Below are 72,089 nucleotides of genomic sequence, written 5' to 3'. Positions count from 1 at the left end.
AATGCTGTGTTTGTGTGTCTGAGGCATGTACGTATGGGTGTGTTCTGTGCCCACCTAATGCTGGATGCTTTTCGGCGAGTGCTGCTTTCAGTTGGTCTAATTGGGAGCAGTACTTGCTGGAATTAATCATTTGGTTTTCTGGAAGGAGCTCATAATAGAGGACTCCCTTCCAATCCCACCATCTATACAACATCACCTTCTTTGGATGAAGACCAGCCTTTGGTGTGGTTGGTGGTGGTTCATTTCGCTTGCCCCATGATCTCTTCCATTCCACACTGTTGTACAGTATCCACTTTTCATCGCCCATCACAATTTGTTTTAAAAATGGAACCCTGGGGCTTCCCTGGTGGCGCAGTGGTTGAGAGTCCGCCTGCCGATGCAGGGGACGCGGATTTGTGCCCTGGTCTGGGAGGATCCCACATGCCGCGGAGTGGCGGGGCCCATGAGCCATGGCCATGACTGGGCCTGCGCGTCCGAAGCCTGTGCTCCGCAACGGGAGGGGTCGCAGCAAGAAAATGGAACCCTTTCATTACGTTTCAGTAGAGAATCGCATGCGGAAGTATGGTCAGGAAGGTTTTTTTCGCTTAACTTACATGGAATCCAAACATCAAAGTGATGAATACAACCAAGATGGTGCAAATGATTTTCAGCACTTGATCTGGATATTTTGAGTATGTCAGCTATCTCCCGCGTGGTATAACGTTGATTGTTCTCAATTATTGTTTCAATTTGATCACTATCAACTTCACTGGTCTACCCAACCATGGAGCATCGTCCAGTGAGAAATCTCCAGGAGGAAACTTCGCAAACCACTTTTGACACGTTCAATCAGTCACAGCACCTTCTCCACACATTGCACAAATCTTTTTTTGCATTTTGGTTGCATTTTTACCTTTCTTGAAATAATAAAACATAATACACCGAAAATGTTCCTTTTTTTCTTCCATCTTCAATAATAAAATGGCTACCCCAAAATTCACCAATTTTGATGTCTTTTTTTTAATAGATGCTGATATAACAGTTGTCATATACAATCTAACAAAATTGTTTCAAATGAAGTTAAAGACAACTAAGTGCTACTAGAGCCATCTTACAGAAAAAACAATGAACATTTTAGCCCACCCAATACATTTTAGATTCATACACTGTGTATCACTCAGAAGTTTTTTCCTTTCTACTGCTGAGTAGTATTCCATTAGATGGATGTATCCCAGCATGTTTACACAATTGAAGGACATTTGAGTTATTTCCAGTTTTTTGGCAGTTGTGAATAAACCTTCTATATACATTCACATACAGGTTTTTGTGTGAACATCAGTTTTCATTTCTCTTGGGTGGTGATCATGCTGGGTAATATGATAAGTCTATTTTAACATTATAAAAAATTTCCAAACTGTTTTTCACAGTGTCTTCACCATTTTTGCATACTCCATCAGCAATGTATGAAAGTTTCAGTTGCTCCACATTCTTCTTAGTACTTGGTACTGTCAGGGTTTTTTTTTTTTAGGCATTCTAATAGATGTATATTATTATCTCATTATAATTTTAACTTTCATTTCCTAATGTCTGAAGATGTTGAGCATCTTTTTATATGTTCATTTGTCATCTGTATATCTTCTTTGGTGAAATGTTTAACATTTGCCCATTTTTAATTGGGTTGTTTATTATCTTATTATTGTGTTTTGGGAGACATATATACGTAAGTCCTGGTCCAAGTCCAAAGGCCAGGGAACCAGAAGCACTGATATCTAGGGGTAGGAAAATATAGGTGTCCTGGCTTAAGCAGAGACCAAATTCACTCTCCCTCCATTTTCTTGTTCCCTTCCAATTGTCATTGAATTAGATGATGCCCACTCACATTGGTTAGGGATGGGGGCAATCTTCTTCACTCTATCTACCTTGAGTCAGTATTCTCTTCTGGAAAGACCCTCACTGATACACCCAGAAATAATGTTCTACCAGCTATCTGGACATCCTTTAGCCCAGTTAAATTAACACATAAAATTAACCATTATAGCCATCAAAGACATACTTCATCTCTGTAACTTCCCCTGTCTGAATTCCAGTATCTGGGTTATATTATTGTATATTAGTCTGATACTATTGATTGCTTTCCTCTTTACCATGGATTATTTTTCCTCGCTCTTCCTGTGTTCATCTCATATTTTATTCATTGTCATAAACAAAGTTTAGAAGAGTATAGACTGAAACAAACAGTATTTGTGCATAGAAATGATACACCTCTTCTAGGCCATCAGAATGTGTTGGAGGCCAGGGTTGGGGATAGGGGTGGTTCACTCAATCTAGTCAGTAGCTGAGCTGGGTTTGGGCTTTTTGTCGCTATGTTGACCTTGGTTCAACATGAGCTTCAAATTTCTCTGGAGTTACTTTGTGCTTAGGGTGGGTATTGTTTCTATCGTGTTCCTATTTCACCCTTAGCTTCACCCTTCCCTGTCTATGTCTCCGAGTCTCTCTCCACGCCTTGCCCCTTCTCCTGTGGTCGACTGCAGTTGTCTCTCACTTGGCACTGCCCAGCCTGGTGGGGAGAAGAAATGGCACTCTCTGTTGCTCTGGCTCAGCCTCCATCTTAGGCAAGCCTTATGCCCCTGGATTGGGCAGGAGTTGGGGGGTGGCTTTCTCAGTGGTCCTGTCCCCCTCCCCACAGCATTAGGAAATCTCTAATGGCCTGAGTCCAGGAGTTCCCCCCCGCTCCCCCAGGAGTCTACAGTTTTCTTTCTTCTCCACTTCCCCAGCCAGAGTCAGTCTTCACGTGTGCTCTGGGAAGTGTTCACTGTTCCTCCCGCAGTGGCACAAGCTTTTGCTCTTAGGGAAGAAAGATGCAGGGGAGACTTGGTGCCTTTCCCATCAAGCAGTTACCTTTTCTTCCAGGCCTGTGCTACTGAGGGAGACTTCATCCAGCCTCCTGCCCTGATCCAAGTCTTCCTTGTGAGTGCTTGGTGGAGGCCCAAGGAGACGAGGTGGCAGGTAGGTGCAAAGTCTCTTCATGTCTTCACTCCTAGAAGCTCTCTATCCTTACACTAACCCATACTCAGCTTTTAGAAATTATTTTTTTTTAAATAAACTAAATTCTTCTTACCCATCTTCCCCTGCAGAAGTGAGTCAGTATTTGTGTCCCTTCTCTTCTTGGAAGTACTTTGCTTTTGTCAGATTTTTAAGTTAGATGGTTGGCCTGTGACCCCAGTTTCTGGTAGTTAAACAAAAGTTATCTTTTTGTAGATTGTCTGGATTTTTCCTGTGACTGTGGGAGTGATGATATTCCTGATGGCCAACTCCATCCTAGGCTGAAGTTGGAAGTCCTCCAGCATTTATTTCAAAGGGATAAAAAAAAAACAGTTTAGGGAGACAAAGATCCTCGGACAAAAGAAGAAAACTTTTTTTTTTAATTTTTATTTATTTCTGGCTGCGTTGGGTCTTCGTTGCTGCGCTCGGGCTTTCTCTAGTTGCACCGAGTGGGGGCTACTCTTTGTTGCGGTGTGAGGGCTTCTCATTGTAGTGGCTTCTCTTGTTGTGGAGCACAGGCTCTAGGGCACACGGGCTTCAGTAGTTGTGGCGCACAAGCTTAGTTGCTCCGCAGCATGTGGTATCTTGCTGGACAAGGGCTCAAGCCCATGTCCCCTGCATTGGCAGGCGGATTCTTAACCACTGCACCACCAGGGAAGTCCTGAAGAGAAAAACCTTAATTTAAAGAAAGCACATGTTCAATGAGCTGATTGGACATTGTCTACAACTAAAAGTAAGTAATTGTCTGTTATATTCCCTTTTGATTGAGGAAGATTATGGCATTAAATGAGACGAAGAAGTTTTGCTCAGAATGCAAATTTGCAACTGTAGGCTAATTTTTAACTGAAAATATCATATTTACCTAAATTAGTGGAAAATACACTAGAGTAAGTATAAGGACAGGGGTTCTTAATTTTTTGGGAGGGGGCATAGAACCCTTTCACAATCTATGAAACTTTTCTCAAAACAATATTAAGTGCATGAATTAAAATATGTAGGATTTAAAAGGAAATTAATTATACTGAATTATAGTTTTCAAAGTATTTTAAAATATGATATAGAAATATATGCCCTTCCAATTTACCACATTAAATAACAACGGTTTACAACAATTTCAAAGTAGTGGTGAGAGTAAATGCGATTTTGCGAAATCTGCAACAACTGTGACATGATATGAAATATTTGTGATTTTTAATGGCTTAAATATTAGATATTACTAATACTATTGAACTTTATTATCTACATACAAAAATTTTAAAATGGGGACTCTCAGTGAGATGTTAGTGAAAATAAAGATGCAACCTTTTTCCCATCTAAATTCACAGACTCCTCTGATTTCCATCTACGGATCTCCCATGGGGACCATTGGATTAAGAAACCTCTGTGCTAGAAACAGAGAGCTCTCAAAAGCAATCAGAGGTAGAGAGAGGAAAGTCAGAGAAGGCTTTAGGAAAACTCCAGGTGGAGATCACAGCATCTGCAAAAATATACACATGAGGATGAGTGCAGTACATTCAGAGAACTGAAAGTAATCCAGCATTTTAGGACACAACCCTATCACTACTACTAGTTACCATTTACTGAGGACTTTTTAGACGCCAAGTGCTGTATTAAGTATGTTATAAATTCTTTTCATGTAATTAAGTCCTCACAATATCTCTTTGAGGTAAACATATTTAATTCCCCTTTTAGAGATGAGGAAATTGGGATCCAGAGATTTTAAAAAACTTTCCGAAGATCAAGCAGCTTGTATATTGCAAAGCATGTATACAAACCTAGATCTATTTCATTCAAAGCTCATGAGGGGCTTTGGGTGTGTCTTCATCTGTGTAGGAGGGAAGCATTTCAGTCTGGAAATTCTCAGGCATGAAGAATCTTGAATGCCATACTAAGGAGAGTGATTGTACCCTGAAAGCCAGTGGGGTGTGGTCCCTTCTTTCCAGCTTCATCTCCTGCCTCTTCACATACACCTCAGCCACCTTGTACCACCACCATTACCAAACATAACTTGATTTTCCCATTTTATGCTTTGCCCATGATTTCCCCTCTGCCTGGAATGCCCTCCTTCCAGGTATGCCTTTGTCTCCTGGCTAACTAGGACTCACCTTTCAAGACTTCATGGGGAGTCTCACTCTAGTTCACAAATGTAGATACCATCCTTGTTTAGGAAAGCAGAATCCTAAGCTTTCTAGAGGCAGGTGAAAAAGAAACCAGGATAGGGGCCATTCTAAGCAGGAAAAGAGAATGCAATATTGAATAAGAGCAGCAAAGGGTAAAATATGTTTAAAGCTACTTTCTTGGTGAGGAAAAAAATGTGACAGCAAAAGAGGAATCAAGAGGAAAATTAGATGGTTTATTGTCTGCATAATAAGATTGCTGAGTTTACAGAGAAAATAAAAGTAACATATGCTGACCAAGAAGGCTACCCTTTCCTTGAACAAACCTGGAGTCAGCCCTACATAGTAAGTTTATATTCTTTGCTTAAGATTACTTTTGCATCTCTAATTTCCAACTGTTAAATCTTTTTTTTAAACATCTTTACTGGAGTATAATTGCTTTACAATGGTGTGTTAGTTTCTACTTTATAAAAAAGTGAATCAGTTATACATATATATATGTTCCCATACCTCTTCCCTCTTGTGTCTCCTTCCCTCCCACCCTCCCTATCCCACCCCTCCAGGCGATCACAAAGTACCGAGCTGATCTCCCTGAGCTATGCAGCTGCTTCCCACTAACTATCTACCTTACATTTTGTAGTGTATATATGTCCATGCCTCTCTCTCGCTTTGTCACAGCTTACCCTTCCCCCTCCCCATATCCTCAAGTCCATTCTCTAGTAGGTCTGTGTCTTTTTTTCTGTCTTACCCCAAGGTTCTTCATGACAGTTTTTTTTTCTTAAATTCAATATATATGTGTTAGCATACAGTATTTGTCTCTTTCTTTCTGACTTACTTCACTCTGTATGACAGACTCTAGGTCTATCCACCTCATTACAAATAGCTCAATTTCGTTTCTTTTTATGGCTGAGTAATATTCCATTGTATATATGTGCCACATCTTCTTATCCATTCATCCGATGACGGACACTTAGGTTGTTACCATCTCCGGGCTATTGTTAAGTAGAGCTGCAATGAATATTTTGGTACATGACATTTTTGTTCTTCTTTCTCTAATTGCTTTAGGTGCAAGGTTAGGTTGTTTATTCAAGATATTTCCTGTTTCTTAAGGTAGGATTGTATTGCTATAATCTTCCCTCTTAGAACTACTTTGCTGCATCCCATAGATTTTGGGCTGTCGTGTCTCCATTGTCATTTGTTTCTAGGTATTTTTTGATTTCCTCTTTGATTTCTTCAGTGATCACTTCGTTATTAAGTAGTGTATTATTTAGGCTCCGTGTGTTTGTATTTTTTACAGCTCTTTTCCTGTAATTGATATCTAGTCTCATAGCGTTGTGATTGGAAATGCCTATTTCCTCTTCATTTGTTAGGTCTGGTGGGTTTTTATCTTGCTCCTTCATCTGCTGTGTGTTTTTCTGTCTTCTCATTTTGCTTATCTTACTGTGTTTGAGGTCTCCTTTTTGCAGGCTGCAGGTTCATAGTTCCTGTTGTTTTTGATGTCTGTCCCCAGTGGCTAAGGTTGGTTCAGTGGGTTGTGTAGGCTTCCTGGTGGAGGCTACTAGTGCCTGTGTTCTGGTGGATGAGGCTGGATCTTGTCTTTCTGGTGGGCAGGTCCATGTCTGGTGGTGTGTTTGGGGGTGTCTGTGGACTTATTATGATTTTAGGCAGCCTTTCTAATAATGGGTGCGTTTGTGTTCCTGTCTTGCTAGTTGTTTGGCATAGGATGTCCAGCACTGTAGCTTGCTGGTCGTTGAGTGAAGGTGGGTGCTGGTGTTGAGGTGGAGATCTCTGGGAGATTTTCACCATTTAACATTATGAGGAGCTGGGAGGTCTCTTGTGGACCAGTGTCCTGAAGTTGGCTCTCCTCCCTCAGAGGCACAGCACTGACTCCTGGCTACAGCACCAAGAGCCTTTCATCCACACAGCTCAGAATAGAAGGGAGAAAAAGTAGAAAGAAAGAATTAGTAGAAGTAGAAAGAAAGAAAGAAGGAAAGAAAGAAGTGAGGGAGGGAGAGCCTAAGGAAGGAAGGAAGGAGGGCAAGAAGGAAAAAAAGAAAGAAGGAAAGAAAGAAGATCAAGTAAAATAAAATGAAGTAAGAAAATATTGTAAAGTTATTAAAATAAAAAATTATTATTAAGAAAAAATTAAAAAAAAAAAACAACGGACGGATAGAACCCTAGGACAAATGGTTGAAGCAAAGCTATACAGACAACATCTCACACAGAAGCATACACTCACAAAAAGAGGAAAAGTGGAAAAAATCATAAATCTTGCTCTCAAAGTCCACCTCCTCAATTTGGGATGATTCATTGTCTATTCAGGTATTCCACAGTTGCAGGGTACATCAAGTTGATTGTGGAGCTTTAATCTGCTGCTTCTGAGGCTGCTGGGAGAGATTTCCCTTTCTCTACTTTGTTCTCACAGCTCCCAGGGGCTCAGCTTTGGATTTGGCCCCGCCTCTGTGTGTAGGTCGCTGGAGGGCGTCTGTTCTTGGCTCAGACAGGACGGGGTTAAAGGAGCCGCTGATTCGGGGGCTCCGGCTCGCTCAGGCCGGCGGGAGGGAGGGGCATGGAGTGTGGGGCGAGCCTGCGGCGGCAGAGGCTGGCATTACATTGCACCAGCCTGAGGCACGCCGTGCATTCTCCCGGGGAAGTTGTCCCGGGATCCTGGGACCCTGGCAGTGGTGGGCTGGACAGGCTCCCCGGAAGTGGGGTGTGGATAGTAACCTGTGGTCGCACACAGGCTTCTTGGTGGTGGCAGCAGCAGCCTTAGTGTCTCATGCCTGTCTCTGGGGTCCGCACTTTTAGCCACAGCTCACGCCCGTCTCTGGAGCTCCTTTAAGCAGCGCTCTTAATCCCCTCTCCTCGCGCACCAGGAAACAAAGAGGGAAGAAAAAGTCTCTTGCCTCTTCAGCAGGTGCAGACTTTTCCCCGGACTCCCTCCCGGCCAGCAGTGGTGCATTAACCCCGCAGGCTGTGTTCACGCCCCCATACCCAGTCCTCTCCCTGCGCTCCAACGGAAGCCCGAGCCTCAGCTCCCAGCCCTGCCAGCCCCAGCGGGTGAGCAGACAAGCCTATCGGTCTGGTGAGTGCCCGTCGGCCCTGATCCTCTGTGCGGGAATCTCTCCGCTTTGCCCTCCGCACCCCTGTTGCTGTGCTCTCCTCCGCGGCTCCAAAGCTTTCCCCCTCCGCCACCCCCGAAGCTTTCCCCCTCCACCACCCGCAGTCTCTGCCCACGAAGGGGCTTCCTAGTGTGTGGAAACCTTTCCTCCCTTCACAGCTCCCTCCCACTGGTGCAGGTCCTGTCCCTATTCTTTTGTCTCTGTTTTTTTCTTTTTTCTTTTGCCCTACCCAGCTACATGGTGGGTTTCTTGCCTTTTGGGAGGTCTGAGGTCTTCCGCCAGCGTTCAGTAGGTCTTGCATAGGAGTTGTTCTACATGTAGATGTATTTCTGGTGTATCAAATTGCCATGGGAAGGAGTGTAAGTTCCTGGCTCCAGAGTCCATCAGTATTGGCAGTGGTCAGAATACAAGTGGATAACAAACCTTCTGAGGTCCAGCCCAGTTCCAGTTCCATTCCAACCTACAGAAAGATGGAGGTTGTTGCTGTCCTAACAACACCCTAATAACTTTTCCTTACTGTTGTTGTAATTAACCTTCAGTGTACCACAGGCTTCAAATTGTTGGTTGCCCTGTGCTTCCGCTGGGGGTTGAGATGCAGGAGGGTCTTTCCTCAGTGTTTCTGCTTCCCCCTCCACTCTCAGCCAGCTCTGAGGCCAATGTCAGGGTGCTTTCCCTCCACAGATTGCAGACTGCTGCTGTGCCATTGTTCCTGGGTACTAGGCCTGGGGTGGGGGCAGGAGAGAGTGTTTTCCTGGTCCAGCCTGTCTTAGGCAGGTCCTCTGTGCCTGGATCTTTGAGAAAGCTTTTTTCAGAGTTCCCGCTCCTCCTTCCCATAGCAACCACAGTCTGCCTTGTATCCAAAGCTGGTCTCGGTGGGAGTTTCCTGCCCTATTCATGGTGGTAGCAGACCTCTACCTACTGTCAGTATAAATCCTGGGTCCATGATGGCTTCCTGTCCCTTTCCTAGAAGTAGGGGTCTTATTCTCCTACCTCCTGTCTTTGCAGGATTGGATCTTTGCTTGTGTCCTGGGAATGAGAAAGTTACCTGTCCTACTCTCAAGGCAGGACATGTTGAATTTCTAATCTTCCTTCCTTAGCAACGGAGTTTTGCCTGGGCCCTGAGACCAGTTTGCAGCTTCTCCTCAAGTGATTGAAGGCTTTTGCTGAAGAGCCTTGGAAAGTCTGCAGGGCTTTATGCTTATCCTTTAGCAGCTGCCAATCCCTTCCTTCATGCCTGCACCAAGTAGGGGTACTTTCTCAAACTCCTGCCCTGCCCCCAGTCTTCCTCCTGAGCACCAGTGAAGAGCCATGCGGAAGAGCTTACGGGTGACTCTTCCTACTCTTTTCTGGAATGTCCCACCAGCACATAAACCCACACTTGGCCTTTAACAATTCATTTACATTTTTGCTGGTTTCTTCTTTTCTTTTTCTGTTGCTCTCTTTTTCCCATGCTCTGCCAAAGATGAAAGGGATTGTGTATCTCATCTCGTCTTGAAGGAGATTGTCCCTCCTTGGAATTTGGGTCATGTGGTTTCTTGCTACTTGAGTTCTCTGAGGTACTCAAGAAAGTTACACTTTTGTAGAGTATCTGGCTTTTTCCCATTGTGAGGGTAAGAGTGTATTTTTTGCAGCTTATTACATTTTCTGTAGTCACAGAAGTCTTAGTTGACTTTTATAAATATTACTTTATTGAGGCGTAAAAATATTACATATCATATAATTCACTCATTTCAAGTGTACAGTTGAACCTTCTTTCCAAATGCACACACACACCCACCACCACGCCTCAACTGCTGTAACTGAGAGGAGTGTCGTAACCCTCAGGAGTGTGTTAGAACAGGGACAGTGGTTGGTAAACATTAGCCCAGAGGCAAAAGAACATTCCAGGTGTTTTGTGCACCTGGATTTGTCCCTCCCTTGGGATCCTATAATTGTTTCCTCCTAGCTGCTTCCCTGCCTCCAGACCTCCTCCATTTCATCCTATTTTGTGTTTCATGACTGTGTGCAACCATCACCATAAATCAGTTTTGGAACATGTTCATCACCCCAAGATGATACTTCATGCCGATTTACTCTTAATCCCAATTCTTGTCTCATCTTCATCACAACCCCAAGCAACCACGGATCTAGTTTCTGTCTCTACAACCTTCTCTTTTCTGGACATTTCAAATTTCGTATTGCAACTGGAATCATGAAATATGTGGTCTCTTGTATCCAAGTCTTTCATTGAGCATAATAGTTTTGAGGTTCATCCAAATCCTGGCATGTATTAGCAGTTCATTCCTTTTTATTGCTGAATTCTATTTCAGTGTATACTTATACCTAATTTTGTCTGTACCATATTCACCAGTTAAAAGACATGTAGGCTGTCTCCAATTTGGAAGCCATTATGAATAATGCTGCTATGAATATTTATGTGCAAATCTCTGTGTAGTTCATTGAATTTTTAGCTATACCTCTGTTTTATCATTAGTGGTGCTCAACTCTAGCAAGCTATGGTCTACAGTCCCAAAATGGTCCACAGCTTGTTTTCCTAAATAAAATTTTATTGGAGAACAGCCCTTCATAGGCTTACATGTGGTCTGTGGTCGTTTTCACATTGCACTACAACAGCAGAGTTAAGTACTTGTGACAGAGACACTCTGGCCTACAAAGCCTTAAATATTTACCACCTGGTCCTCTGTAGAAAAAAATCACTCCCCCTGCTCTAGAGTTTATAATGTGCATCTTTAACTTATGATAGTCTATTTTAAAATAATATACTATTCTGCAATTAATGTAGCAACCATACAACAGTATAATTCTACTTACCTCCTGCTACCCTTTGTACTCTTGTTATCATACAGTTTTATTTCTATTTCTGCTACAAACTCAGCAGTGTATAATAGATATACATCCTACAGGTTATGTTTCTCTGGAGAATCCTGACTAATACATCTTGTATGTCATGTGTCTTTTTTCTTGGGCTCCTTATAAGATTTCTCATCTTTGATTCTCAACAGTTTGACTAAGATATGCGTAGTTGAGGAAGTCTGTTGCTCTAGGGATCCATTGAGCTTTTTATATCTGATATCTTTCCTCAGTTTGGGAAAATGCTAAGCCATTATCTCTTCAGATATATCTACTGCTCCATTATCTCTCCCTTCTCCTTTTAGGTCTCTAATTACTTACATATTGGGCCAGATGATATTGCCCCACATATTGCAGATACTCTGCTGGGTTTTTGCCTTTTTTCTTTTGGTTCTTCATTTTGTATAATTGCTATTGGCCTGTCTCCAAGTTTATTGTTGCTTTCTTCTTTTGAGTCCAGCATGTCATAATTCGAATGAATTTTTCAGTTCTGCATTTTTTTTTTCATTTTTAACATTTTCATCTATAAGTTCCATCAAAATAACTGTTTGGGTCTTTTTTTATAATTTTGACCTCTCTGCTGAAATTACCCCATCTATTTACATTGACCAATGTTTCTACTAGAGCCTTTAATATGTTTGCCACAGTTACATTAAAGTCTCTGTCTAATAATTCCAACAACAGGACTATCTTTGAGTCTTCCATATGTGACTTGTAATTTTTTGACTCTGTGTCAAGACATTCTGTATAAACAAATAGTAGATATTGAAGGAAATAATACCCCCCCACCAAAGGGTGTGCTACTTCTTTCAAGGTACTGGAATGCAGGATTGAGTCAATTTAATCTCTCATTGAGCTGTGTCTGGGCTTTGTTACAGTTTTAGCTTGATTCAGTTCATCAATGGCTTTAAAAGTTTTGAAGGCAGATTTGCAGCAACATGGATAGACCTGGAGATTATCATACTAAGTGAAGTAAGTCAGACAGAGAAAGACAAATATCATATGATATCGCTTATATGTGGACTCTAAAAAAAACAAAAAAAAACAAATGAACTTATTTACAAAACAGAAACAGACTCACAGATTTAGAGAACGAACTTATGGTTACCGGGAGGAAGGGTAGGGGGAAGGGATAGATTGGGAGTTTGGGATTGACATGTACACACAGCTATATTTAAAATAGATAACCAACAAGGATCTACTGTATAGCACAGGGAACGCTACTGATATATCTACTGTATAGCACAGGGAACGCTACTGATAACCTAAATGGGAAAAGAATTTGAAAAAGAATAGATACATGTATCAATATATGTATAACTGAATCACTTTGCTTACACCTGAAACAACACAACATTGTTAATCAACTATGCTCCAATATATAATAAAAACTTAAAAAATATTTTGAAGGCAGAATCAGAGTACAGCTTGAGTCTGATCATACCCAAGACTCCACAGATCCTTTTAGGCTTAAGAGGCTAACCATCAGCTTTCCAATTCATAACGGTAGCTTCTTTGGGTCTCTGGGGATTCTTATTTGTTCTCCAGTCTCACTTCTAAATTATTGCACCTCAGTAGATTCCTTTACGTCCAGCTTCCTTGTCTCTAACCTTTGGAGAATGCTGCAGTACATTAGCTGAATGCAGCCCAAAGTGCTTTGGAGAGATTTCTCTTAGTTCTCCCCTGTTTTCTCACCTTTAGCAGGCCACTGCAATAAGCTTGGTGAAAGCTTGGATTGCTTCAGAGTCATGGGACAGCTCTCTTACCCTGTCCCCAGCATCAGCAGGCCACTGCCTTTCACTTGTGAAAGAACTGCTTGTTTCAAGAGGATTCTCTTAGCCTTGCTCTCAAACCTCAAGTGTAATGTAAGTAAGTGTGGTAAGAGCAGATATCCTTGCCTTGCTCCTGACCTTAGAGAGAATGCATTCTGTCTTGCTCCATTAAGTGTGATGTTAATATTGCTTAGTATAGATGACAACAAACCTTCTACATGTCCAAATTTGTAACATACATCTAAACAGAACTGAGGAGGAAATTTACTTAGGATACATTTAGTAAAACAAGAAAGTTTTTTTTTAACATCTTTATTGGAGTATAATTGCTTTACAATGGTGTGCTAGTTTCTGCTTTATAACAAAGTGAATCAGTTATACGTATACACATGTTCCCATATCTCTTCCCTCTTGCGCCTTCCTCCCACCCTCCCTACTTTTATTTTTGTTTTTATTTCCATTTCTCTAGGAGGTGGGTCAAAAAGGATCTTGCTGTGATTTATGTCATAGAGTGTTCTGCCTATGTTTTCCTCTAAGAGTTTTATAGTTTCTGGCCTTACAGTTAGGTATTTAATCCACTTTGAGTCTTCCAATCCAAGAACATGGTATATTTCTCCATCTGTTTGTGTCATTTTTTATTTCTTTCATCAGAGTTTTATAGTTTTCTGAGTACAAGTCTTTTGCCTCCTTAGGTAGGTTTATTCTTAGGTATTTTACCCCTTTTGTTGTGATGCTAAATGAGATTATTTCCTTAATTTCTCTTTCTGATTTTTCATTGTTAGTGTATAGGAATGCCAGAGATTTCTGTGCATTACTTTTATATTCTGCAACTTTACCAAATTCACTGCTTAGTTCTAGTAGTTGTTTATTGGCACCTTTAGGATTTTCTATGTATAGTATTATGTCATCTGCAAACAGTGACAGTTTTACTTCTTCTTTTCCAATTTGTTTTATTTCTTTTTCTTCTCTGATTACAGTGGCTAAGACTTCCAAAACTATGTTGAATAATAGTGGTGAGCGTGGACATCCTTGTCTTGTTCCTGATCTTAGAGGAAATGCTTTCAGTTTTTCCCCATTGAGTATGATGCTTGCTGAGGGTTTGTCATATATGGCCTTTATTATGTTGAGGTAGGTTCCCTCTATGCCCATATTCTGGAAAGTTTTCATCATAAATGGGTGTTGAATTTTGTCAGAACCTTTTTCTGCATCTATTAAATGATCATACAGTTTTTACTCCTTAATTTGTTAACATGGTGTATTACATTGATTGAACTGCGCACATTGAAGAATCCTTGCATTCCTGGGTTAAATCCCACTTGATCATGGTGTATGATCCTTTTAATGTGTTGTTGGATTCTGTTTGCTAGTTTTGTATTCAGGATTGTTTCATCTATGTTCATCAGTGATATTGGTCTGTAATTTTCTTTTTTGTGGGATATCTTTGTCTGGTTTTGGTGTCAGGGTGATGGTGGCTTCATAGAACAAATTTGGGAGTGTTCCTCCCTCTGCAGTTTTTTGGAAGAGTTTGAGAAGGATGGGTATTAGCTCTTCTCCAAATGTTTGATAGAATTCACCTGTGAAGCTATCTGGTCCTGGACTTTTGTTTGTTGGAAGATTTTTAATTACTGTTTCAAATTCATTACTTGTGATAGGTCTGTTTATATTTTCTAATTCTTCCTGGTTCAGTCTTGGAAAATTGTACCTTTCCAAGAATTTGCCCATTTCTTCATGGTTGTCCATTTTATTGGCATATATTTGTTTGTAGTAGTCTCATAATCCTTTGTGTTTCTGCAGTGTGAGCTGTGATTTCTCCTTTTTCATTTCTAATTTTATTGATTTGCATCCTCTCCCTTTTTTTCTTGATTAGTCTGGCTAAAGGTTTATCAATTTTGTTTATCTTCTCAAAGAACCAACTTTTTGTTTTATTGATCTTTGCTATTGTTTTCTTTTTTCTATTTCATTTATTTCTACTCTGATCTTTATGATTTCTTTCCTTCTACTGACTTTGGCTTTTCTTTGTTCTTCTTTCTCTAGTTGTTTTAGGTGTATGGTTAGATTGTTTATTTGAGATTTTTCTTGTGTCTTGAGGTGAGATTGAATTGCTGTAAAATTCCCTCTTAGCACTGCTTTTGTTGAATCGCATAGGTTTGTGGTCATTGTGTTTTCATTGTCATTTGTTTCTATGTATTTTTTTATTTCTTCTTTGATTTCTCCAGTGATCTCTAGGTTATTTAGTAGCACACTGTTTAGTCTCCTTGTATTTGTGTTTTATACAGTTTTTTTCCTGTAATTGATTTCCAGTCTCATAGTGTTGTGGTCAGAAAAGATGCTTGATACGATTTCAATTTTCTTACATTTTCTGAGGCTTGATTTTTGACCCAAGATGTGATCTATCCTGGAGAATGTTCCATGTGCACTTGAGAAGAAAGTGTAATCTGCTGGTTTTGGATAGAATGTCCTATAAATATCAATTAAATCTATCTGGTCTATTGTGTCATCTAAAGCTTGTGTTTCCTCATTAATTTTCTGTCTGAATGATCTGTCCATTGTTGTAAGTGAGGTGTTAAAGTCCCCCACTAATATTGTGTTACACTCAATTTCCTCTTTTATGGCTGTTAGCATTCGCTTTATGTATTAAGGTACTACTATGTTGAGTGGATATATATTTATAATTGTTATATCTCCTTCTTGGATTGATCCCTTGATCATTATGTAGTGTCCTTCCTTGTCTTTCTAGAGAAGTTCCTTTAGCATTTGTTGTAAAGCTGGTTTGGTGGTGCTGAATTCTCTTAGCTTTTGCTCTCTGTAAAGGTTTAAATTTCTCTCCATCAAATCTGAATGAGATCCTTGCTGGGTAGAGTAATTTTGGTTGTAGGTTTTTCTCTTTCATCACTTTAAGTATATCCTGCCACTCCTTTCTGGCTTGCAGTGTTTCTGCTGAGAAATCAGCTGATAACCTTATGGAGATTCCTTTGTATGTTATTTTTTGCTTTTCCCTTGCTGCTTTTTATATTTTTTCTTTGAATTTAATTTTTGTTAGTTTGATTAATATGTGTCTTGGTGTGTTTCTCCTAGGGTTTATCCTGTATGGGACTCTGTGAGCTTCCTGGACTTGGTTGACTATTTCCTTTCCCATGTTAAGGAAGTTTTCCACCACAATCTCTTCAAATATTTTCTCAGACCCTTTCTTTTTCTCTTCTTCTTCTGGGACCCCTATAATTCAAATGTTGGCACATTTAATGTTGTCCCAGAAGTCTCTGAGATTGTCTTCAATTCTTTTCATTCCTTTTTCTTTATTCTGCTCCTTGGCAGTTATTTCCACCATTTTGTCTTCCAGCTCACTTATTCATTCTTCTGCCTCAGTTATTCTGTTATTGATTCCTCTAGTGTATTTTTCATTTCAGTTATTGTGTTGTTCATTTCTGTTTGTTTGTTCTTTAGTTCTTCTAGATCTTTGTTAAACATTTCTTGCATTTTCTCAATCCATGCCTCCATTCTATTTCCAAGATTCTGGATCATCTTTACTATCATTACTCTGAATTCTTTTTCAGATTGGTTGCCTATTTCCTCTTCATTTATTTGGTCTTGTAGGTTTTTACCTTGCTCCTTCATCTGTGACATATTTTTTGTCATCTCATTTTTTTGATGAGTGGGATTGTGTTCTTGTCTTACTGGTTGTTTGGCCTGAGGCTTCCAGCACTGGAGTTTGTAGGTTATTGGGTAGAGCTCGGTTTTGGTGCCAAGATGTGGAGCTCTGGGAAACCTCACTCCATGGAATATTCCCTGGGGTCTGAGGTTCTCTGTTAGTCCAGTGGTTCAGACTCTGAGCTCCCACCGCAGGAGCTCTGGCCTGACCCCCAGCTCGTGAACCAAGATCCCACAAGCCTCACAGTGCAGGAAAAAAAAAGAAAAGAAAGAAAGGAGCAGAACAATAACAAATAAAATAAGGTTAGAAAACTCACAGATATGTTAGAAAGAATTAAAAAATTAAAATATAGATGAAACAACAACCAGAAGGTAAAACAGAACTACAATAGTAAAAAAGAGGAGAAACAAAAAAAAAAGCTGGAAAAGGCCTTGGCTCTTGGGGGTGTGGCTTAGGCAGGGGTGGGGTTTAGGGGGTTGGTGGGGCCTATGCTTAGGACCCACTGGGCAGAAGAGACCCTGGGGGAGGGCGGGTGCTTTGGCTTAATGCAGCAGGAGGGGCCCAGGAGCGTCTCTGGACTTAGAGGTCAGAGGACCAGGTCCAGGACCCCAGCAGGCTCACTGGGCCTGAGTGGGTGGGGGAAATGCTAGGTGCATTCCGCCCTTTGGTCCAATCCTGGAGGGCCTCTCCCCATTGGCCTCTCTTCTTCTTCCCCCCTCCCTCCCTCCTATGCCTCTAGGAGCCATGTGGCCAGAGGTGGCCCCAGAAGGCAGGGGACCAGACCCAGAAGCCCAACAGGCTTCCCTAGGAGGAGTGGGTGGAGGAAACACCCTCTGCATCTCCCCTGGTCTTCCAATCCCGGAGGGCCCCTCCCTGTCTGCCTCTACTCCTCTTCCCCCCTCCTCCCTCCCTCCCTCCTATGCCCCTAGGACCCCCAGAGCTGGAGGGGGCCTCAGAGAACACAGAACCAGGCTCAGGAGCCCAGCAGGCTTCCCAGGGCCCAAGTGGGTGGGGGAAATGCCCACTGCACCTTCCCTGATCTTCTGGCCCTGGAGGGTCACCCCCCACCATCTGCCTCTCTTCCTCTTTCCCCCTCCTCCCTCCCTCCCATGCCCCTAAGACCCACAAGGCCAGAGGGGGCCCCGGAGAATGAAGTACGAGGCCAGGTCCCAGCAGGTCCCTAGGCCGAGTGGGCAGGGGAAACACCTGCAACACCTCCCCTGATCCTCTGATCCTGGAGGGACCCTCCTGGTCCACCTCTCCTCTTCTCCCCCCACCTCCCTCCTACACCCCTAGGACCAACATGGCCCAGAGGGGGCCATGGTGGACAGGGGATCCGGCCCGGGAGCCCAACACGTTTCCTGGGGCTGAGTGAGTGGGAGAAACACCTGCCCTGCCTCCCCTGATCCTCTGAGCCCCTAAGGGTCCCTCCAGGCATGGGAACCACTTCCCCCTCCCAGCCACCCCTCAGGGGCACCAGTCCTGTCCGGCTTCCACTTCTCCTCCCTGCTCACCCACCCCCCGCATCCTACCCAGTTGCTCACAGGTTCCTCCCATCTCCTTGGGCATCAAGGTCCCCTACCAGTGTCCAGCAGGCACCCTAGTTGTAGGGAGACTCAAACTCCGTGTCTTCCCACACTGCCATCTTCACTCCAACCTCCAATACCAGACTATCTTAATTGCAATTGCTTTTTAATAAAATGTTATCTGGTAGGATAGGCCATTCATTTTAAGCTTCTTCTACAGGTTTGGTTTCCTACTTTTGGCTTGTTGCTCTTCCATATAATAATTAGTCATCATATAGAGGTCTGATAGAATTGGGGGGAGAATTGCAATCCACATGACATTAAACTTTCTTATTCATAAACATGACATACCATTTCATTTATTCAGGTCTTCTTTTATGTCCTTCAGTGTTTCACAATGTTGCCCATAAAAATGTTTTATATCCTGTTTTAATTTTAGCTGTTACTGCAAATAGAAGTTTTTACTATTATATTCTTAATTGGTCATTATTACTGCTTAGAATACAATTGATTTTATATGTTGATTAGTTTCCTAGGGCTGCCATAACAAAGTACGATAAACTGTGTGGCTGAAACCACATAAATTTATTCTCTCACAGTTTGGGAGGCTAGAATCTGAAATCAAGGTGTCAGTAAGATGACACTCCCTCTGAAGGCTCTAGGGAAGAATCCTTGCTCACCTGCCTCAGCTTCTAGTGGCCCCAGGCATTTCTTGGCTTCTGGCAACAGACTCCAATCTCTGCCTCCATCTCCACATGGCCTCTTTCGCTCTGTGTCCTCTTTTCTTTTTACAAGGACACCAGTCATTGAACTTCAGGCCTAACCTAAATTGAGAATGATTCCATCTTGAGATCCTTAACTAATTACATCTGCAAAGACCCTATTTCTAAATAAGGTCACAATCTGAGATTCCAGGTGGACACGAATTTGGGGTGGACACTATTCAACTCACTTACAATCTTATATCAAACAACTTGACCAAATTTGCTTATTATTTCTAATGGTTTGTGGATTATCATTATCTTTTATGTCATCTTCAAACAGACAATTTTCTCATTTTCTGTCTCTTCTGTTATTCCTTTTTTGTTCCCCCTTAGGTCTTCTTACTTTTGCTACAACTCCATGAAAATATTGAACAAAAGTTGTAATGACAAGCAACTTTAATTTGTAACTAACTTGAGTATGAATTCTTCTAAAATTTCACAGGTAAGTGTAATGTAATATTTGATGTAGGGCTTTAATAAACATCCTGTATTATACTAATCCAGTTTCCTTCAATTCCTAGTTTGCTAAGAGGTTGTTTTTACATTGTTGTGTTTTCAAATTATGAATGAGTGCTGCATTTTATTGTCTTATCTTTCAGCATCAATTGAAATGATCACATTTCTTTTATCTAACTGTTAATGTAGTTGTCAGGGAGGAAAAATTGTTCCTCTACCCTCCTACGTTCAGCAGCTGGAGTCCTATACATATTGTCTTTTTCTCTTGATCAGATTTACTAGAAAGTTGCTCATTTTTAGTTTTGTTCTAAGAATTGGCTTTTTATTCTGTTAATCATTTCTATTGTTCCTCTGTTTTATCTCTTATTAGTATCTGCTCCTACATTTGTGAATTCCTTACTTCTACTTTCTTTGGGTTTACTATGCTGTTCTTTTTCTATTCTTGACTTGGACATCTAGCTCATTTAGTGTTAATTCTTATTGTTATTTAATAGCTGCATTTACAGTTATATATTTCCCCCTTAGTACGACTTGGTGGATTTCCACAACATTTGACATAAAGTACTTTCATTGCTATTCACTGTCAAATATTTTATGATTTCATTGTGCTTTACATATAAATGATGAATTTAAAAGTTGTTGAGAGTTCCCTTGTGACTCAGTATTTTTGATTTTCACACGTACTTGAAAATAATGTAGTGTCTCTGTTTGTTTCCTTGGTTTTTACCCTACCTTTCTGGGATTCTTATTAAATATGGATATTGACATTTTTATTTCTTTGATCCATATCTTTTAACTTGTCTTTCACATTCTTTCAACTCCTTCTTGATTTCTGGAGAGTTCTTCAACTTGATCTTCCAGGTTACTAATTTTATTTCTGTATACATTTTACTCTTGCACTCTACTATTATTTATTTTGGTTATTATATATTGTAGACTGAGACTCTTCCACTAGTTCTTCTTTATGACTGCTCATTTGTGCTTTACAGTCAAGCAATTGGTATCTCTTCTCTCTCTCAAATGATATTTATTATGCTTAATTCTAATTCTCGGTCTATGTGGCCCATTACTTTTCTCCTTTTTTATATAGTGATTGTGCTCTTCAGATGTCTCATTATTTTTTCCTGTGAGGTCACATTTCCCTGAAATTATTGGCTATCAATGGTAATGTCTTCCTAGGAGAACAGGCCAAATTCCAAGCCTTAGCTTGTGCCATTGGTAGTGAATTTGCAGGGGTTCTTAAAAGGATTCTTTAGTACTAAGAGCCTGTTTAGATCTGTCCTCAACAATTTTCCATTCTGTTACTCACACACCCAACCCTAAATGACTTTTCTGTACCTCCACCCAAGTACAGTTTTCCCAAGAGTTGTCATCCTCTTATGATCTAGTCATCTAAACCAGAGGTTCTCAACCAAAGGAGGTATTTGGAAATGTGTGAGGGAAATTTGGAGGTTGCTCTATTGACATTGGCATTTAGGGCAAGGGGCTGGGGTACTAAGCATGCCTTTTTATAACGCAGAGAAAAATCCCACACAATGAAGTACTGTCCCAAACAGAATGACAGTAGTGCCCCCAGTAGTGATGGGGCAGAAGTTAAAGTTTAGGACTAGCTCATTCATTTGCACAAGTAGGTTTCTCCTCTGTACTTTCAGGGTCCCCTAGTGGTGCCTGATGCTGCTACACTGCCCCCAATCAGGTGCTCAGAGAGATGCTATTTCTCTGCCCTACGGTAGCAAGGTGGCAATCATTGTTCTAACCAGGGTATTATAAGGAGATTAAAAGGACTCAGAATGCTCGCCTCAATCTTTATCCTGCCCATGGCTTCCAGCTGTTTCCTTCCCTGGGTTCGCTTCCTCTCCCCAAACCCTCACCTCCATCAGGCACAACAGAACCCAGTTATCTTGGACTTCCTAGGGATATCTCACATTTTTTATTAATGTCTCAAATACATCACCTCCTCTCACTTCTGTGGCATCTCCAGGGCTGGATCATGTGAGGGAATCAGCACCCTCTATTAGTATCCCATCCTGCTACCTCACAGGAACACTGATTATTAACAATATATGAAAAAAAAAGTACATGGAAAACTAATTTTGTAAAACGAGAGCAACAAAAGGAGATTCACCCCAGAAGATAATAAGATATTGTATCTTTATATTAGTATAAAGCCATGTTTTTAAAAAAAGCAAAATGAAACCCAAAAGAATAACATTTACAGAAAAATAGACCAAACAGGGTTATACAGCTCAGAAATATAGCAGGTGTAGATGGCAACATGAAATGATAGAAGTGGCAGCACCAATCTGTGTGAACATGATAGTCTATTTGGTAGGTTATTTAGTAGATGATTTGGGGGGAAATGAACCATTTCATGGAGAAATATTTTCTCCACTTGAGAAAGCTTTTAAACTCTATCTCTTGAAATAATTTTATAATTACAGAAAAGTTTCAAAAATAGTACAGAGAGCTCTCATATACCCTTCAGCCAGCTTCTCTAATGATAACATCTTGTGTAACCATTGTGCAACGTTCAAAATCAAGAAATTAACAGTGGTAGATTAGTAGCTAAACTACAGACTTTGTATGAATTCACCAGTGTTTCCACGAATGCTCTTTCTCTGTTCCAGAACCCAATCTAAGGAAGCCACATTGCATTCAGTCATCGTGTCTCCTTAGTGTCTTCCTATCTCTGAAAGCTGCTTAATTTGGCATTCTTTTTCATGATCACTACACTTTTGAATAGTATTGTCAGTTTGTCAAATGTCCCTCAATTTTGTCCCTCAATATTTTCTCATAATTAGATTGGGGTCATGCGTTTTTCTCAAGAGTACCACAGAAGTGGTGTGCCCTTCTCGGTACAACATCATGAAAGGAGATACATCTTATTACTGCTGATATTAACCTTGACCACTTGTGTAAGCTGGTGTCCGCTGATTTTCTCCCTAAAGTTACTATTTTTCACTTTGAAATTAATAAATGTATTGGTGGAAAGATATTCTTGTTTCTCCTCAAACTTTCACCCAGTGGTTTTAGGATTCATCAGCAGATCTTGACTATTCCAACTATTCCTGCAGTGTTCTAATGCAGAGAAATGATGTACCTTGACAATGGACCTGTTTATATTAGGAAATGGAATATTTTTCATTCTGAAATGTCTGTATTTAACTTGCTCCACTTCATTCATGTTTTTCATAATAAAAAAGGGGCATACACTTATTTTACAATCATATAACTAAAAGCATCTTGAGTAGTATAAGCATTCCAGTCAAACCTGAAGGCCAAGACTTCTTGCAGAATTTTAAAATAAGTTCCTCTTCATTCTACCTTGGAGGTAAAGTCCCAGCCGGGCAAACCTGTTACTCAATGTTTGGTCAAAAACTGACTAGGTGGTCAGATGTCCGTATTCTCTTGTTCAAGCTGTGCAAATCCATCCAAGTTGTTCAGGAAACCAGACACATCACTGTCTGAACAAGCACATTCATTTACTTATCCACAAAAATCCCTGGACACGTGCTGCTAGGATAACTAAAATATCAAAGTCAAGGGCATTTGAAAAAGATGCTCACAGTTTTCCTGTGTCTCACTTTTTCAACTTTCTGGAAAATATGTTGTTTCCTGCTGCCAGTGAATAAAAATCTAATAACTTGTTTTTGCAATATGTGTACTAGCTGGTTTCATGTAATTTGGCCAGTGTCTCACATTTTAGAATTGAACCCTGTCTGAGAATTTGGAAGGTGAGATAAAAGTCTTCCTCCCAGCCCCCCAACATGCTCCAGTGCCTCACAGAGATGGAAAGCACTGCTGAGGACCTAACTGAAAGAGCCTTTAGGACATGATGCAGCCCTGGTAGTGAGCTGGAAACAACCCCAGCAGCTGGCACAGGTTTTCGTTGTGTTCCACCAGGTACTGCCTTTCTGCCTCTGCTTCTCCTACTTCTGCTGTGACCATCTAACTAATTTCTACTCTCTGTGTTCTCTGCTTTGTGGATCCTGCTGCCTTATGTCTTCTGCTATCTCATGCCTGCTGGCAGTACCTTGGAGTGGTTAAAAATGCAGCTCTGGAGATCTGGCTTCATAGCCTGCCTCTTCCAGGTGCTGATTCTGTGAACTTAGTTAATGTTTAAACATCCTGTGCCTCACTGTCCTCATCTGAAAATGGTGATGACCTCACAGTGTAGTTCTGAGGGTTAAGTGGGTTAGTGCATGAAAAGCACCAGAACAGTGCCTGGTAAGTCCTCGAATAAATGTTAGCTGTTGTTATTTGATCCGTGAGTCTCTTCCATCTACACCCACCAAGCTCTTCCTTCTCCACATGTATGTGTCTCTTTCACATTCCAGCAAATAGGAGATCTGAATGTAGGCAGTCACCATTGAAAGGGAGCATCCATATTTGGCAGGCATCTCATGCCAAGTTTGAAACAGGTGCTCATCTCTGTTATAGGTGGCCAGGTAACAATGACTTAGGCATGATGAAGCAGACTTAAAACTCTGTTTCACCACCTTTTTCAAAGAGAGCTCTGGGCATGGCAGTCCCTCTGAACTTCGTACACGTTCGCACAATACCTGAAAATGGCACAGAGGCCATGGTGATCTGTTACTAGTAAATCTGGGGCCATGGTGAGTTATCTACTCACATGTCTGCCTCAGCATTGACCTTTCCCCTCACCACCAACATGGCTGAGCTGCACAGCCTGTGCCCTTCTTCATTACATTAGTGACATAGAGTCCTATGCCAAGTTCTCATTGCTGGAACCTTGAGACTTCTTGCTATTGCATCTTCTTTCATCCTTCCTCTCCTTGTACTCAGATCCCATGGATACAAGACTTCCCACCATTCAGTGCAGCCTCCTTGGCAATGGGGTGCATCTTGTTTGATTCCTGAGGCCATGGCAGCCACTTCCCTAACTTGTGACTGAGTCTCCACTGCATGTTTCCTGGACATCTACTCTTTGCTTTGCCCGTTTTGCTTGGGCTCCTTTAGACCCCTGCCAAGGTAAGACTACTCTTACCCTATTCACATCCCCAAAGAATTGATGCTCTCCTGGGTTATATTTTATTGTGTGAACTCATGGCTCTATGTTCCTACTTCTGACTGAGCTCTCATGTTCAGACTACTCATTTAGACCCATAAATGTAAGGGAAAGGAAACTGCTTGAAGATGATGAGGAAACATACTAACTGCAAAGAGCACATATATCGTGCTCACACCAGGCTTTTGAGCAAACTGAAAGAAAACGTGGTTTACAAAAAAAAAGAGCCTTTTATTTTAAATATATTGAACAATAAATATATGAACCACAGGATCTACCTGAACTTGGTTCTACCATAAGTATTGGAGTCACGCTGAGTAGTGAAAAGGGCTCTGAATCAGAGGTGAAAGTGGCAGGAAGCCCGATCTCAGCTCTGTTTCAAAGCTCACTGGATGCTCTGTGCTTTGTGACCGCCTGGAGGGGTGGGGTAGGGAGGGTGGGAGGGAGGGAGATGCAAGAGGGAGAGATATGGGAACATATGTATATGTATAACTGATTCACTTTGTTATAAAGCAGAAACTAACACCCCATTGTAAAGCAATTATACTCCAATAAAGATGTAAAAAAAAAAGCTCACTGGATGCTCTGTGCTTTGTGACCGCCTGGAGGGGTGGGGTAGGGAGGGTGGGAGGGAGGGAGATGCAAGAGGGAGAGATATGGGAACATATGTATATGTATAACTGATTCACTTTGTTATAAAGCAGAAACTAACACCCCATTGTAAAGCAATTATACTCCAATAAAGATGTAAAAAAAAAAGCTCACTGGATGACCTGGACAAATCATTTAAACTCTCCTCTGTGCTCCCAGTTCCTCAAGTCAAGCATTTCTATTAAACTAACCCCAGGTTAACATTAAATATCAAGGTTGATATGACTAAAGCAAAATTAAAATCCATAAATCCATGTGTCTCAGAGTAGGCTGTGAACTTGGGTGGTTGCTGGCACCGGTCTCCTACAGAGCAGCCAAAGTCTCCTACGGAGCAGCCAAACCAGACCTACTGCAAATATTTATCTATTATTAGAGACTCCCTAGGGAAGAAGTGAGCAATTTCGACCAGTTGTATAAGGTTAAACAGCTTTTCCAACAGTCATTATGTAAAGACATAAGAAAGTATTGTTAAGGCCAGTTCCATAGAGCATGATGAAGGATGTTGGGAGCATTATCAAAATCCTAAAGATCCTTGTGAAATAGGTCTTGATTTCCTGCTTATACATATGACTGAAAGGATTGGTGTAGATGTTTAACTTCCTGTGTGGGGCAGCATTAATGAAACTGTGGAAGGATCCACAGTGCAATCAGCTACTGCGTCCTATGAGCGCTGGTGCATTTGTCCTGGGCACATGCTTTTTCTGGCACCATTTCTATCGGTTCAAGAATACAAATCCCAGATGGATTCAAACCCATGACTGTAAGCGGTCACTCTCTTGGTCTCAGAGTGAATCAATATCATTGTCTTGCCTACATTGTATTTGAGGTTCTTTCTTAATTCAGCAAATTTTACCGGGTACCTACTCTGTACTAGATAATACGCACTAGAATCGTCTTGATGACGAGGCTCAGGTGGAGATGAAACGGTTCAGCTTCCCACAGATGACAGTTCATTCAAACTTCCAGATTCATTCACACTTTTCCTTGTCAGGTATTTATTGTACACTTACTAAAATTAACTAATAAAGTCTAAGAACATTAAACTTATCTAATTTAACCATACTGAGAATTTCATTTCTCCTCCCCACCTCTGCATGAACTGAGAACTGCAGCTGTGATCCAGGTACCTCCTTAAGGTGGGGCTGGCAAGCCTGATACTCACCTTACCTGAAACAAGCAGAGTATTCTGGATCTAAGCTCAAAGTATGCAGACTGCAATTTACACCTGTGATATGTCTTGGCACAGAGGAGATGTACCCCTGTAATACACCGGTGGCTTCAGAACAAAGCCTTACCACCCAGCTCACCATAGTTCCTGTGTATGGAATTAAGCAAAGTCTTTAAACTAAAGGTATGAAAATATTTGCAAAATTGGGGAGGTCAGGGAAAGGAGTAACATTTATTCTTGGGTGCAGAAACTTCTAATGTCTATGTATAAACTGGGGATCTAGGGTAGGAGGTGCTTCTAGGGGAGAGAAAATTTTGAGAGATGAGAAAATTTTAGAAGGGCAGTGTTTAAGCCATCTGATTTTAAAAGACCACTTGAAATTCCAGGGCAAAGACAGAAATGAAGATGTAACCATAGAAAATGTTGATAAAGCCTAAAACATTTCTTAAAGAAAGAGAGAAATCTGAATTTTAAAACAAATCTTGTCAAGCTTGAGGGGTGCTAGAAAGGCTGGTAAGACAAGAAAGGGGAACCTATTAACAGATTAGTAAAAAGTAAGCTGGAAAAATCAAGTTACATTTAAAGGGCCCCAGAAGAATGTGATTATCAGAGTCAGTATTTATTGGGATGTTTTGTGTCTGCTCTTCCTGTTTAAGGGAAGAGAATAGGAAACCTGTTAGAAGACACATAGCCTGGAAACTTCCCCTAAGCGTGAGCAGCCCTGCATCCATCAGGCCCTTAGTTGCTCAATTTCTTACAGTCCATGGTGGGCTCCATTCTCAGAAGATGACGAGGAAAACATACTAACTGCAAAGAGTACATATATCGTTTTGTGTACTCTCTTGAGGTACAAGCTAATAAAGGCAGCTGGGAGACAGCAAGAGCAGCAGGAGGACCAAGTTTCAATTCTGGGAGTAACTCATACGAGGACCAAAAGAATCAGGAGGCATAAACTTTTCAAGTATTTCTGCATTTCTTTCCTGGTTTTGTGCCTGTTTTTGTATTGTCTCTTTTAGGATCCCAATCATGACAATGAGAATAACAAATCATAAGTCACTGTTGGTATTGTTGTTTACATTAGCCTCCTGGATCACTTTTACAGTTTTCCAAAACTCCACAAAGGTAGGAACTGCTTTCTTTATGTGTTTTACAAAAGTACTCTTTTACTCGACACTTCATCTGTTCTAGAAAAGTCCAAACAAACAGACCTATAGATTGTAGTAGGGGAGTTTCAACAGCTTACACATCTTTAAGAGCCAAGGTACTTGAAAATAATCATGCAATATGGGAGAGGATAATATTGTGTGTGTGTGTGTGTGTGTGTGTGTGTACACACATTCTTCTTTTGTCACTTATATCTGCATTGCAACAGTCTTCTCCCAATGCTTAGCTTGTCTTTACACCTTCTCCAAGGAACCTCTGAACAACAGAATATTTTCATGTTTATGTAGTAAAATTTATGTTAATACTGTTACCGTTAATACTGTTAATACTTTTTACTGTTAATACTTCTTGAGTACTAATAAACCTTTCCCTATGCTGACATCAAATTATTTATCTAAATATTCTACTTAAAGTTTTAAAGGTTGCTTTAGACATTTAGCCCTGTAATGTACTTGGATTGTTTTTGCTGATTTTTCTTTTATTTCCATATGGATAACCACTTTTTCAGCTCTTTTTATTTTGTAATCCTTCCTTTCCAAGCTGATTTATCATGTCATTTTTGTTGTATATCAAAATCTCTAATAAATACAGGTCCCTCTGTGGGCTCTTCGTTCTATTCCTTTGAACAATTTGTCTTCCCTGTATCAATACCACATGGCTATAGTTAACAGAGCTTCATAATTAGTTTTGAAAACGTTTTTAGTTTTCGGCCAGTCTTGGCTCTTCACTCTCTCTTATATATTTTAGAATCAGACTGTCAAATTTAGTGAAAAAAATTCTACTTAAATTATAAGTGCATGATATTAGCCATATAGATCAAATTGAGAAAACTGATATGTTTATAATATTATTTTGCTGTTTATCAACATGTAATCTCTCTCCATCTATACAGGTCTTCTTCAAGATCTTTCACTAAATTTTATAATTTTTGCATTCAGGTCTTATACATCTTTTGTTAGAGTGATACCACGGTACTTCATAATTTTTTTGTTGCTATTGTCAATAGTGTCCTTTTAAATACATTTTCTAATTGCTCACTGCTGGTGTAAAGGAATCCAACTGACTTTTGCATAAGGAACAGTAGGATTTTACTTTCCAAGATCTTGAAAGACTCATTAGTTCACAGACCCAATATTGTCTAGATCTCTCTGAGGACAGAAAGTATACTTGTTCTAAAATTTTGTTTTGATTTTTCTATTAATTCTGTTCCCTTGGATGTCTCCTCTTTGTTGAACCTGATACCTCTCTCTCATGAGTTACTTTTTTTTTTTTGGCCACGCCACGTGGCTTGCAGGATCTTAGTTCCCCAACCAGGGATCCAACACGTGCCCCCTGCAATGGAAGCATGGTGTATTAACCACTGGACCACCAGGGAAGTCCCTCTCATGAGTTACCTTTCATGAAAATTTTTTGCTAATTCTTGGTTGTGTACTTTCTTACACCTGAGATTCTGTGGTGGTCAGTGTGGAGTGCTGTTACCTGTTTGCTCCAGCATGTTTGTGGCAGAGATGCAAAAAGTGCTGCAGGGCAATAAATGCTCCCCATTTTTCTAAAGTGTTGCCAGGCACACTGGGTCCTACCCACCTCTCCAGCTTAAATATCTGTAGTTTTTACTCTCACCAGAGTACAGAAGTCCCTGTTTCTAGCTGTCTGGCCCAGGCACGGGTGGGGAAATAAGGAGGTGTCAACCTGCCTGGTTTGTCCTCCTGTGAGCCTCCCCTTCACCCCTTTTTATTCCAGTTATCACCCTCCTCCATGTTGGTAGTGTCCCTGCAGTGACTTCCTTCTTTTGCCAAAGCCTCATCTACATGCGTTGGAGCCGTGGTTTCCTTCTTTGATCTAATCTCATCTGCATTTCATTCTTCAGGAGACTGCTTATAAGTTCTGGTCCATGTAAAGTATCTCTTCCTATTTCCCAGAATAATTAGAAAATTTTAAGTTCTTTTCTGCCGTTTATACAATTTTATGGTGGGAAATCGAGGCTATAATATGTGCTTACTCCTCCACCTTGAATCAGAATTTTCCTGTTATTTTTCTACTAAAAAAAAAAATTGTGCAGAGAATATTATTCTACCATACTGAAAATCACTTATAGTTTTCATGTGAAGTTGTAGCAGTTTAAAAACATCTGATAATGTATTGTATGGTTAAAAGATGTTACTATGATAATGTTCAGATCCTCTAGGTACTTACTCTTTTTTAAAAAACATCTTTATTGGAGTATAATTGCTTTACGATGTTGTGTTAGTTTCTGCTGTATAACAAAGTGAATCAGCTATATGTATACATATATCCCCATATCCCCTCCTTCTTTCGCCTCCCTCCCACCCTCCCTATCTCACCCCGCTGATCTCCCTGTGCTATGCAGGTGCTTCCCACTAGCTATTTTACATTTGGTACTTACTCATTTTTAAATTTAGTTCCTGTAGCAACTACTGAGAGAGATTTTTTCATTTCTGATCCTGATTGTGGATTTTTCTATTTCTCCCTTTAGTTCTGTCCATTTTTGTTTCACATATAAATACATGGATATGTAGGCACGTCCACATTTAAGGTTGCTATGTTTTCAGACCAATTGACGCTGTTATCACTAAGAAATGTCCATCTTTATGTCTGATGATACTCTTTGTCTTGAAATCTACTTTAACATTAATGTTAGCTTTTTTATGCTTACATGGTATATTGTTTTCCATCCATTCACTTTCAACCTATAGGTATCTTTATACTTAAACTGCATTCCTTGTAGATAGCAAACAGCTGGGTCTTGCTGTTTTATCTCTGCCTTTTAAAAAAAATTTAACACTTCATTTATTAGATATCATTTAGTAAAACTTTCTAGAATGTATTACTAATCACATAGGTGAAAATATAACAGCTTCACCTTTTTATAAATGAATTAGCTCAAATATTGAAACATTGATCACAAATTCATTTAATAAAAATTCTTGCAAAATTTGATAAAACCATAAATTTTAATGTCAAACTATAACTTTTAATATCAAAATATTTTAAATATTTCAAAATATTAAAATATACATAAATGAATGCATTGACTACAGAACATTATTTTATTTATACATACTGTCTTTTAAAAATCTTCACACTCTAACTATTCCAAAACAGTATGTTTTTTTCTTTTGAGTTTGGTTACACTACTTTAATCCCAGGAAGAGTATTATCTCTGACTTTTAATGAAGTGTTTCGTCTACTTACTTTTAATGGAACTATTAATATGGGTGGATTTAGGTCCACCATTTTGCTATTTGTTTTCTGCTCAGCCATTCTGGTTTTTATTCCTCTGTTCCCCATTTCCTGCCTTATTGTGGGTTGTGTTTGTTTGTTTGTTTGTTAGTATTTCCTTTCAGTTTCTCTATTATTTTCAGAGCTCGAAGCTGTCTTTCTAAAGTGGTTTCTCTAGAGACTACAATACACATTCTCAACTTGTAGAGTTAATATTGTACCACTTCATGTAATCTGTAATAACCTTTCAACCATCCATTTCCGTTTATTCCCCCCCATTCTTTATGCTATAGTTGTCATATTATTACAAAATTGTAGTTCTTAGATAATTGTACGCACTTTAAAGAAACTAGGAGATATACACACAGTATTTTATATTAATACATATATTTATCATTTCTGGTGCTTTTCATTCCTTCCTGAAGATCTATGTGTCGTTCTGGTGTAATTTCACTTCAGCTTGAAGAACTTTAGTTAGCAGTTGTTTTTTTTTTTCTTTTTGATCCCGCCGCCGGCATGTGGGATCTTAGTTCTCCTACCAGAGATCGAACCTGTGCCCCATGCAGTGGAAGTGTGGAGTCTTAACCACTAGACCGCTGGGGAAGCCCCAGTACTTTTTAAAATGCAAGTCCAGTGTTGTCCCTTCTGTAGAGCTAATCACTGTTCTCTACAGGAGAATTAGTCCAATACAAGATACTCTGCCTTTATTGGAAATTTGGACATATTACTATGATTCACTGAGTTCTCAGAAATAGAGTTACTGATAAATGCAGTGAACATTGTTAAAGGTCTTAGTACATGCTATAGAACTGTTTTCCAGAAATGTGGTGCCATTCACACCTAAACCAACAGTGAAAGAGAATTTTAGTCTTACTGCATGTTTGCCGCACTGGGTAGCTCATTTTTAGAGATACTTGCCTGGGATTAAAACCTGACTCTGGTGCTGACTAGCTATACAAACTTGGCTAAGTCCCTTAACTTTGCTGTGAACCAGTTTCATCATCTGAAAATTGGGTCATAAAAATAAATACCCCATATATTATTGTGAGGATTAATGGGCTAACATATGAAAAACATTTAACATTGTACCTGGCACATAATAAATGTTTGCTATTACTGTCTCTTATTTGATAAATTAAAATGTTTTTATTTTTTTAAATCTTCACATGTCAAATAATAAAACCGTAACAATGTTAATCATAGTTAGTCCAGTACAAGCTATTCTGCCTTTATTGGAAATTTGGAGATATTACTATGAAAGATTTATACCAAAAAGTGTTCTTTACAGAATCATAAGTAATAGAGAAAAGCTGAATGCAATAAATATCTAAAAAGACAGGAATAAGTGAAATATTCCATAGGCTGGAATATTATGTGGACCTTTGACATAAGGTGGAAAGTTTTTTTTTTTTTTTTATAAATTTATTTATTCATTTATTTATTTTTGGCTGTGTTGGGTCTTCGTTTCTGTGCGAGGGCTTTCTCTAGTTGTGGCAAGCGGGGGCCACTCTTCATCGCGGTGCGCGGGCCTCTCACTGTCGCGGCCTCTCTTGCTGCGGAGCACATGCTCCAGACGCGCAGAGCTCAGTATTTGTAGCTCACGGGCCCAGCTGCTCCGTGGCACGTGGGATCTTCCCAGACCAGGGCTTGAACCCGTGTCCCCTGCATTGGCAGGCAGACTTTCAACCACTGCGCCACCAGGGAAGCCCGTGGAAAGTTTTTAATTACACTTTTTTTTTAAATCAAAATTCATTGGCAAATATTCAGTTTGTTCACAATCATGTGAAATTGTTATATAGAGGATGAGATAAAATCACCCAAACGGTAAGAGTAGTTATCAATGGTTGGTGTGACTGACTTTTATTTCCTATAGAATTGTGGCATTCTCTCATTTTTAATAATAAATCAGTGTTATTTTATGATTAGAAAATAAATATTTTATAAGCCTATGCTTCTTATGTGCTGTTAGCTAAAGCAATCTGAAAATTACTAATAAATATCACAATTTAATCAAAGTGTAAAAAGTGAAATAGAAAAAAATAGATAATTGTTTATTACATAAAATTTCCATGCTTCTTAAACATTTTCTTAAGGATTTATTTAAATGACTGAATTCTAGTTTTAAGATAAAAAATAATAGAACAATAAACATTTGTTCTCTGCTATGCAGTTAAAAAGCATTTTCTCATTTGGTCTCCACGACTGCCCAGTGAAAGTATATTTTATGATCACCACTTTAAGGAAGAAGATCCCGGGGCTCTTTAGGGTGGAGTGGCTCATTCAAAATAGATTAGCCACTGATGGGAGTTCCCTGGCAATCCAATGCTTAGGACTCTGCACTTTCACTCCCAAGGACCTTGGAGTTCAATCCCTGGTCAGGGAACTAAAATCCTGCAAGTCATGCAGTGCAGCCAAAAACAAAAAAACAAAAAAAAAACAGAAATAGTGAAATCTCAATATATTTTTAATTTTTGTACCTCCCATCATTTTATAAAAGAGAAGTTGGCTAACCTACCAAAACTATTACATTAAATAAGCACATTTTCTTTGTTCTTTATTGTATTCCTTGTCATTTCAGTTATGGACTGTACTCAAGTTGCCCATCTCCCTCCATCACGGGAATTTCATCATGAAATCATGTCCTGCAGCACCACTGGATCCAGCAGTTTCACCAGCAGAGACTGAGCTGAGAATAAAGGGGATCAAGGAGAAACTAGACCAGCTGATCCCACCCAGACCCTTCACCCACGTGAGCTCCACCACCAGCGCCACACCCAGCAAAGCCACCCTCCTCAGCCCTCAAGACACATACTGCAGGGGGGATCAGCTAGACGTCCTGCTGGAGGTGAGGGACCACTTGGGACGCAGAAAGGAATATGGCGGGGATTTCCTGAGGGCCAGGATGTCCTCCCCAGCCCTGAAGGCAGGCGCTTCGGGAAAGGTGACAGACTTCAACAATGGCACCTACCTTGTCAGCTTCACCCTGTTCTGGGAGGGCCGGGTGTCTCTGTCTCTCCTGCTCATCCTCCCCAGTGAAGGGGTGTCGGCTCTCTGGAGGGCAAGGAACCAAGGCTATGACAGGGTGATATTCACAGGCCAGTTTGCCAATGGCACCTCCCATGTCAATACTGATTGCGCCCTGGTTTTAAATTCAAGTGCTGAACTGTGTGAGTACCTGGATAGTCGAGACCAAGAAGCCTTCTACTGCGTGAAGCCTCCACACATACCCTGTGCTGCACCCACCCACATGCATTCCAAAAACAAGCACGTGTCTTATCTTAGCAAACAAGAAAGAAGCCTCTTTGAAAGGTAAATAATTATTTCTGGAGACTACCCAGGCAAATATAGTAATGATTTGGCCTATCTGTTGATCTAAAGGAAACTACTATGAGTATATCAACTTTGGGACTCTGTGAAGAGTCATTTTAGAAAAGGTCTGTGAATTCATTTGGGGACAGTGCCCACTCTCCAGTAGTCCCTAAAGGTTTGGGATATTTAACAATTATCATTGAAACAAAAAATATAAATAAAATAAAAATTAAAAGAGGAGGAGAAATAGACATGTATGAATATGCATGGGATCTAATATATTTTCTCTGCTTCTCAAAAAATTACCTTGTACACTTTCTGGGGATCTGTACTCCCTGGACTAATAGGCCAAGAAATGTAAATTTAATAAATGGTTTGGAACCGTGGGCAAAGTAGTCAGTTATTATCACAAGAAATAACTGAAGCAATGGGTAATGTGGCTTCTTGTGTTTCCTGATCTTGGGGCCACCTGCAGATTAATTTCTATATTTGTTTTGTTAAGGTCAAATGTGGGTATAGAGATGATGGAAAAGTTTGACGCCATTACCGTCTCCAAATGCAACAGTAAGTCCTCCCTGTGTTTGACGGGTGGTACTTAGTACTAGTTCCATTTAAAGCATTTCTTCTTTTTGCGGACTTATTCACTATTACCTGTCCCTATTGTTACTCTGCTTATCAGGCTGGTCTATGGTAGGCCAAGATGCCAGTTACCTAAGTGAATAAATGAATAGAATCATAAACCTGTTTTATAACTCTCATCATGAGGGCTTCCCTGGTGGTGCAGTGGTTAAGAATTCGCCTGCCAATGCAGGGGACATGGGTTTGAGCCCTGGTCCAGGAAGATCCCACATGTCACGGAGCAACTAAGCCCGTGAGCCACAACTACTGAGCCTGTGCTCTAGAGCCCACGAGACACAACTACTGAGCCCACGTGCCACAACTACTGAAGCCCGTGTGCCTAGAGCCCATGCTCCACAGCAAGAGAAGCCACCGCAATGAAAAGCCCGTGCACCACAAGGAAGAGTAGCCCCCGCTCACCACAACTAGAGAAAGCCCACGTGCAGTAACGAAGACCTAACACAGCCAAAAATAATAAAAATAAATAAATAAATATAACTCTCATCATCAATCTTATCATTATCTATCAGGCAACAGATAACCTGCCCATCAGACACATCAACCTTCAAATGTCAAAACTCTCTCCTAATTTCCACCTAGGTCTTATTCCCAAACCACCACCATCAGCACTTCCCACATTGCTACAAGCACAAGAATCACCATCTAGAGGTTTCTAACCTGCCCTCTATAAGTCAATTCATTACAATTTCCCCCTCTTTGTCTTTGGCGCCTTTCAAACATTTTAACATATAAAATAGCACTTCCACACTTATATTTATTAATTGCTCTTCAATTTCTTTGGCTCAAAACATCCTAGGAAATCATTATCTAAAATGATTTAAGGCAAGAACTTTTGTGTCCCTTTAAATTCGACATTAACAACTTGCTAATTGCTACTGAACTCATTTACACTGAAGTGTATATACGACCTACAGGTAGAAATGGCATTTTTCACCCAGGATACACAAGGATACTCATACCGGTTATTAAAATATTAAACCACTTCCTTTGGTTGGTGGATAATCACTGCCCCAAGACCACCAAGGCTAGATACGTCAGTCCATCAGATTCCCAGACTCTTCACAAACCAGTGACTAACGGGTTAATACCTGGCCTGTTCTGGACCTCCAGGACTCTGCTCCAGCCTACAGCCATATCCATGTGGACTGTCCAGGTCCCAAACCAAATTAGTTGTTAATTTTTTTTATATTTCCATGCACTTAACTCAAAGGATTTACAGTTTGATTGTGGCATTTAAAACACTATGACAGTCCTCAGCTGCCGCTAAGGTGCTCCATCCTTCCGAGGAAGCTAAGGCCGCGTTGGGGAGAGGCCCTCACTTCATCTGGCGACAAGCACCGCACCCGGCAGCCCCCATTTAGCACTCGCCCGCACTATGGCCTCTGTCTCGGAGTTCACCTGCATCTACTTGGCCCTCATCCTGCACGATGCTGAGGTGACGGTCACAGAGGATAAGATCAATGCCCTCATTAAAGCAGCTGGTGTAAATGTTGAACCTTTCTGGCCAGGCTTGTTTGCAAAGGCTTTGGCGAGTGTCAACATCGGGAGCCTCATCTGCAACATGGGGACTGGTGGACCTGCCCCAGCAGCTGGTGCTGCCCCACCACTGCTGCCCCAGCTGAAAAGAAGAAAGTGGAAGCAAAGAAAGAAGAATCTGAAGAGTCTGATGATGACATGGGCTTTGGTCTTTTTGACTAAACCTCTTTAGTAACACGTTCAATAAAATTCTGAGCTCTTTGAAAGAAAGAAAAACAGAAACAAAAAACACACTAGGAGGGTGATAAACTTGGGGGTAAAGTGGGATAAAATGACAAGATAATTGAGTTTTCATTACTAAGCAAGAATTGATGTCTTTCCTTTCATAAGAAGGCAAACAAATACTTAAATTTTACCTAGAAGGCCTTTTTCCTGGGAGAAAACATGTTCTCTATAATGAACATTAATGGGTATCATTTAGAAAATTCTTATCAGAGAAAATTTTTTCTGAAAAATAAGTATTCCATTAAGATAATGATGCTTCAATAAGGCTTTTCCTCCATCCTCACACCCTATTAAAAGGATACTTAGAAAAGACAGTTGGTTCTTAATAAATACTGATGGGTAAAGTGATATTTTAGAAGATCCTATCTTGTTGATTCTTTTGCAGAAAAGACAGCTCCAATGAAAAAGAAATGCAAGTTTGGAATGGCATCCACAATCCCCAGTGGACATGTCTGGAAAGACACATGGAATCCTGTCTCCTGTAGTTTGGCTCCAATCGAAATGAAAGAATGCCTGAGAGGAAAATTCATACATCTAATGGGAGATTCCACGATCCGCCAGTGGATTGAATACTTCAAAAGCAGTATCAAGAGTATGCCTGACTAAGCTATTACTCATATCCCTTTCAGAAACATCTTTTTCATTTCAAGGGGAGAAATGAATATGGGAAATGCCTCTTCTTTTTCATATTTGTTAATCACAACACACCAACACTTTCACAAGACATCATTGTCTTTTCTTTAAAAGAATACATTTATTGACTAGAAGGGAGCCAGTTTAGAAAAAGGTTTACTCCATGCCTATCCCTGCAAAATTCACACTTCAGTACTTATCCAGCATGCTCAGAAAATCATGGACAGAGCAGACAATAATAAGATATTATACTGTCCACCTTCTACAGATGGCATGATGATTAAGGGTGTGGCTTCTAAATCCAGATGTCTTGGGATCAAAATATGGCCTCTACATGTCCTAGCTGGGTGGGTTTGGGCAAGTTACATAACTACATAGTGATTTTGTCCTTAGTTTCCTCATCTGTAAAATGGAGATGAAAATAGTACCCACCTGGTAAAATGAGGTAATATACACAATGCATTTAGAATACTGTTTGCTACATACTAAGTTCTCTTTGGTGTAAGCTGTCATCACTATTATTATTTCATGGAAGGACAGATGCTAGGAATAAGGTAATGGCTTCACATCAGGTAGGCACAGTGGTTAAAAGTAGGAGCTTTGGAGCCTAACAGACCTAGACTGTGCCACTTAGAAGCCATGACCTTGGGCATAGTACTTATTTTCCTCATCAATGAACTAAAAATAACAACAGCATCTGGCGGTGGTTATAAAGAGTAAATGAGGTAATGGTTATAAAATATTTAACACATTGCAAGACACACGAGCGCTCAGAAAGTGCCCAGTAAACAACAGCTATTGCAATGATTATCATTAGTTCACATCAGAGTTGGGGCTAGAATCCATTTGCTAGAATCCTAGTCCAGTTGCTCCTTTTACTAAACCAAGAATGCATCAATACTAATTCAGAACCCACTAGTAGATCTTAGCACTCTTACCTGGAAAACTGTCACTGCCTGTCCTGGACCCTGGCTTTTACCACTGGGGACAGTGCAGCTGGTGTGGCTCCCTGCTGGCCTTCCTGACAGGATGCCACTCTTGTGATCTCCACCTTAGAGTGTAAGCTGATTCTCCCAGTAAAAAGGGAAAATCAGTAGGGCCTTGGATCCCCTCCAACAGAAGGGGAGAGTTTTAAATTGTGACCTCTGGTAAATGACTAAACTCCGCCAGATCTCAGTTTCCTCATCTACAAAATTAAGGGTCTGGGGATAACCTCTAGCATCACATCCTATAACTGTGGGTCTCTTAGTTTAAAGAAACTACGAAATTATTGAGTTACCTACCCTCTTGGCTGACCTTTCAAGTTGTGGTAGCAAAACATCTGTTGCACATATTGTTAAAAGTTAAATTGTATGGCTACAGTGTGCTTTGGAAAAGGAAACTGAAATATGTTAGAAGCGGAATGAAGAAAAAATTCTGCCCTTTTCCTCCACCCAACCCTCCAGCATCACTATTTTCAAACCATACTGGTTAAGATTTTAAGTGCAGCCCTTTACTTCTAAGATGATACATGTTACAAAGCATTAATAATCCTTTACTACATATTGTCCTCAGAAGTTCTAGCTACAAAGCAGCTGGCCTTGATAGTTTGACAAGGGTCTAATTAATACGATGAAAAATGAAGGGACTTCATTTTCTTCTATCCATATTATACTTTTCAAAAGTTTTAAGATTGGGTAGACTACTTTCACAAGAATTGTGAGAAACTTCAAGTTTAGGTACAGATTCTGTCACTTACTAGTTGTGTAATCTTGAACAGGTCATTTCATCTCTTGGTTTTCTTTTCTACAATATGGCAATTAAATATATATATGCATATACATTGAGCTTTGAAGTAAATGAATATATCAGTCCTAATAAATGCTTTGTAAAGTCCTTCACAAATGAGTAGTAATATTATTATTATAGATGATGTATTCAGTGCCAATTCATGCATATGTAAAAGAAACACAGAAGTATAAAATATAATTCCAGTCTTAAGGGAACTTACAGAGGACTTGGGGAAATAGGGTTACTTGTTTTTTGAAATATAAAGACATCAATTGGTATCTTTCTCTATCTTCAAATGAACTTAGTCTATAGTTAGCAAAACGTACAAAACTAATACCCACAAAAGTGACTCCATCATCCTCCAGTGAAGTGATCTCAGTGCTCACCATTGCCAGTCGATTTGGTTCTACATGGTTCTACAGAGGGGCAGATATAATTTCTTATTTGTATAACACTTTTGGTTGCTCAATAATTTTCAAACTATTCTCTCATTTAAACCTATAATAAATTAGTCAGGATTAACTTATTTAATCATAAACACCAAATCTTTTCTTCTATTTTTATGACCTTTGTAACTTTTTTCCTTTGTCATCAGCCCTGAAGTCAGTGGATCTGCATGAATCTGGAAAATTTCAAAAACAATTTGCTGTGGACTTGGACAAGAATATCAAAATCCAGTGGCAAAAGCATAGTTATTACCCCTTGGTTGTATCACTGACCTATTCAGTCAAAGAGATTGAGTACATCGCTCGGGTTATTGACAGAACTGGAGGAGGAAAAAGTACTATCATTGTTATTTCTCTGGGCCAGCACTTCAGACCCTTTCCCATTAATGTTTTTCTCCGAAGGGCCCTCAGTATCCATGACGCAGTTCAGCGCCTTCTTCTGAGAAGCCCAGACACTGTGGTTATCATCAAGGCAGAAAACATCAGGGAGATGCACAGTGATGTGGAGAGATTTAGTGACTTTCATGGTTACATCCAATATCTTGCCATAAAGGACATTTTTCAGGATCTCAATGTGAGCATTATTGATGCCTGGGATATAACAATTGCATATGGCACAAATAATGTCCACCCATCCCAATCTGTAGTCAGAAATCAGATTAATATATTGTTAAACTTTATTTGCTAGATAAAACATATCGCTTTAATTTATTCACTTAATTAAAGACATCTATTAAGTGTTTGCTATCATGCCAGATGCTGTTGGCTCTGAACTCTCAATTAACAAGAGAAAATCTGCACTATGGCTGATTTAGTAACCAGCAACTCAACCAAATCAGTTATTTCTAATTTGGGTTTCCACTTACAAATAAACACAAAAATACTTATGAAAAGGAGCTACACTTCTTGATCAGAGTCATGCCACTTTTCACAAGCAGGAAGTCAAGACACCTAATGGTTAAAAGTTCTCTGTGATGCATGGAAATTCAGAGCAATAAAGTCATTATAAAATAAATATTTGGAGAAAGTAGTCCCATTTCCTTATTTATGAGACAAGTTCAAGATGATTTCCAAGTGGGAAGAGAAGTCTTTTGAGGCAATGCTCCATGTACATGGTCCTGAAGGAGCAGGAGAATTTGAAACAAGACCCTCTGGATACAGAAAGCCTCTGACATTTCTCTCCCTAGAGGGACTCCCACTGCTAGGAGCTAATCTATTCTATAGAATTTATCCTTCAGGAATACCAGATAAAACAGTTGAAAGCACAGTGCTCTAGGACTCAGAGAGCTGGGCTTCAGCCCTTCTGTTGACAGTAATTACATAACTTTGGATAAGTCACTTCAGCTCTCTGGGCCTCAGTTTCTGAAACGAAGGAGTTAGTCTGAGATTTGTGATTTTAAAACCTTGCTCTGTGCAGCTCTGGGTGGTGCTGCAGGTACTGCCTGGAGGGACAGGAGTTAGGAGAAGTGCTCGGTGCGCAGGGTACCTGTTCTTCCACACCACTTCAGCCAGAATATCAGCCATTTTTACCCATGTTTATTGGGCTTCTGGGTAGGCTTTTGATTTGAAAAAAAGGTTCTACTGCTTAAAATGTTTGAAAACCATAATGTAGATAATCAACAACATTGGTTTCTATAATCTACACATATGGGTGACTATTTTCATCACGCTCACTTGCATTGTAATAGGCCTTCCCAAAATTTGACCGAAAAAGAATGATATGAGAATTTCAGTTGAATAGGGTGATATAATTATTATAAAGTATTTTGGTATAATATTCTTCCTTAATTTTTCCCTCTAAACCATGCCCCAGATATCACTGGGCCCCTGACCTACTCTTGTTCCATCTAGGAAAAGACAATTATAATAGGAATATCTTAAATCCATTTATCCAGTTTCCTTCAGCAAAGGGATAATAATTTTTCTACTTATTTGCCCATGAACCACAATTCACAGTTCAGTGCCCAGTAAACAGATGGTCAAAAATATTAAGTCCCTTATCATGTGTCAGGAACTATTCAAGACTTTAGAGATACAGTGGTCCAAAAGGCACATGAATTTTTTGCCATCAAAGAACTTATATTGTAATAAAGGAAAAAGATAAACAAAAAAAGATATAAAATAATCCCACACTACTAAAGTAGTATGAATAAAGTATATAATAGGGTCATGTGATGCAGAGTGACAGCATGGCGGTGATGGAGGTGACTAGTTAGAGCAGTTCAAAAAGGCATCTCAGAGGAGAAGCCATTACAAGGGAGATCAAAATAATGGAAAGGATGCATCCATGAGACAAAGTGAAGATAGCAATCCTTAAGAAAGAATGGCAAGTGCCAAACCCCTGAGACATGATGGAGCTTGGTTTATTTAAAGAACAGGAAACCATTATGCCTGGAGTATTGCCAGTGCGAGAAATATGGAGGGAGAAGAAGTTAGAAAGGAAGATAGGGGCCAGATCACATGTGGCCTTTGTAGTCTATGGCAAGGAGTTTGAATTCTATCCTAATTATAATGGGAAGGCAACTGAGGGAGGGAGAAAAGGAAGGAAAATAAGAGAGAGGGTAGGAAAGAGAGAAGGAAGAAAACAAGGAGAAAAAGAAGGAAGAAAATAAAGAAAGGGAGGGAGGGAGGGAAAGAATAGGGAGGGAGGAAGGGGAGAGGGAGGGAGAGAGAGAAAGAGAAAGGGAGAGCGAGAGAGAAAAGAAGGAAAGAAAGAAGGGAGGGAGGGAGAGAGGGACTGGCAACATAACTCAGGCATCATCACAGACTGCTATAGTTGCTAACGTCAGAATGAACAAGAGTTGTGAAACCATGGAACTTTGGAACAGCATCTGTTTTCTTTTATTAATAAAGTGACTTTCCATTACCACTCTCCAATTGGGTAAGGTTGGCAGGGTCACTGAAGGTCTTGCTAAAGGGACAGATTTTTTTTAAAGAACACAGAGTACTATAATTTTAGAAGAGCAACTAAAATTAGAATGTGACCCAGAGATTTTTTTTTTTTGAAAGAAAAGAAAAGAGAATAAGTATTTGTTTGTAATGTGTGAACCCTAAGAGGAAGTGCAAGCTCAGGGTAATGCATTCAGAATGATAGACCTCAGAAGTTAGCACTTTCTAGGGGAAATCCAAAATGATTTCAGTTCTTCCCAAAAATGAATCCGTTTTTCTCAAAATGAATCATTATAAACACAGAGTAACTGTTGCCACGTCTGCTTGATGTTTGGTGGTCATTTCCTGTCTGAGATGCTTGTGCAGTATGTCTGTAGCAACTGCAAACTGGTCTTCCAATGAGAGAAACAAGTAAAAACGACTGGCACACAGCCTTTTGGATAGAATGGATTCTTAGACAAGTTGGATAAATATTTCTAAAGGAAACAAATAGGTAAATATTTCCAAGGGAAATGATTATTATCAAGAGGTAAGGATGTTAAAGAGTATACTGAGAAGAAACTGAGAATATTAAAAATTACAGGATGTCTGATATAAAAAATTATTACCCTCTGATAAACGAGTGACTGTAAGATAGAAGGAAACTCTATATTGTACCCTTAGGGAAGAGAGAGGGTATCCAAGGAAGGAGCAACTTGGAAGGGGCCCTCCCCAAGGCTAGAATTCAGACCCTGCTGAGGAAGATGTAGTTCAGCCCACTGGGCAGCAGAGAAGATGACTGGTTTGTCCAGGTCACAGACGGTCTGCAATTGCTGGGCAAGCAGAAAGTGACCCTCTGTAGTGCAGATGGAATACAGGTGATCAGCAAGCAGGGGCAGGGGCATGTAAGGTGGGTGGGGGCCGGGGCAGCTGACCTGCCCAGGGACCTGCAGAGGGAATCAGAGCCTGTGCAAGCAGGAGGCCTTCACTGGCAGGAAGCCATAGATTGTCGTTTTCTGTGTACGAAAGCCAGGGAAAGTTATTGTTGGGAAAGGACAAGCCTACAAGGTCACTGAGAAATTGCCTGGTTCTAGGAACAAGACAGGAAGAGCTCCACTGGAACTCTCCATACTCACAATGCCCACCCACTGTTGTAGGCAGTGACAGGGGAGAGTGCCTTCCTCCTGTACTGTCCCTCCAATGCCCTCTAATGACAAAGCTCGACAACATGCTCACCTTAAGGAGAGGTACTTAAAATAATTCTGTCTGTCACTGCAGAGAATATATTGATGGGTGAATTTGGAGCTGAGAGGCAATGCATTGATAACTGTGACAGTCATCAACCCACTCCTTTTTACTGGGCCATTTCCTCAGGAAACAACAAGACCATGCTCTAATAATAGTTATGATAGTTTGCATCTTTAAAAAAAAGTAAACACGCCTGTCAAAACCCCCAAAAAAAAAAAAAAAAAAAAAAAAAAAAAAAAAAAAAAAGTAAACAGAGGCTAAACAATATGTTACTAAATAACCAATGGAACACTGAAAAAATCACAGAGGAAATCAAAAATACCTAGAGACAAAGACAACAAAAACACGATGATCCAAAACCTATGGGATGCAGCAAAAGCAGTTCTAAGAGGGAAGTTTATAGCAATACAATCTTACCTCAAGAAACAGGAAAATCTCAAATAAACAACCAAACCTTACAACTAAAGCAACTAGAGAAAGGAGAACAAACAAAACCCAAAGTAGGTAGAAGGAGAGAAATCATAAAGATCAGAGCAGTTATAAATGAAATAGATATGAAGAAAAGAATAGCAAAGATCAATGAAACTAAAAGCTGGATCTTTGAGAACATAAACAAAATTGATAAACATTGAGCCAGATTAATCAAGAAAAATAGGGAAAGGACTCAACTCAATAAAATTGAAATGAAAAAGGAGAAGTTACAACAGACACCACAGAAATATAAAGGATCATAAGATACTACTAGAAGCAAATATATGCCAATAAAATGGACAACATGGACGAAATGGACAAATTCTTAGAAAGGTACAAACTTCCAAGACTGAACCAGGGAGAAATAGACAATATGAACAGAACAATCATAAGTACTGAAATTGAAACAGTGATTAAAAATCTTCCAACAAACAAAAGTCCAGGACCAGATGGTTTCACAGGCAAATTCTATCAAATATTTAGAGAAGAGTTAACACCTACCCTTCTCAAACTATTCCAAAAAATTACAGAGGAAGGAATACTCCCAAGTTCATTCTATAAGGCTACAATCATCCTGATGCCAAAACCAGACAAAGATATCACACAAAAAAGGAAAATTACAGGCCAATATCACTGATGAACATAGACACAAAAATCTTCAACAAAATAATGGCAAACTGAATCCAACAACACATTAAAAGGCTCATCCACCATGATCAAGTGGGATTTCTCCCAGGAATGCAAGCATTCTTCAATATATGCAAATCAATCCATGTGATACACCACATTAACAAACTGAGGAATTAAAAACCATGTTATCATCTCAATAGATGCAAAAAAAGCTTTTGACAATATTCAACACCCATTTATGATTAAAAACTCTCCAGAAACTGACCACAGAGGGAAACTACCTCAGCATATAAAGACCATATATGACAAACCCACAGCAAACATCATTCTCAATGGTGAAAAATTGAAAGCATTTCCTCTAATATCAACAAGACAAAAATGTCCACTGTCACAACTATTATTCAACATAGTTTTAGAAGTCCTAGCCACAGCAATCAGAGAAGAAAAATAATTAGAAGGAATCCAAATTGGCAAAGAAGGAGTAAAACTGTCATCGTTTGCAGATGACATGATACTATACACAGAAAATCCTAAAGATACTAACAGAAAACTACTAGCACACATCAATGAATTTGGTAAAGTTGCAGGATACAAAATTAATGCACAGAAATCTCTTTCATTCCTATACACTAACAATGAAAGATCAGAAAGAAAAATTAAGGAAACAATCTCAATTACCATTGCATCAAAAAAAAAACAAAAAACCTAGGAATAAACCTACCTAAGGAGGCAAAAGACCTGTACTCAGAAAACTGTAAGACACTGATGAAAGAAATAAAGGATGACAAAAACGGATGAAGAGATATACCATGTTCTTGGATTGGAAGAATCAACATTGTGAAAACGACTATGCTACACAAAGCAATCTACAGATTCAATGCAATCCCTATCAAATTTCACAGAATTAGAAAAAAAAAATTCACAATTTGTATGGAAATAAAAGACCCCGAATAGCTAAAGCAATCTGGAGAAAGAAAAACGGAGCTGGAGGAATCAGGCTCCCAGACTTCAGACTATACTACAAAGCTACAGTAATCAAAACAGTATGGTACTGGCACAAAGATAGAAATATAGATCAATGGAACAGGATAGAAAGCCCAGAGATAAACCCACACACCTATGGTCACTTAATCTATGACAAAGAAGAAGAATATACAATGGAGAAAAGACAGCCTCTTCAATAAGTGGTGTGGGAAAACTGGACAGCTGCATGTAAAAGAATGAAATTAGAACACTCCCAAACACCATACACAAAAATAAACTCAAAATGGATTAAAACCTAAATATAAGGCCAGACACTATAAAACTCTTAGAGGAAAACATAGGCAAAACACTCTTTGACATAAACTGCAGCAAGATCCTTTCTGAGCCACCTACTAGAGTAATGAAATTAAAAACAAAAATAAATAAATGGGATCTAATTAAACTTAAAAGCTTTTGCACAGGGACTTCTCTGGTTGCACAGTGGTTAAGAATCCACCTGCCAACGCAGGGGACACCGGTTTGAGCCCTGGTCCGGGAAAATCCCACATATCGTGGAGCAACAAAGCCCATGCACAACTACTGAGCCTGCTCTCTAGAGCCCATGAGCCACAACTATTGAGCCTGTGTGCCACAACTACTGAAGCCCATGCACCTGGAGTCCATGCTCCACAATAAAAAGAAGCCACTGCAAGGAGAAGCCTGCACACCACAATGAAGAGTAGCCCCCGCTCGCCACAACTAGAGAAAGCCCATGTGTAGCAACAAAGACCCAATGTAGCCAAAAATAAATAAATAAATTTGTTATTAAAAAAAGCTTTTGCACAGCAGAAGAAACCATAAACAAAACAAAAAGATGACCCTCAGAATGGGAGATATTTGCAAATGAAGCAACCGACAAGGGATTAATCTCCAAAATATACAAACAGCTCATTCAGCTCAATATCAAAAAAATGAACAACCCAATTAAAAAATGGGTGAAAGACTGAAACACACATTGCTCCAAAGAAGACATTCAGATGGCCAAAAAACACCTGAAAAGATGCTCAACATCACTAATTATTAGAGAAATGCAAATCAAAACCACAATGAGGTACCAACTCACACTGGTCAGAATGGCCATCATCAAAAAATCAACAAACAATAAATGCTGGAGAGTGGAGAAAAGGGAACCCTCTTGCACTGTTGGTGGGAATGTAAATTGGTAACAGCCACTATGGAGAACAGTATGGAGGTTCCCTGAAAAACTAAAAATAGAACTACCATACGACCCAGCAATCCCACTCCTGGGTGCATACCTAGCGAAAACCATAATTCGAAAACATACATGCACCCCAATGCTCATTGCAGCACTATTTACCATAGCCAGACAAGGAAGCAACCTAAATGTCCATCAACAGAGGAATGGATAAAGAAGATGTGATACATATATACAATGGAATATTACTCAGCCATTAAATAAAGAACAAAATAATGCCATTTCCAGCAACATGGAAATGGACCTAGAGATTGTCATACTGAGTGAAGTACAGACAGAGAAAGACAAATATCATATGATATCTCTTACAGGTGTAATCTTAAACAAAAGAGTACAAATGTTATTTATAAAACAGAAGTAGAGTCACAGATGTAGAAAACAAACCAGGGGATAAGAGGGGGAGGGATAAATTGGGAGATTGGTATTGACATATACACACTGCTATATATAAAATAGATAACTAATAAGGGCCTATGGTATAGGACAGGGATCTCTATTCAATACTCTGTAATGACCTATATGGGAAAAGAATCAAAACTGAGTGTATATATGTGCATGTATAATGGATTCACTTTGCTTTACAGCAGAAACTAACACAACATTGTAAATCAACTATATTGCAATAAATTTTTTAATAAATAAAATAAAATTTCTAATGATATGGTAAAGAGCTAATATTTTAAGAAATAAATAGACTACAAAGCAAAAAATAGAAATTATAAGTAGAAATTATATATATCCCCTGATATTACTTTTCTCTTCAGATATTAACACATATCTTCTCCTCTTTGCACAATACCTTCTTGAAAATGTCCTCACTACCTCCTCTTCTCTGTTACAACATATCCCAGTTGGGCTTGTGTTCTACATTGCTCTTGTTGAAGTCACCTTCATATTGTCCATCCCAATGGCCGCTTCTCTATCTTCATCCAGTTCAGCCTCTCAGTAGAATTTAACCAAGTTGAATAAGCCTTCTTTATTTAAACCCTCACTTTCCTTTTTTGTGAGACATGACTCTTTCTGTGTTTTCCTCCGGCCTCCCTGGAGGCTCCCTCCCACTCTCCTTTGCTAATTCCACCTCTTGGCCTCTAAATTTGGAATACCCTGGAGTTCAGTCCTACCACCTGCTTTGCTCTATCTATGCTGTCATTCTGGGTGATATCCACTCTTGGGTTTACATACTACCTGTATTCAATGACTTCTAAATATGTGTCTCCAGGTCTGATCTCTCCACTGAGTTTAGGACTGGCATATCTCACTGCTTAGGACTTGCATATCCCATTGCTTACTTAACTCTCCATTTACCTATCTAGGAAGCATCTCACACCCAACATGATCAAGATGGAATTCTTGATTTATATTCCAGAACACATTTGTCCCCAGTCTTCTCCAATTCAAAAAATGTTAGTAAAATCCATACAGTAATTAGAAGCTATCCTTGATTCATCCATTTCTTTCACTCATTCCAAAGTCCTGCCATATTTTCTTTAAATATATGTAGAAAATCTGTCTCTTCTTTTCTGCTTCCATTGACACCATCCTAGCCCAAGCTATACCACTTCTTTCCTGGATTTAGGAAATGACTGGTCTTTCTGCTTATAATCTTGACACTTCCCAAGTCAATCTCTACAAAGCAGCCAGATTGATATTTTTAAATGGAAATCAGATTATTTCATATCCTTAGGTAAAATCTTTCAACGGCTTCTAAATTTCCTTCCAATGATCCACAAGGCTGTCTTCTTGTCAGTCCAGTCTCCAGTCAACTATCTCCTGAGAGATCATTCTTCCTGACCACACAATATAGAAGTAGGTCTCTCCATCTCTCCATTAGTTAATTACTTGGTCATGTTCTCTTTTCATATGACTATGTATCACTATCCAAAATGCTCTCATTAAGTTAGGTCATATATGTGATTTTTACCTGTTCTACTCAATGCTAGATTCTAAGCTCCCTAACTGTAAGGGCCTTGTGTTGTTCACTAGATGCTTTGCCCACAGCATGTAGAACAATGCCCAGAATATATCAATAGCTCAGTTTATATGTGCTGAATAAAATAAAGATTCCTTTCACATTTGCCAGGGAGGAAGCGAGATGCAATAGTTGCTAATATCCACCTATTTAGAATTAGGAAGAGGTTTATGTATAAAATGACATGGCATGTAATAAAGACATATTCTTTTTCAGGACAATAAATCCATGATATGACACAGAGCCTCCAAGATTCATCCGATCTGCCAAAGGCCATGAGATGTGTATCCCAAAATATTTTGATGCTCTGACTTAGAAATGAAGAATTTAGGGACATAGATTGTATTTTTCACCTTTATCTATTGATGACTGCAGCCTTAAAAAGGAAAAGAGAATATGGACATATGAGTTGTACCCTTTGTGTTGCCAGAAAAGATTTGCTCCTTTGGAATATAAACAATGATATTGATAAAAGTGGTCACCGTAAAAGGCTTGACAAACTTAGAAAAACAAGAAAGAATAAGATTTGATCCCTGCCCAGAAAGTACTCACAATCCAACAAAAGAGCAGAACGTGTATAGAAATAACTTACAGGGGGGACCTTCAAGATGGCAGAGGAGTGAGACGTGGAGATCACCTTCCTCCCCACAAATACATCAAAAATACAACTACATGTGGAACAACTCCTACAGAACACTTACTGAACGCTGGCAGAAGACTTCCCAAAAGGCAAGAAAATACCCACATACCTGGGTAGGGCAAAAGAAAAAACAGAGACAAAAGAATAGTGACAGGACCTGCATCTCTGGGAAGGAGCTGTGAAGGAGGAAAAGTTTCCACACACTAGGAAGCCCCTTCACTGGCAGAGACCAAGGGTGGGCAGGTGGGAAGCTTCAGAGCCATAGAGGAGAGCACAGCAACAGGGGTGCAGAGGACAAAGCAGAGAGATTCCCACACAGAGGATCAGTGCTGACCAGAACTCACCAGCCTGAGAGGTTTGTCTGCTCAACCACCGGGACAGGTGGGGGCTGGGAGCTGAGGCTAGGGCTTTGGAAGTTGGATCCCAGGGAAAGGACTGGGGTTGGCTGCGTGAACACAGCCTGAAGGGGCTAGTGAGCCACAGCCAGCTGAGAGGGAGTCCAGGAAAAAGTTTGGAACTGCCGAAGAGGCAAGAGACTTTTTATTATCTTTTACCACAGCTGACCACTTCCTTTACTGGAACCTCTCACGTCTCTTAGTCTGTATTTTTATTTTAACATCTTTATTGAAGTATAATTGCTTTACAATGGTGTGTTAGTTTCTGATTTATAATAAAGTGAATCTGCTACACATATACATATATCCCCATATCTTCTCCCTCTTGTGTCTCCCTCCCACCGTCCCTATCCCACCCCTCTAGGTGGTCACAAAACACCGAGCTGATCTCCCTGTGCTATATGGCTGCTTCCCACTAGCTATCTCATAAATATCATTTTAACTAGGCCACACAACTGTCAGAATAAAGAGAGAAAAGTTTTTTGGTTTTGTTTTTTCTGCTTTTAAGGCTCTATCAGTACTGTTACTCAGAACTCAATCAAAACTGAGTCCAGCACTTAAAAACTAACCTAATGCTGGGGGAGACCTCCAAGATGGCATAGAAGTAAGACGTGGAGATCACCTTCCTCCCCACAAATACATGAGAAATACATCTACATGTGGAACAACTCCTACAGAACACCTACTGAACGCTGTCAGAAAACCTCAGACCTCCCAAAAGGCAAGAAACTTCCCACGTACCTGGGTAGGGCAAAAGAAAAAAGAAAAAACAGAGACAAAAGAATAGGGACAGGACATGCACTTCTGGGAGGGAACTGCGAAGGGGGAAAAGTTTCCACACACTAGGAAGTCCCTTCATGGCAGAGACGGGGGTATTGGGGAGGAAGCTTCAGAGCCACGGAAGAGAGCGCAGCAACAGGGGTGCAGAGGGCAAAGTGGAGAGATTCCTGCACAGAGAATCAGTGCTGACTAGCACTCACCAGCTGGAGAGGCTTGTCTGCTCACCCGCCGGGACAGGTGGGGGCTGGGAGCTAAGGCTTGGGCTTCGGAGTTCAGATCCCACGGAGAAGATGGGTTGGCTGCATGAACACAGCCTGAAGGGGGTTAGTGCACCACAGCTAGCTGGGAGGGAGTCCGAGAAAGAGTCTGGACCTGCCTAAGAGGCAAGAGACCATTGTTTCAGGGTGCACGAGGAGAGGGGATTCAGAGCACCACCTAAATGAGCTTCAAAGATGGGCATGAGCCATGTCTATCAGCTTGGACCCCAGAGACAAGCATGAAATGCTAACACTGCTGCTGCAGCCACCAAGAATCCTGTGTGCAAGCACAGGTCATTATCTACACCCCGCCCCCCAGGAGCCTGTGCAGCCCACCACTGCCAGGGTCCCGTGATCCAGGGACAACTTCCCCAGGAGAACACACGGCATGCCCAAGGCTGTTGCAACATCACGCCGGCCTCTGCCACCACAGGCTCACCCCACATTCCAATTATAACTACCGTACCCCTACCTACCCCCCTGCCTGAATGAGCAAGAGCCCCCTAATCAGCCACTACTTTAACCCCCTCCTGTCTGGGTGGGAACAGATACTTGAGGGCAACATACACGCAGAGGTGGGGCCAAAACCAAAGCTGAACCCCAGGAGCTGTGTGAACAAAGAAAAGAAAGGGAAATTTCTCTGTGCAGCCTCAGGAGCAGTGGATTAAATCCTCCCAATCAACTTGATGTACCCTGAATCTGCAGAATACCTGAATACACAATGAATCATCCCAAAACTGTAGTGGTGGATTTGGAAGCAACTGGAGACTTGGGGCTTGCTGTCAGCAACTGATTTGTTTCTGATTTTTATGTTTATCTTAGTTTAGTGTTTAGCACTTATTATCATTGGTGGATTTGTTTATTGGTTTGGTTGCTCTCTTCTTTTGTTTTTTTATTATTTTTGTATTTTAATAATTTTTTTCTATTTATTATTATTTATTATTATTCTTTCTTTCTTTTTTTTCTCCCTTATCTTCTGACCCATGTGGCTGACAGGGACTTGGTGCTCTGGCCTGGTGTCAGGCCTGAGCCTCCAAGGTGGGAGAGCCAAGATCAGGACATTGGACCACCAGAGACTTCCCGAGCCCATGTAATATCAATCAGTGAGAGCTCTCCCAGAGAGCTCCGTCTCAACACTAAGACCCAGCTCCACGCAACAGCCAGCAAATTCTACTGCTAGATGCCCCATGCCAAACAACTAGGAAGACAGAAACACAAACCCACCATTAGAAGAGAGGCTGCTTAAAATCATACTAACTTCACGGAAACCCCAAAACACACCACTGGACATAGCACTGCCCACCAGAAAGACAAGGTCCAGCCCCACCCACCAGAACACAGGCACCAGACCCCTCCACAATGAAGTCTACACAACCCACTGAGTCAACCTCACCCACTGGGGGCAGACAACAAAAAGAAAGGGAACTATGAACCTGCATCCTGCAAAAAGGAGACCACAAACACAGTAAGTTAAACAAAATAAGAAGACAGAGAAATACGCAGAAGATGAAGGAGCAAGGTAAAAACCCACCAGACCAAACAAAAGAAGAGGAAATAGACAGTCTACCTGAAAAACAATTCAGAGTAATGATATAAAGATCATCCAAAAACTTTGAAATAGAAGGGAGAAAATACAAGAAACATTTAACAAGGACCTAAAAGAACTAAAGAGCAAACAAACAATGATAAACAACACTATAAATGAAATTAAAAATTCTCTGGAAGGAATCAAGAGCAGAATTACTGAGGCAGAAGAACAGATAAGCGACCTGGAAGACAAAATAGTGGAAATGAGTACTGCAGAGCAGAATAAAGAAAAAAGATTGAAAAGAATTGAGGACAGTCTTAGAGACCTCTGGGAAAACATTAAACACACCAACATCCAAATTATAGGGATCACAGAAGAAGAAGAGAAAAGAAAGGGTCTGAGAAAATATTGGAAGAGAGTATAGTTGAAAACTTCCCTAACATGAGAAAGGAAATAGTCAATCAAACCCAGGAAGCGCATGGAGTCCCATACAGGATAAATCCAAGGAGAAACACACCAAGACACATATTAATCAAACTATCAAAAATTAAATTCAAAGAAAAAATATTAAAAGCAGCAAGGGAAAAGCAACAAATAACATACAAGGGAATCCACATAAGGTTAACAGCTGATTTTGCAGCAAAAACTCTGCAAACCAGAAGGGAGTGGCAGGACATATTTTAAGAGATGAAAGTGAAAAACCTACAACCAAGACTACTCTACCTAGCAAGGATCACATTCAGATTCGATGGAGAAATTTAAAAAACCTTTACAGACAGCAAAAGATAAGAGAATTCAGCACCACAAAACCAACTTTATAACAAATGCTAAAGGAACTTCTCTAGTCAGGAAACACAAGAGAAGGAAAAGACCTACAAAAACAAACCCAAAACAATTAAGAAAATGGTAATAGGAACATACATATCGATAATTACCTTAAATGTAAATCGATTAAATGCTCCAACCAAAAGACACAGACTGGCTGAATGGATACAAAAACAAGACCCATATATATGCTGTCTACAAGAGACCCACTTCAGACCTAGGGACACATACAGACTGAAAGTAAGGGGATGGAAAAAGATATTCCATGCAAATGAAGATCAAAAGAAAGCTGGAGTAGCAATTCTCATATCAGACAAATGGACTTTAAAATAAAGACTATTACAAGAGACAAAGAAGGACACTACATAATGATCAAGGGGTCAATCCAAGAAGTAGATATAACAAATGTAAATATTTATGCACCCAACATAGGAACACCTCAATACAGAAGGCAGATGCTAACAGCCATAAAACAGGAAATGGACACCATCATAGTAGGGGACTTTAACACCCCACTTTCACCAATCGACAGATCATCCAAAATGAAAATATATAAGGAAACACATGCTTTAAATGACACATTAAACAAGATGGACTTAATTGATATTTACAGGACATTCCATCCAAAAACAACAGAATACACTTTATTCTCAAGTGTTCATGGAACATTGTCCAGGAGGGACCATATCTTTGGTCACAAATCAAGCATTGGTAAATTTAAGAAAATGGATATCGTATCAAGTATCTTTTCTGACCACAACGCTATGAGACTAGATATTAATTACAGGAAAAATACTGTAAAAAATACAAACACATGGAGGCTAAACAATATACTACTAAATTACCAAGAGATCACTGAAGAAATCAACAGGAAATTTAAAAATGCCTAGAGAAAAATGACAATGAAAACACGATGACCCAGAACCCATGGGATGCAGAAAAGCACTTCTAAGAGGAAAGTTTATAGCAATACAATCCTACCTCAAAAAACAAGAAAAATTTCAAATAAACAACCTAACCTTACACTTAAAGCAATTAGAGAAATAAAGAACAAAAAAAAAACCCCAAAGTTAGCAGAAGGAAAGAAATCATAAAAATCAGCTCAGAAATAAATGCAAAGAAAAAATGAAGGAAACAATAGCAAAGATCAATAAAACTAAAAGCTGGTTCTTTGAGAAGGGAAACAAAATTGATAAACCATTAGCCAGATTCATCAAGAAAAAAAGGGAGAAGACTCAATCAACTGAATTAGAAATAAAAAGGAGAAGTAACAACTGATACTGCAGAAATACAAAGGATCATGAGAGATTACTACAAGCAACAATATGCCAATAAAATGGACATCCTGGAAGAAATGGACAAATTCTTAGAAAAGCACAACCTTCCGAGGCTGAACCAGGAAGAAACAGAAAATATAAACAGGCCAATCACAAGCACTGAAATTGAGACTGTGATTAAAAATCTTCCAACAAACCCAGGACCAGATGGCTCCACAGGCAAATTCTATCAAACATTTAGAGAAGAGCTAACACCTATTCTTCTCAAACACTTCCAAAACATAGCAGAGGGAGAAATATTCCCAAATTCATTCTATGAAGCCACCATCACCCTGATACCAAAACCAGACAAAGATGTCACAAAAAAAGAAAACTATAGGCCAATATCACTGACGAACACAGATGCAAAATTCTTCAACAAAATATTAGCAAACAGAATCCAACAGCACATTAAAAGGATCATACACCATGATCAAGTGAGGTTTATTCCAGGAATGCAAGGATTATTCAATATACACAAATTAATCAATGTGATACACCACATTAACAAATTGAAGGATAAAAACCATATGATCATCTCAATAGATGCAGAAAAAGCTTTCAATAAAATTCAACACTGATTTATGATAAAAACTCTCCAGAAAGTAGGCATAGCAGGAACCTACTTCAACATAATAAAGGGCATATATGACAAACCCACCACAAACATCGTCCTCAATGGTGAAAACTGAAACCATTTCCTCTAAGATCAGGAACAAGACGAAGCTGCCCACTCTCACCACTCTTATTTAACATAGTTTTGGAAGTCTTAGCCACAGCAATCAGAGAAGAAAAAGAAATAAAAGGAACCCAGATCAGAAAAGAAGAAGTAAAACTGTCACTGTTTGCACATGACATGATACTATACATAGAGAATCCTAAAGATGCTACCAGAAAACTACTAGAGCTAATCAATGAATTTGGTAAAGTAGCAGGATACAAAATTAATGCACAGAAATCACTTGCATTCCTACACACTAATGATGAAAAATATGAAGGCGAAATTAAGAAAGCACTCTCATTTACCATTGCAACAAAAAGAATAAAATACCTGGCAATAAACCTAACTAAGGAGACAAAAGACCGGTATGCAGAAAATTATAAGACACTGATGAAAGAAATTAAAGATGATATAGATGGTGAGATATACCATGTTCTTGAATTGGAAGAATAAACATTGTGAAAATGACTATACTACCCAAAGCAATCTACAGATTCAATGCAATCCCTATCAAACTACCACTGGTATTTTTCACAGTAGAACAAAAAATTTTGATGAAAGAAATTAAAGATGATACAAATAGATGGAGAGATATACCACGTTCTTGGATTGGAAGAATCAACATTGTGAAAATGACTCTACTACCCAAAGCAATCTACAGATTCAGTGTAATCCCTATCAAACTACCACTGGTATTTTTCACAGTAGAACAAAAAATTTCACAATTTGTATGGAAACACAAAAGACCCCAAATAGCCAAAGCAATCTTGAGAAAGAAAAACGGAGCTGGAGGAATCAGGCTTCCTGACTTAGACTATACTACAAAGCTACAGTAATCAGGACAGTACGGTACTGGCACAAAAACAGAAATATAGATCAATGGAACATGATAGAAAGCCCAGAGGTAAACCTATGCACTTATGGTCACCTTATCTTTGATAAAGGAGGCAAGAGTATACAATGGAGAAAAGACAGCCTCTTTGGTAAATGGTGCTGGGAGAACTGGACAGCTACATGTAAAAGAATCAAATTAGAACACTTCCTAACACCATACACAAAAATAAACTCAAAATGGATTAAAGACCTAAATGTAAGGCCAGACACTATAAAACTCTTAGTGGAAATCACAGGCAGAACACTCTATGACATTAGTCACAGCAAGACCCTTTTTGGCCCACCTCCTAGAGAAATGGAAATAAAAACAAAAATAAACAAGTGGGACCTAATGAAACTTAAAAACTTTTGTACAGCAAAGGAAACCATAAACAAGATGAAAAGACAACCCCGAGAATGGGAGAAAATATTTGCAAATGAAACAACTGACAAAGGATTAATCTACAAACTATACAAGCAGCTCAATATCAAAAAAACAAACAACCCAATCCAAAAATGGGGAGAAGACCTAAACAGACAGTTCTCCTAAGAAGATATACAGATTGTCAACAAACACATGAAAAGATACTCAACATCACTAATCATTAGAGAAATGCAAATCAAAACTACAATGAGGTATCACTCCACACTATTCAGAATAGCCATCATCAAAAAACCTACAAACAATAAATTCTGGAGAGGACGTGGACAAAAGGGAACCCTCTTGCACTGTTGGTGGGAATGTAAATTGATATAGCCAGTATGGAGAACAGTATGGAGGTTCCTTAAAAAACTAAAATTAGGACTACCATATGACCCAGCAATCCCACTACTGGGCATATACCCTGGAAAGCCATAATTCAAAAAGAGTCATGTTCCACAATGTTCATTGCAGCTGTATTTACAATAGCCAGGACAAGGAAGCAACTTAAGTGTCCAGCAACAGATGAACGCATAATGATGTGGCACATATATGCAATGGAATGTTACTCAGCCATAAAAAGAAACGAAATTGAGTTACTGGTAGTGAGGTTGATGGACCTAGAATCTGTCATACAGAGTGAAGTACGTCAGAAAGAGAAAAACAAATACTGTATGCTGATGCATATATATGGAATCTAAAAAAAAATGGTTCTGTAGAACCTAGGGGCAGGACCGGAATAAAGATGCAGACATAGAGAATGGACTTGAGGACACGGGGTAGGGGAAGGGTAAGCTGCGATGAAGTGAGAGAGTGGCATGGACTTACATACACTAATAAATGTAAAGTAGATAGCTAGTGGGAAGCAGCCACATAGCACAGGGAGATCAGCTTAGTGCTTTGTGACCACCTAGAGGAATAAGATAGGGTGGGTGGGAGGGAGACGCAAGGGGGACGAGATATAGAGATATATGTATATGTATAGATGATTCACTTTGTTATAAAGCAGAAACTAACAAACAATTGTAAAGGAATTATACTCCAATAAAGATGTTAAGAAAGAAAAAAAGAAAACAGAACAAAAAAGGTACATGCACCCCTACGTTTATAGCAGCACTATTCATAATAGCCAAGACATGGAAAGAACCTAATCTTCCATCAACAGATGAATGGATAAAGAATTGGTACATATATATCAATACAATGGAATACTAGTCAGCCATAAAAAAAGAATGAAATAATGCCATTTGCAGCAACATGGATACAACTAGAGATTATTACACTAAGTGAAGTAAGTCAGAAAGAGAAAGACATATAACATATGGTATCACTTATATGTGGAATCTAAAATATGATACAAATGAACCTATCTATGAAACAGAAACAGAATCACAGACATAGAGAATAGACTGGTGGTTACCAAGGGAGAGGGATGGAATGGGAGGTGGAGTTAGCAGATGTAAGCTTTTTTATATAGAATGGATAAACAACAAGGTCCTACTCTATAGCACAGAGAACTATATTCAATAATCTATGATAAACCATAATGGAAAAGAATATTTTAAAAAGAATATATATAATATACATATATAATGTACAGCACTTTACTGTACAGCAGTAATTAAAACACACTGTAAATCAACTATACTTCAATAAAATTTTTTTAAAAAAATGCCCAGATAGAATTGTGGCTCACACCCCACTGACTACATGTGGCTGGACAGAAATGTGGGTTTGCACTCCATTTACAGCTAGGGTACAACCAACAGCTGCCAGCTCTCAGGGCAATTGTCCTTCCTTCTCTTGGTTATCTTTGAATTTGGGGAAAGTAGTATGTTTTGCACCCTCTTTGGGAACACTTCTTACGTCCATGGAGTTGTTCAGTACGGTCAGGAGTACATACTACTTGTCCTGGCTAAAACCTAACAAGATATTTGAAAGGATTTTTTAAAGTAGCTTTATGGTGAGAAGTTGGCCAATTTTTATTTTATTTTATTTTAAAATAAAGCCACCACGTGGCCTTGCAGGATCTTAGTTCCCTGACCAGGGACTGAATCCAGGCCCACCGCAGTGAGAGCACAGAGTCCTAACCAGTAGGGAATTCCCAGAATTTGGCCAAATTAAAAGCTGATATTCAGAGCCTAATAGGAACTTTCCTTTTTGGCCATGCCCCTAATCTAAAATGAAACTACATGCCCAGAGGGAAAGAAAAACATTCTGAACCCTTTGTGGGAGGATTTACTGAAACATTACAAAGAGAACCTAGGAACCTTTTCACTTCTATCTTAGTAAAGATCTTTGGCTAAATATAAAGAAGCAAATTGAAGATAATGTACTCTTTTTTTTTTAAGATTTTTTGATGTGGACCATTTTTAAAGTCTTTATTGAAGCAATTACAATATTGCTTCTGTTTTATGTTTTGGCTTTTTGGCCTCGAGGCATGTGGGATCTTATCTCCCCAACCAGGGATTGCACCCACACCCCCTGCCTTGGAAGGCAAAGTCTTAACCACTGGACCACCAGGGAAGTCCCTCAACCCAATCTCTGAGGAATTAAAAACTGTCTGACAAACTGAAGACAACTTGTACAACTTGTCTTACAAATTGAGTCTTCACAAGAACGAAAAATCTCAGCTATCCTTTTTTACCAATCCCCAAACAACCCGTCTTCATCTCAAAAGGTTTGTAGGTATTGAAAAAACTCGGGCTTTAGGAAACAAAAGCCCTTCTAGGAGAAACTTATATTCTTTCTCTGTGCCTTTGAGATATATTTAAATGTTCTACCCCGTCTTCTCTAGGAACTGAGGGCCATCTCTTTAAAATGCAAACTTCAGGGAGGTCATTCTTATCAGAAGGGGAAAAAAAAGAGAGAGAGAAAAAAAGGCTATTTGGAAACTAGGTGAATAAAAAAATCTTAAAAACCTTCACTACCAATATTAGTGAAAAGTTTAAGCCACCTGAGCAAGTAACCTGAAGTTATTCTATCTGCCAGATACACAATTTGGATCCAGCTGTTCTTTTATAAACTAGTGAGTTTTGCATTATCATATATGTGTCATGGCTAAAATTTTTAAATGAAAGCTGTAAGATCTCTGCTTGCATCTGTCTGTATGTTTATGTATGTCTATGTATGCATGTTATAGATATGTGATATTTTTCTACCTCTGGGTGGTATTGCCAAAATGAATTTGTAAAGAGGTCTGTTTGATTGACTTAAATTAAATATACTCTCAGGAATATAGAAATTACTGAAATGTTTTTCAGGTTCATGTGATCTAGGATAATCTTTAGTAAATAAAAGCTAGTTTAAGTTTGTTGGTTTAATTAAAACAGGAATTTTTCGTATTCAAATATAATATAGATATACAACTTCTATTCTACCTCGGTTTACTAAAAGTTAAATAAGCTCACATTATCTCTGTTACATAATTTGTCAGCAAGAAAGATAAGATGATGACTAGCATTTAATGTCACGTGAAGCTTTCATAAGTAATCTAAACACGATTGCCAAGAATAAGTAAATTAAATACATATAAAAGTTTATTAATGAATTTTTCAACAGTAATTATGCTTTATGATAAGTCTACATAAAAATTGTTTCTAAACCTTTTTAAAAACTTGAAATGTTAAAGTTATATTGAGATAAGTTAAATGATGACTATTCATCGAATAGCTAGATCATTTTCAACTAAGATAAAATACTGAAACATTAATTACTGAGCATAGGTTTAACCACTTTTGGCTTCCTTTTACAGAGGAACTAAAGATATTTGGGTTTATTAGTAAACATGTTTTTTGAGGCATTGAAAAATTTACTATAAGGAAGAATATACATCCAGAAATTATTAAATGCATTTATAAATTTGGCAATCATCAGAATGCTAGCGCGACCAACAGTCCACAATTGCTAACCTCTTAGTTTCCACTTGGACTTAAGGACTCTAAGGGTTAAGAATTCCAATCAGGGGGAGATCAAGATGGCAGAGGAGGAGGATGTGGAGCTCACCTTCCCCCACCAACACATCAAAAATACATCTACATGTGGAAAAATTCTCACTGAAAACAAACTGAGACTGGCAGAAAGACTCTTGTATAACCAAGGCTGTAAGAAAGATCCACACAGAGTTGGGTAGGAAGGGAAGAGAAGCAATCAGGTCAGGACCGGCACCCCTGGTAGGGGACAAAGATGAGGAGGGAGATTACACAAGCTCAGAGATCCTCCCTGAGGATCGAAGGATCTAAGGTAGAGCCACATATTGGGCAACCCAAACCTGGGGGTTTGACACCAGGAAGATGAGTCCCCTTAGCTGGTTTGAAAATCAGTGGGACAAACAAGAGGGCTGTAAGAAACCTAGACTCTGCTCATGAAGAGCACACACACACTTGCTTACTCCCAAAACAAGGTGGAGGAAGCTGACTGGAATTGCACAGGACTCTGGCCAGTTTCCCACAACCACCCCAGCACAAGCCCCAGCCTGAGTCGTGCGCCCACTCTAGCCACTCTTGCCCCATGGCAAAGCTCCATACTAGAGCAGCAGCTGTAGTGGTTGAGGGGAGTGTGCAGTTGTGAGGGACAGAGCTGGCTCAGACCCAGAATGGCATCTGAATGGGGCAAGAGTGGCCATTGCTGACACTTGTGGAGGCAGCACATAGGAAGTGGTCTGGAACTCTGACTGAGGCCAGGACTACCACAGCTCATGCCTCTACCCACATCAAGTACCCACAGTAGCCCCTCTTGCTCCAGCATAGCTCACCTCTAGGGCAAGAATGCTGCTGCTGAGAATGGGGAGAGCACACACTTAGAGGGAATGGAGCCACCTCAGACCCAAACCTAAAGGCATCTGCTCTAGTAACTAGGGAACAGACCCCACCCCCAATAGGGAGGTGGTGGCAACTGAGAAGAGGAGAAACCCAGGCTCACACCTAGCTCCAGTTCTAGTCCTTCAGTCTCCAGCCCCACCTCCTACCAAGGCGATAGCCACCAGCATGCCCTGGGGGAAGACATGATTCATGCTTATGCCAGATCCAGCTCTCCAAACAAACTCACTGGGAACACACAGACTGTGTAAGGATGCTTCCACATAAGGATACTGGTTCAAGATCAAAATAGGTAATATTTGACCTAATGTCATAGAGAAGTTAAGCAAAATAAGAAGACAGAGGAATTTGTTTCAAATGAAAGAACAAGAGAAAACCCCTTTAAAAAAAAACCCACTAATGAAACAAAAATAATGTACCAGATAAGGAGTTCAAAGAATTAGTAATAAGAACACTAACAGAATTAGGGAAAAGAATAGATGAACACAGTGAGAATTTTAACAAGGAATTGGAAAATATAAAAAAAGAACCAGTCAGACCTGAAGAGTACAATAACTGAAATGAAAAACACATTGGTAAGAATTAACAGCCGACTAGCTCATACAGAAGATGCATAAGTGGTCTGGAAGACAGAATTATGGAAATCACCTAATCAGAACAACAAAGAGAAGAAAAAATTAAGAAAATGAGAACAGTTTAAGGGACCTGTGCCACATCAAGAATACCAACACTGGTACTGTAAGGGGCCCAGAAGGAGAAGAGAGAGAGAAAAGGATCAAAATGCATTTGATGAAATTATGGCTGAAAAGTTCCCAAACATGAAGAAGGAAACATATCCAGGTACAGGAAGCACAGAGGGTCTCAAACAAAATGAACCCAAACAAACCCAGAACACAATATATAATTAAAATGGCAAAAGTAAGAAATAGAAGAATTCTAAAAGTAACAAGAGAAAAACAGTCACATACAAAATCAGCTGATTTTTCTGCAGAAACATTGCACGCCAAAAGAGAGCGCCATGATATATTCAAAGTGCTGAAATGGAAAAATCTGCAATCTAGGATACTTTACCCAGGAATATTATTATTTAGAATTGAAGGAGAGATAAAGAACTTCTCAGACAAGCAAAAACTAAAGGAGTTCATCGATACTAAATCTACTTTAAGAGAAATGTTAAAGGGTTGTCTCTAAGTGGAAAAGAAAAGGCTACAACTAAAAGTAAGAATCTATAGCACCGAGGACATTTAAGTCAAGGGTAGAAGAGGAAGAGCCCATCTGAAAAGATGCTATTTTCTCCCCAGGAGAAAAATAATGGGGGAAAAAATTCTTTTGTAAAACATATCTCTGCCACCTTCAAGCCCCCTCACAAAAAATTTCAAAATGCTTTAAGTAAAATCTCACTAATACAGTCAAAAAAAAGAATCTATAGGAAAAGAAAAATCCCACTCAGAAAGGCAGATATATAGTAAAGCCTGTGGATCAACTACTTAAGTTAGTACAAAGATTAAAAGACAAAAATTTGTAAAATCAACTATAATTAAAATAAAGAGTTAAGGGATAAACATGAAGGTATAAAATATGGCATCAAAAACACAAAACATGGGTGGGGGGAGTAAAAATTATAGATGTTTTAGAATATGTTTGAACTTAAATGACTACCAGTTTAAAAGATATAGTTATAGGTTAACATATATTAAACCCCATGGTAAACACAAACCAAAAACCTATAATAGATACGTAAAAACTAGACAGAAAGGAACACAAGGATACCACTAAAGAAAATCATCAAACCACAGGGGAAGAAACTAAAACATGAAGAAAAGAACAGAAAAGAACTACAAGAACAACCAGAAAACAAGTAATAATATAGCACTAAGTACATACCTTACAATAATCACTTTAAATGTCAATGGAGGGACTTCTCTGATGGTGCAGTGGTTAAGAATCTGCCTGCCAATGCAGGGGACATGGGTTTGAGCCCTGGTCCGGGAAAATTCCACATGCTGTGGAGCAATGAAGCCTGTGCACCCCAACTACTGAGCCTGTGCTCTAGAGCCCATGAGCCACAACTACTGAGCCTGCACACCACAACTACTGAAGCCCACACGCCTAGAGCCCATGCTCTGCAACAAGAGAAGCCACCGCAATGAGAACTCCACACACCACAACAAAGAGTAGCCCCTGCTTGCCACAACTAGAGAAAGCCCACGTGCAGCAATGAAGACCTAACGCAGCCAAAAATAAATAAAATTAAATCTTAAAAAAAATAAAACTCAACGGACTAAATGTCCCAAACAACAGACATAGGGTGGCCGATTAAAAAAAAAACAAAAAACAAAAAACAAAAAACCAAGACCCACGCATATGCTGCTTGCAAGAGACTCACTTCAGAGCTAAAGACACACACAGCATAAAAGCAAGAGGATGGGGAAAGGTATTTCATGCAAATGGAAACAAAAAGAAAGCAGGTATAGCAATACTCATATCACAAAAAATACTTTAAAAACAAAGACTATAAAAAAAGACAAAGAAGGGAATTATATAATGATAGAGGAATGAATACAAGAAGAAGATGTAACACTTATTAACATACATGCACCTAACATGGACCACCTAAATATATAAAGCAAATATTAACAGACATAAAGGAGAAATTGACAATAATAGCAGGGGACTTTAACACCCCTAATTACATCAATGGATAGACCATCCAAACAGAAAATCAGTAAGGTAACAGCAGTCTTAAATGACACGTTAGACCACTGGAGTCAACACACATCTACAAGGCTTTCCATTAAAAAATAGCAGAATACACATTCTTTTCAAGACCACATGGAACATTCTCCATGACAGATCACATGGTAGGTCACAAAACAACTCTCAACAAACTCTGGAGGACAGAAGTTATATCAAGCATTTTTTGCAATCACAGTAGCATGAAACTAGAAATTAACTACAGGAAGAAAAACGGAGAAAACACAACATGGGGTGACAGAACAAAATGCTACTAAAAAACCCATGGGTCAGTGAAGGAATCAAAATGGGAATCAGAAAATACCTCGAGACAAATGAAAATAAAAACACAACTTTCCAAAATCTAGGGATGCAGCAAAAGTACTTCTAAGAGGGAAGTTTACAGCAATACAGGTCTAAGGTCTACATAGAGAATCCTAAAGATGCCACCAGAAAACTACTAGAGCTAATCAATGAATTTGGTAAAGTTGCAGGATACAAAATTAATGCACAGAAATCTCTTGCATTCCTATACACTAATGATGAAAAATCTGAAAGAGAAATTAAGGAAACAATCCCATTCACCATTGCAACAAAAAGAATAAAATACCTAGGAATAAACTCTACCTAGGGAGACAAAAGACCTTTATGCAGAAAACTATAAGACACTGTTGAAAGAAATTAAAGATGATACCAACAGATGGAGAGATATACCATGTTCTTGGATTGGAAGAATTAATATTGTGAAAATGACTATACTACCCTAAGCAATCTACAGACTCAATGCAATCCCTATCAAATTACCAATGGCATTTTTTACAGAACTAGAACAAAATTTTTTTTAATTTGTATGCAGACACAAAAGACCCTGGATAGCCAAAGCAGTCTTGAGGGAGAAAAACGGAGCTGGAGGAATCAGGCTCCCTAACTTCAGACTATACTACAAAGCTACAGTAATCAAGACAATATGGTACTGGCACAAAAACAGGATAGAAAGCCCAGAGATAAACACACACACATATGGTCAGCTAATCTATGACAAAGGAGGCAAGGATATACAATGGAGAAAAGACAGTCTCTTCAATAAGCGGTGCTGGGAAAACTGAACAGCAAATGTAAAAGAATGAAATTAGAACACTCCCTGACACTATACACAAAAATAAACTCAAAATTGATTAGAGACCTAAATGTAACACTGGACACTGTAAAACTCTTAGAGGAAAACATAGGAAGAACACTCTTTGACATAAATCACAGCAAGATCTTTTTTGATCCACCTCCCAGAGTAATGGAAATAAAAACAAAAATAAACAAATGGGACCTAATGAAACTTCAAAGCTTTTGCAAAGCAAAGTAAACTACAAACAAGATGAAAAGACAACCGTCAGAATGGGAAAAAATATTTGCAAATGAATCAACAGACAAAGGATTAATCTCCAAAATATATAAACCACTCATGCAGCTCAATATTAAAAAAACAAACAACCCAATCAAAAACGGGGCAGAAGACCTAAATAGACATTGTTCCAAAGAAGACATACAGATGGCCAAGGAGCACATGAAAAGCTCCTCAACATCACTAATTATTAGAGAAATGCAAATCAAAACTACAATGAGGTATCACCTCACACCAGTTAGAATGGGCATCATCAGAAAATCTACAAACAACAAATGCTGGAGAGGGTGTGGAGAAAAGGGAACCCTCCTACACTGTTGGTGGGAATGTAAATTGATACAGCCACTATGGAGAACAGTATGGAGGTTCCTTAAAGAACTAAAAATAGAATTACCATATGACCCAGCAATCCCACTACTGGGCATAAATCCAGAGAAAACCATAATTCAAAACGACACATGCAGGGCTTCCCTGGTGGCGCAGTGGTTGAGAGTCCACCTGCCGATGCAGGGGACACGGATTCGTGCCCCGGTCTGGGAAGATCCCACATGCCGCGGAGCGGCTGGGCCCGTGAGCCATGGCCGCTGAGCCTGCACGTCCGTAGCCTGTGCTCCGCAACGAGAGAGGCCACAACAGTGAGAGGCCCGCGTACCGCACACACACAAAAAAGACACATGCACCCCAATGTTCATTGCAGCACTATTTTACAATAGTCAGGTCATGGAAGCAACCTAAATGCCCATCGACAGATGAATGGATAAAGAAGATGTGGTACATATATACAATGGAATATTACTCAGCTATAAAAAGGAACAAAATAGGGTCATTTGTAGAGACATGGATATATGTAGAGACTGTCATACAGAGTGAAGTAAGTCAGAAAGAGAAAAATAAATATCGTATATTAATGCATATATGTGGAACCTAGAAAATGGTACAGATGAACTGGTTTGCAGAGCAGAAATTGAGACACAGAAGTAGAGAACAAACGTATGGACATCAAGGGGGGAAAGCAGCAGGGGGTGGGGGTGTGATGAATTGGGCGATTGGGATTGACATGTATACACTGATGTGTATAAAATGGATGACTAATAAGAAAATAAATAAATAAATACATTTTGTGAGGATGGCCAGAAAAAGAAACAATGTGGTACTAGTACAAAAACGTCATATAGCTCAATGGAACAGAATAGAGAGCCCAGAAATAAATCCACACACCTGTGGTCAATTAATCTTCGACAAAGAGGCTAGAATATACAATGGAGAAAAGATAGTCTCTTCAACAACTAGTGTCGGGAAAGCTGTACAGCCACATGTAAATCAATGAAGTTAGAACACTTCCTCACACCATAAACAAAAATAAACTCAAAATGGCTTAAAGAATTAAATACAAGACATGATGCCATAAAACTCCTAGATGAGAACATAGGCAAAACATTCTTTGACATAAACCATAGCAATGTTTTCTTAGGTTAGTCTCCCAAGGCAATATAAATAAAAGCAAAAATAAACAAATGGGACCTAATCAGACATATAAGGTTTTACACAGCAAAGAAAACCATCAGCAAAATGAAAAGACAACCTACAGAATGGGAGAAAATATTTGCAAACGATGCAAGTGATCAGGGCTTAATTTCTAAAATACACAAATGCTCATACAACTCAATAACAAAATACAAATGACATAATCAAAAAATGGGTAGAACACCTAAATAGATGTTTCTCCAAAGAAGACATACAGATGGCCAACAGGCACATGAAAAGATGCTCAACGTCACTAATTATTAGAGAAATGCAAATCAAAACCACAATTAGAAATCACCTCACACTTATCAGAATGGCTATCATCAAAAAATCTACAAATAACAAACGCTGGAGAGGGTGTGGAGAAAAGGGAACCCTCCTACACTGTTGGTGGGAATGTAAATTGGTATAGCCACTATGGAAAACAGTACGGAGGTTCCTTAAAAAACTCAAAATAGAGCTACCATATGATCCAGCAACTCCAGTCCTGAGAATATATCTGGAGAAAACTATAATTAGAAAAGACACATGTGCTTCAATGTTCACAGCAGCACTATTTACAATAGCCAAGACATGGAAACAACCCAAGTACCCATCAACAGATGACTGGATTAAGAAGAGGTGGTATATGTATATACAATGGAATATTACTCAGCCATTAAAAAAAGAATGAAATATGGCCATTTGCAGCAACATGGATGAACCTAGAGAATATTATACTTAGTGAAGTCAGAAAAAGACAAATTAATATGATCTCACTTGTATGTGGTATCTAAAAAATAATACAAATGAATCTATACACAGAACAGAAACAGACTCACAGACATAGAAAACAAATTTATGGTTACCAAACGGGAAAAAGAGGCAGGGGGAGGTATAAATTAGGAGTATGGGATTAACAGATACAGACTACTGTACATCAAACAGATAAGCAACAAAGACTTACTGTATACCACAGGAAATAATATTTGATACATTGTGATAACCTATAATGGAAAATAATCAGAAATATGTAGGTAGATAGATAGATATAAGCTAATCACTTTGCTGTATACCTGAAACTAACACAATATTGTAAATCAACTATACTTCAATTAAAAAAATAAATACATAGAATTTTTAAATTATTTGAGGGAAAATTAACAAATTTATAATATTAGGCTCTACTACTTTTAAAAATGTTAAAGCTTTTCGTTCAAGGTCTTTTAAAAATGTTCTTCAAAAGAGTTTTCAAAATGCCTCCAACAAGGTCAGAGATTATCTCCTATTGTATTTTCTGGTGATTATTACTGGTATAGATAAATGTTATTTTTACAAGTTTATTTTGTATCCAGCTCCTTGCTGACTCTGTAAATGCTAACAATTTGCTAACTCTGGTGGGGGTTTTTTGGTGGACAATAACAACATCTGCAAAAAATAAAATTAAAAAAGAAAAGAAAAATGAAAAATAAGACAGTTTGCTTCTTCCCTTACAATTCTCATACACCTGTTTGTTTGTTTTGTTTTATTGTTCAGGACTTCTAAAGTGGATAACATTTTTGTCTTATTCCTGACCTTGAAAGGAACTTGGGTTCTGTTAATTTTTATTTTTAATTATATCTCATTTTCTTGTTTCTTGTCCCTTTTGATTTACTCTATTGCTTTGTACCAACCACGTGGGTCTTACTGATTTTATTGCTGGGGCGCAGCGGACCTATTTTTTTTGTTTAAGCTTTATGTGTGTTCTAAAGTACAAAAGGGTGGACAACCACCAGTCTATAACCATTGTTCTCACAATTACCTGACTTGATTGCATGTGAGGCTTTTGAAAAACATAAACTCTCGGGAAAGGCATTTAGTGATTACGATTCAGCTGATCTGGGCTGCAGCTTGAGAATCCATATTTTTAGAAAAGTTTGCAGGAACCTCTGACTATCAATAAGATTTGGAAATTACTGAATTTGAGAACCTATAAAAACATGATCTAGTGTTAAAAGGATAAAAAGGAACCTCTAAGGTTCTAAAGATTTTTCAGTAAGAAGTTAACAGATGTTTAGGTGGTTTGGGGGAACATGTGGAGGTGGCCAGCCATCCTGGAAGAGGTGTATTAATAAAGAGTGAGAGCTGAAGGAAAGAAAGGTCAGCTCCAGAAAATAAAAACAGTTACTCATTAAAATGTATCAACAGAATGCAAAAAAGGAGTGGCAGGAAAGAGAGAGTTAAAAAAGAGGGCATAGCATAAAGCCATATTAAAATTAGACTTAACCCCCAGGGTAATGAGAAGCCATTGAAGGGATTTAAGCAGGGAGGGACGTGAAGAGAGTTTTGCTTGAGAAGGACTGATTTAGCAACAACCGAGAAAATTAATGGGTGAGAAAGCGGAACTGAAGCTTTGACCCTTGGGATGACTTCTACAATTCAGGAAATAAACAATGGTGACTTGAACTATAATACAGTTGGGGAAGAAAAGACTATTAGACAAGGGTAAAAGATATACATAAGTAGAACTAACAGAAGGTAATGATGACTGGTGATAAGATGTATAAGAAAAGGAAGAGTAAATGCACTGGAATCAATTAATTACTCATAAGTATTCTCTGAGCTCTATATTTTGGATTTAATATATTTATCTACAACTGTTCAGGCATTCTCAAAAACACTGAGATTAAAGATAAATGTGTAGTATACATTTTATTCAAAATTGTCAGAGTTTAAAGAAAATTGATGATAATATGTAAATAAATATTCAAACACAGAATAAGTAAAAATAATTTGGACAGGTTCATTTCATAGTATGTCACATTCCTTGCCCCTTCAGTTTGGTTCACTCTAACTTACCCATTTCTCTCCGCCACTGGAACAGCTCCACAAAGTCCCCATACCCTAAAACATCACCGAGCCTGTTAAAGTCACCAACAGAGACTGAGCTGAGAATAAAGGGGATCATGGAGAAACTAGACCAGCTGATCCCACCCAGACCCTTCACCCACATGAGCTCCACCACCAGCGCCACACCCAGCAAAGCCACCCTCCTCAGCCCTCAAGACACATACTGCAGGGGGGATCAGCTAGACGTCCTGCTGGAGGTGAGGGACCACTTGGGACGCAGAAAGGAATATGGCGGGGATTTCCTGAGGGCCAGGATGTCCTCCCCAGCCCTGAAGGCAGGCGCTTCGGGAAAGGTGACAGACTTCAACAATGGCACCTACCTTGTCAGCTTCACGCTGTTCTGGGAGGGCCGGGTGTCTCTGTCTCTCCCGCTCATCCTCCCCAGTGAAGGGGTGTCGGCTCTCTGGAGGGCAGGGAACCAAGGCTATGACAGGGTGATCTTCACGGGCCAGTCTGCCAGTGGTACCTCCCATGTCAATACTGATTGCGCCCTGGTTTTAAATTCAAGTGCTGAACTGTGTGAGAACCTGGATACTCGTGTCCAAGAATTCTACTTTCTGACCTCAACACATACTCTGTGAGGCCCTGACTGACATGACCACCAGGAATGGAGAAATTTCTTATCGTACTGTCAAGGAAGAAGCTTTTTTTCACAGCTAAGTATACTTTTAGATACCCTGAGAGGTGCCCACAGGCAGAGCTACATTGCCTACCTCAATTAATATTGAGCATGGGGCTTCCCTGGTGGCGCAGTGGTTGAGAGTCCGCCTGCCGATGCAGGGGACACGGGTTCGTGCCCCGGTCCGGGAAGATCCCACGTGCCGTTTTTTTTTAAAAAAAAAAAAAAAAAAAAAAAAAAAAAAAATTGAGCATGACCCTCTCAGATGCCTCTTTAAGGTATGATCAGGTATGCGGCATCTTCCTGAGCCCCCTGTTCATGACTCCTACCACCAGGGTTGGCATTCTCACTCAGATGTTCAATAAAAGAGGGCTACCCAAGGTGAGCTATATTATATATGCCTGTCCTTCTCCATGATGACCGGTATTCTCAGATTCAGTCATATCTTTTACTGTAGACCTAGGTTTTACAAAATATGTTCAATGGAAAAGTATTCTGCTGTGTTAGTTAATAGATGTTACACCAGAAAAGGATTCCTTGATAAGTGTATGGTAACATCCATGCTTCTTCATCCCCCATATCATATTCTGTAGATTCTACCTCTTAAGTATCTTTCGCATTTATCCATTTCTCTCCATGATTACTGCTCTTACCTGAGTTCAGATCATCATCATCTCATCTAGATTACTTGTCACAGATTCCTTTCTGCCTAGCCTACCCTCTCTAATCCATTGTCCACACTGCAGCCTGAGTCATCTTTCCAACGATCCAACTCCTTCCTACTGGTCATCTCCAATTGATCTCAAGATCAGGTATTCTCAGATATTCTCAGATATCAGGTTGGAGGAGCCCTTCATACTCCCTGAGTTGTGATCTAGTGATTCTCGGAAGCCTCCAGTTGAACAGACCTCCATAAACTGGGGTGTAAGCGTGTTTCTCATATCAATCATGGCAGTGTCAATGCCAAGATTTTCTCCCATTCCTCACAAACATACTTACTTCCTGGTCTGCCAGCTCTACCATAAGCTGCAAAACACTTCATGAGTCACTTTGGGAATTTACAAATGATAACTTATATGCCACCACAAATCCCAGAACCTGTGGGCCAATCCCTGAGACAACCTATCAGTTCCAGACTCTTTGGCTACTTTGCTAACTTTCTGTAAGTCTCAGTCCATTTCCTTTTCCCTTTCCATTCTTTTTTTTCCCCCCAGGGATCCATTTTTTTTCCTGGGAATTCACTTTCCCTAAGCTTGGCCATAGAGTGGAATGCTAGGTTCTCAGAAACCCCTTTCTCAGCAGTTTTCTAAGTCAAGCTTACAGTCTTTTCCCCTTAAGCTCCCAAAAAATACGCTAAGAGGAAGTAAAGTATGGATAGCAAACATGGAAAAATAACATGCATTTCAGATCTTACAGAGTTATTCAAGTGTTGGCTTCTGATCAATAGTCTTCGATTCCCTTCTGAAACAAGTAAAAGCACAGTTGGGTTTCTGTTCTTTCCCTTTGATCTCTGATGGTACCCCTCACCAAATCTCTTCCTACCCAGTAAGTGTCCTTATGCCTAAGTCCCAGTAAGGATGAAAATGTGTTGATCCCTTCCTTTCTCTGGATTGAACCTGAAGAGACATCCATAGTAGCGAATCAGGTACCACTTATATCCGTTGTACTACCTGGCACCTGGGTCCCCATTCCCCCGTGCCCCCTTTCTGCCTGCTACCGCTTACCTACACATGTACACAGGATTGGAACAAAGAGTGAATCAAAGGGAGAGTAAGAGCTTTGAAGTAGGAGAGTCAGATAGTCTTTCATCAACTAGAGGAAAGAAATGCAGTGTATATTTATTCATGCATCAGACTGAACATGACTT

The 72,089-nt window shown here is 39.5% G+C and overlaps 3 protein-coding genes and 1 pseudogene across 5 annotated transcripts in view; 3 read left to right on the top strand and 1 right to left on the bottom strand.

The window, feature by feature from the left end:
• Nucleotides 1–3,006, bottom strand: part of LOC112403953 (NXPE family member 2-like) — a 50,996-nt gene extending 47,990 nt beyond the window's left edge. Inside the window, 1 exon segment of the mRNA XM_024751698.1 lies at nucleotides 2,878–3,006. Coding sequence (XP_024607466.1) covers nucleotides 2,878–3,006 — 129 coding nt within the window.
• Nucleotides 3,007–19,164: 16,158 nt separating this feature from the next.
• NXPE4 (neurexophilin and PC-esterase domain family member 4) lies at nucleotides 19,165–40,068 on the top strand. Of its 3 annotated transcripts, XM_024751649.1 has the most exons (8): nucleotides 19,165–19,260; nucleotides 24,081–24,266; nucleotides 26,201–26,305; nucleotides 27,139–27,244; nucleotides 33,105–33,835; nucleotides 34,338–34,399; nucleotides 36,621–36,827; nucleotides 39,234–40,068. In XM_024751649.1, exons 4-8 carry the CDS (start codon nucleotides 27,149–27,151, stop codon nucleotides 39,770–39,772), a joined length of 1,635 nt encoding a protein of 544 aa, XP_024607417.1. In that variant the 5' UTR covers nucleotides 19,165–19,260; nucleotides 24,081–24,266; nucleotides 26,201–26,305; nucleotides 27,139–27,148; the 3' UTR covers nucleotides 39,773–40,068. The 3 variants fall into 3 exon arrangements, with proteins under 3 accessions (XP_024607417.1, XP_024607418.1, XP_024607419.1); XM_024751650.1 differs by lacking the exons at nucleotides 19,165–19,260; nucleotides 24,081–24,266; nucleotides 26,201–26,305; nucleotides 27,139–27,244 and having other exon boundaries at nucleotides 33,284–33,371; nucleotides 33,683–33,835; XM_024751651.1 differs by lacking the exons at nucleotides 19,165–19,260; nucleotides 24,081–24,266; nucleotides 26,201–26,305; nucleotides 27,139–27,244 and having other exon boundaries at nucleotides 33,313–33,371.
• LOC112403928 (60S acidic ribosomal protein P1 pseudogene) lies at nucleotides 35,823–36,172 on the top strand (annotated as a pseudogene).
• Nucleotides 40,069–69,118: 29,050 nt separating the features above from the next.
• LOC112403952 (NXPE family member 1-like) overlaps nucleotides 69,119–72,089 on the top strand; it is a 3,751-nt gene continuing 780 nt past the window's right edge. The window contains 3 exon segments of the mRNA XM_024751697.1: nucleotides 69,119–69,198; nucleotides 69,533–70,162; nucleotides 70,164–70,256. Coding sequence (XP_024607465.1) covers nucleotides 69,119–69,198; nucleotides 69,533–70,162; nucleotides 70,164–70,256 — 803 coding nt within the window.

This window comes from Neophocaena asiaeorientalis, unplaced genomic scaffold (genome assembly GCF_003031525.2).
Source record: "Neophocaena asiaeorientalis asiaeorientalis breed wild unplaced genomic scaffold, Neophocaena_asiaeorientalis_V1.1 scaffold479, whole genome shotgun sequence".
In the NCBI taxonomy this organism is placed as follows: domain Eukaryota; kingdom Metazoa; phylum Chordata; class Mammalia; order Artiodactyla; family Phocoenidae; genus Neophocaena; species Neophocaena asiaeorientalis.
The sequence above is the reverse complement of the archived record's forward strand: the minus strand, read 5'-3'. Positions and strand labels throughout refer to the sequence as shown.

Excerpts from the sequence above, each read along its gene's own strand:
- NXPE4 (XM_024751649.1), top strand. The coding sequence starts at position 27,149 with ATGACAATGAGAATAACAAATCATAAGTCACTGTTGGTATTGTTGTTT. Across the intron at positions 33,836-34,337 it reads GAAAGAAGCCTCTTTGAAAG|GTCAAATGTGGGTATAGAGA; the intron begins GTAAATAATTAT and ends TGTTTTGTTAAG. Across the intron at positions 34,400-36,620 it reads TACCGTCTCCAAATGCAACA|AAAAGACAGCTCCAATGAAA; the intron begins GTAAGTCCTCCC and ends ATTCTTTTGCAG.